This window comes from Gadus macrocephalus, chromosome 21 (assembly GCF_031168955.1).
Source record: "Gadus macrocephalus chromosome 21, ASM3116895v1".
In the NCBI taxonomy this organism is placed as follows: domain Eukaryota; kingdom Metazoa; phylum Chordata; class Actinopteri; order Gadiformes; family Gadidae; genus Gadus; species Gadus macrocephalus.
The window spans coordinates 18,963,464-19,035,552 of NC_082402.1; the positions used below are offsets into that span (position 1 = coordinate 18,963,464).

The 72,089-nt window shown below is 42.8% G+C and overlaps 3 protein-coding genes across 7 annotated transcripts; 1 reads left to right on the forward strand and 2 right to left on the reverse strand.

The window, feature by feature from the left end:
• Positions 1 to 23,476: 23,476 nt before the first annotated feature.
• LOC132449734 (uncharacterized) lies at positions 23,477 to 33,250 on the forward strand. The gene is made up of 5 exons (XM_060041539.1): positions 23,477 to 23,602; positions 29,692 to 29,873; positions 30,334 to 30,446; positions 30,660 to 30,745; positions 31,836 to 33,250. The coding sequence occupies exons 1-5, from the start codon at positions 23,584 to 23,586 to the stop codon at positions 32,960 to 32,962; spliced, it is 1,527 nt and encodes a 508-aa protein (XP_059897522.1). The 5' UTR covers positions 23,477 to 23,583; the 3' UTR covers positions 32,963 to 33,250.
• On the reverse strand, positions 30,855 to 34,367 carry LOC132449736 (uncharacterized). Of its 3 annotated transcripts, XM_060041540.1 has the most exons (4): positions 34,010 to 34,367; positions 33,495 to 33,710; positions 33,233 to 33,371; positions 30,855 to 31,774 (listed from the first exon to the last, which is right to left on the reverse strand). In XM_060041540.1, the coding sequence occupies exons 1-4, from the start codon at positions 34,270 to 34,272 to the stop codon at positions 30,992 to 30,994; spliced, it is 1,401 nt and encodes a 466-aa protein (XP_059897523.1). In that variant the 5' UTR covers positions 34,273 to 34,367; the 3' UTR covers positions 30,855 to 30,991. The 3 variants fall into 3 exon arrangements, with proteins under 3 accessions (XP_059897523.1, XP_059897525.1, XP_059897524.1); XM_060041542.1 differs by lacking the exon at positions 33,233 to 33,371; XM_060041541.1 differs by lacking the exon at positions 30,855 to 31,774 and having other exon boundaries at positions 33,218 to 33,371.
• A 13,159-nt stretch (positions 34,368 to 47,526) lies between these two features.
• On the reverse strand, positions 47,527 to 51,778 carry LOC132450061 (uncharacterized). Of its 3 annotated transcripts, none has more exons than XM_060042024.1 (9): positions 51,389 to 51,778; positions 50,865 to 50,999; positions 50,578 to 50,717; positions 50,261 to 50,359; positions 49,621 to 49,725; positions 49,295 to 49,531; positions 49,031 to 49,214; positions 48,477 to 48,604; positions 47,527 to 48,376 (listed from the first exon to the last, which is right to left on the reverse strand). In XM_060042024.1, exons 1-9 carry the CDS (start codon positions 51,468 to 51,470, stop codon positions 48,074 to 48,076), a joined length of 1,413 nt encoding a protein of 470 aa, XP_059898007.1. In that variant the 5' UTR covers positions 51,471 to 51,778; the 3' UTR covers positions 47,527 to 48,073. The 3 variants fall into 3 exon arrangements, with proteins under 3 accessions (XP_059898007.1, XP_059898006.1, XP_059898008.1); XM_060042023.1 differs by having other exon boundaries at positions 47,527 to 48,385; XM_060042025.1 differs by lacking the exon at positions 50,578 to 50,717 and having other exon boundaries at positions 47,527 to 48,385.
• Positions 51,779 to 72,089: the final 20,311 nt, after the last annotated feature.

Here is a 72,089-nt window from a genome sequence, read left to right on the forward strand (position 1 = left end):
AGAACAGGCTGCACCAGAAGACTCATAGTACGCTGAAGAGTACTCGAAGACTGCTGCGCCGGAAGACTTATAGTACGCTGTAGAGTACTCGAAGACTGCTCCACCAGAAGACTGCTCCACTGCAAGCAGCACCGGAAGACTGCTTCACCGGGAGACGGCTCTTCTTCTACTACAAGCCACACCGAAGACTACTCCATTGTGAGTATCTTATCCACTAGCAATTCCTGGGGTTGAGCGGTGTATGGAACACAGGAATTTGCTTTCTCTGGGGTGCTCGGGAGTAGTAGCGGGATAGCTGGGGAGGGGGTAGGCTGCTATTTACGCAGCTCTGCTCTCTGCCTCGGCTACTTGCTCTACTCTCTTGCCCTAGGGGTGACTGGGAAGGCAACGCTTTGTCGTGGCTGGCCCCGGTCATCCTTGGGGGGCACTCGCCCAGGCTCTTCACCAGGGGTGACTGGGAAGGCAACGCTTTGTCGTGGCTGGCCCCGGTCATCCTTGGGGGGCACTCGCCCAGGCTCTTCACCAGGGGTGACTGGGTAGGCACCGCTCTGTCGTGGCTGGCCCCGGTCATCCTTGGGGGGCACTCGCCCAGGCTCTTCACCAGGGGTGACTGGGTAGGCACCGCTCTGTCGTGGCTGGTCCTGGTCATCGCCCAAGGGCACTCTTGGGCTGAATCCGAATACTTAGTGCATACTATTTCTGTTCAGTGTCTACTACTTGACGGTACTACACTTGACAGTGTAGTACGGTCTACAGCTATGCGTAGAACGCCTCTGAACGCTTCCGAACACCGCAGAAACTCCACCGGATGTTAGATGACGTATCTCCCCTCAGATGCCGGCAAAATTACCTTGATAAGTTACCTACCTGTTTTCCGTCTTGTCATTGTTGCTATTAAATTAAAAATGTCTCTTTTTACTTAATTACTTACTTTACTATTTTTAATGCCTCTTTTTTTCTCCGCTTTCTACGACGTCTTTCTGGTCGTGTGGGGTCAGCCATCTCTTCTTCGTTCGTTACCAGACTCCGGTTGCATTGTGGGATAGCGTAGTGAACTCCGTGGTTTACTTTGGCGGTAGTACGCATTCGGAAACGTCTTCCGTACTACACAATGCGTACTGAGCATTCGGACGCGCTATATTTTTGGCGTACTACAAAATGCATACTATATAGTAGTCAAGTATGAGTATTCGGATTCAGCCTTGGACATCACCAGACTCTCAAACCTGCCCGGCCAAACCAGGGCTACCTAGCGGTGTTAACGAATGGTTTGGCTAATCAGGTGGTAAGTATGCGGCCCCCCTGGGTTCCAAGGAACAGGGTTAGGGTTAGGAACAGCACGCAGGGTGTGGTGGTCCAGGGCGGCAGGACCTTAATCGTGGCCCAATCTTCTATGAGGTTTAGCCATACAACGGCACATCTTACACCACATATGTCTAATCTGACCTTAATTTAAACTGAATTGGACACCTTTTAGCCAATTTCAAATTTTCGCCCCCTAGCCCACATTAGGGGCTAGGCCGAGGGTGCACCGGGACCCAGTACTTACACCTTTTACCACCTTTTAACCTTAGCCTTATTCCTTAACCCGATTCTTTAACCAGACTACTTACACAAATCTTAATCCTGACCTTAACCTTTAGCCTTATTCCCTAACCTTAACCCGAGCCTTCAACCCGACCACTTATCTAAATCCTAACCTTAACCTTAAGCCTTATTCCCTAACCTTAAAACGAGTGTCTATCCTGACAACAACTTAATCTTAATCCTAACCTTGACCTTTAGCTTTATTCCCTAAATGTAACCAGTGTGTTTATCCCGACAACTAATCCTAACCTTAACCTTTAGCCCTATTCCCTAACCTTAACCCGACCACTTACCTAAATCTTAATCCTAACCTTAACCTTTAGCCTTATTCCTTAACCCTAACCCGACCATTTACCTAAAATCGTAATCCTAACCTTAAACCTTTAGCCTTAATCCCTAAACCGTAAACAGAGATTTTAACCCTAAAAGAAAAATCGTTCCTACACCAACCGAAGAAGACTCCGAAAAATCTTTCCCATCTTAACACCAACCGAACAACGAAAAAAATCGTTCCTATCCTGGCACCAACTGAGGAGCACTAACGAAAAATCTTTCCCATCTTAACACCAACCGAACAACGAAAAATCGTTCTTATCTTAACACCAACCGAACAACGAAAAATCTTTCTTATCTTAACACCAACCGAAAAAGAATATGACCATTTCGGCCATCATTAACACCCTATGGCGGAAAAAATATATCACACGTGTACAACGCGATTACCTGATCGGGGACGCCGAGCCCAGGCCCAGGCTCTTTTATATGTTGCCCAACATCCTTAAGGACCCTGCGGCCTGGAGTAGGCCGTTTGAGATTCCTCCGGGACGTCCCATCGTGTCCGATTGCAGCAGCGAGACCTACAACACGGCAGAATATTTAGATCATTACTTATACCCCCTCTCAATCAGGTACGCCAGTTATGTTAAAGATACATATGATTTTGTTCAGAAGGTTAGAGACACATTGGCCGTACAACATGCCTTTCAACTCTACCCTGACGTCACGCGGCCGGACGCGGAGCTCCTGAGTCTCCTACAAATAAATTTAACTCGTAATGATTTCTTATTCAACGGCAAATTTTTTCTCCAGGTCAAGGGTATGGCCATGGGGGAAAAGTTTGCCCCCTCGTTCGCCAACTTGTTTATGGCGCAATGGGAGGCCTCGGGACTCGCCGTCTGTCCCAAACGACCCCTCTGCTATTTGCGCTATTTGGATGAAATATGGGGAGTGTGGCCCCACTCACGCGCGGATTTCGATAAATTATTATCTATCCTCAACGCACAAAATCCGTCGATTACTTTAAAATCTTGCACGAGCGAGTTGTCGTTGGACTTTCTGGACACCACCACGTTCAAGGGTCCCGACTTCGCGAACATGCTCAAGTTAGACGTGACACACACGCCTTACTACACGGCTCGAGTTTTCATCCTAGGCACACGTACGCCGGCCTTCTTAAGTCACAGCTCTTAAGTCACAGATTCTCCAGGATATGGTCCAATCAATCTGACTTCATGGCCGCGGTTAAAATACTCTTTACCGCCCTCGCCGCCAGGGGATACTCACGCTCCGCTCGTCGCTCCTCCCTCAAGACCTTCAAGGTTGCCAGACCGCCCGTCGTGGGCCCGCGTCTGCCCTTGATCGTCACCCACTCGTTGTCCGCCACGCTCCTGACCCGGCAGGTCAGAGCGCACTTCAAACGGCTGCAGGACGAAACCGCGATATTGCCTACACATGGCATCATCGCGGCCTACAGAAGGAACAAAAATCTGAGAGACATCTGACCCAACCTAGGTCGACTAGATTATCGGATTTTTACCTCTTCCGTCCCTGGGCTCGCAACCCAAGCAACGGTGAAGGGAGCAGACGACCCACCGTGCTCCCTTCAGCACCTTCAGGTGCCCCTGACCCCAGCGCTTTCGTGCGCGGCTCGTCCCATGGCCCAGAGCCAACTCACCTTTACCAGGCCTGCATCTGAAACCTCCGGTTCCACTCCGACCCGCAGGCCCACCCGCCACATCAACACCGGCCAAAAATTTAAGGATTGGTCCCTCACGACGCAGCACAAGTGGGTGATTATCGTGATTCCAATCTGTCTAAAATGCCGCCCTTCCAGGAGACGGAACTACAGATTGACGCCTTCCCTGGGGACACTTTCCGGCACGCGGAGGCCATCCTGGCCAAGACCACCTTGTCCTCAGCGGTGCGTAAGGTGGTCTTGGCCTTCGGTCTGAACAACAGGGCGCAGAAGGTCGAGGAGACCACCATCAAACAATTGCAGAAGGCTATTAAAATGGCTAAGGTGGCCTTTCCTTTGGCTCAGATGTATGTTCCCTTAATTAACTTTTCAAGGGCACTCCCCCGTCAGGAGCAGGCTAATCTTTGCCGCTTGAACAAATACATTGCTGACAATTGTAATCCCTTTCCAGAGCTACCCAGGACGGACTTCACCACCAACAGCGATCATGTTCACTGGTCCCACAGCACGGCGAAGCGCATGTTACAGGATTGGGTCCAGTTTTTAAAGTGATTGGCCCCGTGAACACTATTCAGAAAACGGGGTCTAAAAATGTGATTATCCTTTGCAAACATTCTACTATCACTGCCGCACAACTTCTCTTACTAAGCAGGGGTCTCAATTTTATCCCGTCTGTGGGCCACATCATGTCCTCACGTGAGCAAATGCAACTTGATATCCATGCTAACATAAGGAGGATCAAACTGGCCGTTCATTTTGAACATAGGGAGGACTCTGTGTGCCCGCCCTTCACCCCCAGGTCCACCTGGGTTCCGCCTGAGAGCCTATTGCCTCACCAGGTCGGGGACCTCGTACGCGCGGATTTACATAATTTTCACAAGGGCCTTCGCGCCATTAGGGTTCCTCCGAACTTAGAGCGTTTGAGCTCGAGGCCCTAGGTGCGTTGCGCGCTAACAAACGCATTGTTCTCAAGCCCGCTGACAAGGGCAGTGCTACTGTCATTATGGACAGGGAGCAATACGTGTGGGAGGCGTAAAGGCAATTGGGGGACAGGAGACAAGTGGAGCAGACCCTTTGAAATACCCCCTGGCCGATCTATTGTCTCAGATTGTGGTAGTGAGACCTACTTTACCGCAGAGTACATCGATTTTTATCTCAACCCCCCCTCTATTAGGCACACGAGTTACATTAAGGACACCTACGACTTTGTGGCTAAAATCGAGAGGGGTCTGGCTGCAGACATCCACCCACACGCTCCAGACATCCACCCACACGCATTTCCGCTGCAGACAGAAACATCCACCCACACGCCGGAAATTGCGTGCTGGTGGATGTCTGGAGCGCGAGTTGCACATTATTCAACAGTGCCCCCTCGGGTCACACTTTTCGGTGGGTCGCAGAATTCGGTGTAACAACGGGACTCACTGCACGCCACGAAGATGTGACGTTCGGCTCAGCTGCACTTGGAGGTTATGGTAGGTGACTATTCAAAACACAGCGATACAATTATAAATGCACGAGACTTGCATTTCTTTACCGATCTATTAGTTTCATTAAGTTTAGATTTTTTCATCAAACAAATAACAGAACGTTACACCAATATGAAGCATTTGTTTTATTCCACACTGACGGTGGCAAACGCTAGCTAGGTGTCATTTTTGCAAGATAGGCAAATGTTTTTTGTAAACGTTGTGTAGCCTATAGTCGGTCTTATTAAACGATTTTAGAGATTTGTAGATGTGTTGGGAGCATAAACGATTTTAAGATTTTGGATTTGGTCATCTGTAGTCCAAAACAGAGTTAAGTTGTAATAAAATAAATACCACGAATTGAATTGACGCAGCTCGTTTCGCTTTAACTAGAGTTGCACCTATCAGCTGTTCATCTCCGCAGCGGTGGCTGAGAAGTGTGATATCATTCAATAGACAAAATCGATCGTTCAATATTCGATCTGCCTGTTTAGTTCATACAATCTGTTTATAACTAAGAGATCATAGCACTTAGTTCAGTTAAAAGGGGTAAAAGAGATGAAAAATGTAATGAAACAGATAAAAGTTAATGAATTACTGTTATGTAATAGCCTACTATCCTGTCTCAGATTCTAAATGTTCAATGTCCCCCAGTCAATAGGGTGCTGGGGCTCAGACAGTTCATAAAACATATAATGAGAGAAACAGATGTAAAGTACAGTATGAGGTAGAAATATATCTCATCATTACTTATATGCCAATAATAGTTAAAGTTGATGCTCTGAAGGGACAATAATTGCTGCACACCCCTAATAATAAATGTTAAAGGGGACATATTATACCACCAGGTGTGAGTGTGATTAGCCTTACAAGCCGTTTCGAAAATCAGCCCCATATGACATCACGAGTGGGCGTGTCCTCCTAGATCTGTGCTGGATAGATGAGTAACGTTTACTTCAGTCAACTGGGTAGGCTGGTAGACTGATCTATCCAGCACAGATCTAGGAGGACACGCCCACTCGTGATGTCATATGGGGCTGATTTTCGAAACGGCTTGTAAGGCTAATCACACTCACACCTGGTGGTATAATATGTCCCCTTTAAGTTTTTCTATTTCAGCCTTTTTCGTCTAGACTACAACCACTACTGAATTACCGGCCTTTAAATAGTTTGCTGTGCTGTGAGAATTTATCGTCTTTGATCTTAATTTTTTCTACAATTACAACATCAATTGTAAAAAAAAAAATTCTGTCTTTTGTAGATGCATCACTCGATTTTTAGGGATGATTCAAAGCCAGAAGTCAAACGCTGCACAACTTGCTGCACACTTTTCCACTGCCCCCTATGCCCAACTTTTAAACCTACCGTAAACACAAAGCTTCAGTGCCACCTGGAATCACACATAAAACATTCCATTACATTTAAAGGTGATATATGTATGTGTGTAGAAAGAATATAAGAATGTATGTGTATATGTCTGTAGACAATATTTATGAATGTTTGTCTGCTTACTTTTATAAGTCACTGACTTATTTTCCTCTATCTTTTGCCTGCATTGATCTTAGACACAAAGATCAATGATAATTTTTGTAAAGAATGTGCCATCCTCCTAGGTGTGATGGTCTTTCATTATTTTAAAGAGGACAAAATTATTCTGGTGTTCAACTCACTCAGTGTTCAACAGTTTCAGGTCCTCCTCTCTGTAGACAGACTTACCCCCTCCAGTTATGTTTCCCACCACAGTGCCGTTGTTGTCTAATTTGATGTGTTATTATCTGGATGGGCTTGTCTGCAGTCCGGGGTGTAGAACCTTACAGTTCCAAGTCTTAGTTTAACCCATTCAGACCGGATCACGCATACGTGTGTATTTACCTTTAAGACCGGAACACGCATCTATGCGTAGTTACCATTGAGACCGGGAAACGCGTCTGTGTCATTTTCAGCAATGCTGTCTTTTTCAAGGCACATGACCAGTTATACTCACTGTGATTGGTCGATATATTCTTGGGGTGAGCGAACGAGATGCTTGGGATTTTTTTTAAATTAATAGCGAAGCATTCTATTGGTCGAAATACACGTGGATCATGTTTTAGTCAGTGGGACGTTTAAACTTTAAATCGCCGAAGCGATCGAATATGGCATCGAACATGGCAGATTCGAGTGAAGGTAGTGACATCGAAGACACTGAATTAGATAACTTAGATGAATTAGATAACTTGGAAGAAAATATTTTACCATCTGATCGCGTGGTAAGAGAGCAATGGATTCAAGCGATGTTTGGGGAAGAAGAGGATTTGAGCGAGTTTGAAGGCTTCGCGAACGAGTGGAAGAGTGGCAACTTTCACTCGCGGGAAAAGATTCCATTCAATCGCCAACCTGGCATAAAGATCGAGCTGCCAATGCCAGATGTTATAACACCGGTGCAGGTATTCTCCCATATCTTCACGGAAGAAATGTGGATGCGTCTTATAACGCAAACCAACCTCTATGCTGAGCAATGCTAATAATGGATGATTTGGATAATAATATGATACATAAAAACAATACAAATTACAATTATAGATTATTCTTACGATAATAATTCATGCCTGATGATAATGATTTGATCCTGATACTAATTACAATACGTTATGTCACAAGTCACTGATAATAATGGATGATTATGGATAATAATATGATGATATGATCCATCAAAATAATACAACAAAGAAAATTAACATTAATTAAAATTGAAATTATTAGGTAAAGAAGAAGTAACCCTCTGTTTTGTTTTGTTCTATATCTGTGTTTCAGTGTCTATCACTTGTCACTTTGGTACCTCAAAAGTATGACATAGAAGCAGATCTGTATTGATTTTCAAAATGTTCTTGATGTTTTTGATGTCTATTTTTTAAAAATATGCAGTTGAAGTTTATGGCCAAGCAAGTCAGTCAAGTTGACAGCCAAAGAATTAATCTCTCAAATGCCTTTTATCTGATGTTTTTATCTGCTATAGAGCCTGAGAAATTAAGGTTTTATTAGGCGTTGACAAACTTTGAATATTGTTCTGAAAACCTTCAGGTTTTGAGAGGGGGTTTACAGAAAAGTTCTTAGGCATAAAAAGGCCTTTTTTAGCAGGCGTTTTAGGCCTAAATGGGTTAAGTAACTAACTGGTTGCAAAAATAATATAATTTAATATAAAATGATTCCAACTTGGTGGCATTTCATTTTCCATTAAACAGGGGCCACTTGACAACATTGTGGCTGGAGTTTCCTGGCTGCGACAGAATGCAGGTTTGCTCAGGGGGAAGGTGGTCGAGCCTGCATTTCCGAATATGGACGCAAAAGAACAGCAGGAGCTCCTGGAAAGGATACGTTCTTCAACTGATGAAGAAGAAAAGTATCCCCTGCTCTTCACATTTGATTTTCAGGAAGACATGGAGGTCTTCCTTAACATGGCAGCTGAGGAGGATCTTCGGGTCAACGCCATGTTTCTGGGTCGCTGGGTGGACAGCCAGTGACATTGCTGTGTGTGTGTGTGTGTGTGTGTGTGTGTGTGTGTGTGTGTGTGTGTGTGTGTGTGTGTGTGTGTGTGTGTGTGTGTGTGTGTGTGTTGAGGTTCTGAGTTCAGTTATCTGTTGAGTGTTCTTAATAAAGTGTTATAACGTTTACAATGTATAGATTTTTTGTATGACTTTACTTATTCACTTTGGTAACACACAGAGCTAAGTTAAAACACAGACTTGAGTTTGTCGTATTTAAATATGGGCAAATAAGGTGGTCCAGCAGCACAAGGTAAGACAATATTATAGACAATTAGAGCCAGATATTAAATGAATGATGGTTCAGAGTAAGAATTTAGGAATGCAAAAGTGCTAATAACATATGATAAATTATGTTGGAATGCAGTCGAACCTTATGATATTAAGACAACAGAATGTAACATAGCTAGACCTAATATAAATATGTCAGAAAAGGTGAAGCTAAAGGGGAATTGTTCTAACTATTCCTGTCCACTCATACATAGTATTTAAAATAATTATTAGCCTCAATCTCTGATGCCCTTCAGCTTTACAATACGAGTATCAGTTTGTGTCCTATCAAATATTAAATTGAGATGATTGCAGTATAACACAGAGGGAATTCTGAATAAGGTGTGTGTATTTACAGAAAGAGAAGAGCCATAAGCTCCAGCTTAAAGTCAACAGCGAGTGTCAGGTCTTCTGTCCAAAACCGGAAGCGTTTATCCGATTTTATAACTTAATTTATTTAGTTCATTTATGTAAACACATTACTTAACGCCCGTTCATTTATGTAAACACATTACGTAACGCCCGATTTTTATTTTATTTTCCGATATTTATTTTTTATCATCCGATTTCCGGCATGTGGGTGGATGTTTCTGTCTGCAGCGGAAGTGCGTGTGGGTGGATGTCTGGAGCGTGTGGGTGGATGTCTGCAGCTAGACTCTCTTGCTAAAATCAGGCAACTCAACATCCCTGTTGACGCTTTTCTATTTACCATGGCCGTCGACAGTCTATACACAAATATTGACATTCCGGAGGGCATTCAGGCCGTCAAAAACATCTTCCGTAAGTTTCCGGACAGTAAGCGTCCGGACAAGGAACTCCTGCAATTACTACATATAAATTTAACCAGGAACGATTCCGAATTCGATAATAATTATTTTCTTCAAATTAAGGGCACAGCGATGGGCAAGAAGTTTGCCCCGGCGTACGAGGATATTTTTATGGCCCAGTGGGAGACTTCGGCTTTGTCGGTGTGACGGCCGCAAGGCCTTGCCTATGATTGTCCTGTCTCCCAATTAGGACTGGTATGCCTGTCTCCCAATTAGGACTGATGAAGAGGGGCGGAGTCGCCGCGTTGGTGGCCTATATGGTGCGCCCTGTTCCAGCAGTCCGGGCCCCCTTCCTTTTTGGCATCTCTACCTGCTTGCCACGCTGCGACGTTTTGATCTCCTTTTTGTTATGTTGTCAAATAAACCGTGATCATGGTGAAACTGGAACCACGCCTCTGTCCTCCATCATTGTCTGGTTACCCTAGGCCATGACAGTCGGCCTGCGAGAAAAAACCCTTCCATTATTTCCGCTATCTCGATGATATTTGGGGCGTCTGGCCGTACTCGAGGGAGGATTTCGACGTTTTTTGTGCGTTCCTTAACAATCATAACCCCTTCAATTAAAATTAAGTCCACTTCAGCCACTCCTCGTGGATTTTCTTGGCACGTGCACCTTTAAGGGCACGATTTTATTAGGTCCCTTAAGTTTTCTTTAAAGAATCCGATACCCACGCCCTTCTCTATAAGACCAGCTTCCATCCCAGGCACACATATGCTGGCCTGGTTGAGTCGCAACTGCTTCGTTTCCAACGCATATGCACTAGGCAGGCGGATTTCTTAAACGCCACAAAGGTGTTGTTCTCGGCCCTGTCCACCAGAGGGTACTGCCGCTCCTTTTTACGCGGGGTTCTTAGGACTTTTAATAACACGAAAACCGATAACGACTGACTCTTTGCTCCCGTTTGTTGCAACCTATTCTCAAATCAAAATCAAATTTATTGTCATTTTGTTGATTGAACAACAAAACGAGAAGGCGTTTCTCAGGGATCAAGATCAAGATCAAAACACACATACATTACAAACAAACGTCCCAATGATGAATCAATAAATAATAAATAAAGTCCAGTGAGAAGATTTAGGACGCTGGTGCATTGAGCATCCTGACAGCTTGAGGCAGGAAGCTGTTCCGCAGCCTGGTGGTGGAGCATCATAAGCTACGATAGCGCTTCTTGGAGGGTAGGAGCTTAAAGAAGTTGTTCAGAGGGTGAGAGGGGTCTCTCACTATTTTCTGGGCCCTATTCCTGCAGCGGCTTAGGAATATGTCCTGGACAGAGGGAAGAGAGGCTCCAATGACCTTTTCCGCTGATCTCACCACTCTTTGCAGGGCCTTTTTGTCCGCCGCACTGCAGCTGGAGAACCAGGTAGAGATGGCGTACGTCAGCACACTCTCCACTGCCCCCCTGTAGAATGTGGTGAGGATACTGGGAGGTAGTGAGGCCTGATGGAGTTTCCTCAGGAAGTACAATCTCTGTTGGGCTCGCTTCACTAGCCCAGTGGTGTTTTTGGACCACTTCCACGGCGGTTAAGTTAGTTCGGACAATCAAAGCCAACTTTCGCAGTTTCCTGGCACAAAACGATCTGTTGCGTGAATTTCGTGTTATAGCGGCAATTAGAAAAAACAATAACCTGCAGGACTTCCTGGTCAAGGCCAAACTCCCACCGCTCGGGGCCCCCAGACCATCGGGGCACGGATCTTTTTTCCGTACCTGCTTCTGTGTGCGCAACCAACAAAACAACAATGCTTTCCCCACGCAGAAGGGTGATTCTGTTAAGTCCAGCAACTGTGTCTATCTCACTTGGTGCGAGAGCTGTGGGTCGCAATATGTGGGTGAAACGGGCAACACCATACTGACTAACGAACCCCAGGTGGTCGGTCGCGCAGAGGAGGAGGGCTGAGAGTCTCTGGATCGCTAAGCTGGGTACTTTGCAGCCCTTCGGCCTGAACGAGAGGGCGGTTAGTGCAGGATGTTTCCACACTGGGCCCCTCTGCCCGACCTTAACCCCTCCTCCCCCTGCCCCGACCTTAACCCCTCCTGCCCCGACCTTAACCCCTCCTCCCCCTGCCCCGACCCTAGCCCCTCCTCCCCCTGCCCTAACCTTAACCCCTCCTCCCCCTGCCCCAACCTTAACCCCTCCTCCCCCTGCCCCAACCTTAACCCCTCCTCCCCTTGCCCTAACCTTAACCCCTCCTCCCCTGCCCTAACCTTAACCCCTCCTCCCCCTGCCCTAACGTTAACCCCAAGCCCTACTCCACACCTGACCCTCCTCCGAACCTCTGGCCTGCAACCCTTACACCAAGCCCCTTCTGTGCTTTGAGTTATGGGAACAAAGCTTTGTTTTGGTTCATATAACTAAACGGTGTCCCTTACGGCCATTTGGCCTCTTGTTTTTGTTTTGTTCCTGGGGGTGGGTGTGACCTTGCTTCCCTTCAGACCTAGGCCCGTGCATTCAGTACAACCGCCTTCGGCGGCGGTACTAACCCTAACCCACTGACGCTACAGACCTATTAGAGCAGTGCCAGTGGGTGAGACTTCACCAGCAGAAACTAACATCCTCAGCGTCTGAAGCTAAGCTAACAGAGGCTGTTGATAAAACTGAAGTACAATGGCGGAAGGTACTGGATCTGACATAGAAGATGGGGATTTTGAAGATCTGATGCTCGAATAAGATGTTCGTGGCTACCTCTACGAGCCGCAATATAGCGACGAGCGGCTGTAGCTGATAGAGGAAGAGGAGGCGGCTGCGGCTGATACAGCTGAGGCAGAAGACCTGCCTGTCTCAGACGAGGAGCCGGAATGGCTTGAGCTGGGGCGGATTGGTGGGGCCTGTGCTCTCACTGTGCGCCTATGGACACAGAGGTGGAGTCCGTCTGCTGCAAAGAATTTGAAAGAAGTCGATTTCTTCTGGACGAAATCTCGGAATCAGACGAGGACACAGACATATGCGTGTGCAGTAACCTGAAGTGCTCCCTAGCTGCACTGATTTCAGCGATCAATGATGATCAGTGTGTGTTATCAGTAGTGGTGCAACAGTTCACGGCAGGGGTTAAAATTTACTTTTTTTCACCACCGTCCCGGAAACGTCCCGAAAAACATTTTGAACCGTCCCGAATCGTCCCAAATTTTTCCATAAATATTTTTTACATTTTGAGTCATTACTTAGGGCTACTGATAATATAATAAAAACACAATACATTATGTTGATGAAATAATATATTTATTTCCAGATGACAAACAACACCCTCGCAGAACTGTGGTCTATCTAGTGACCACCGTTTTGCGCCTGTGATCGCAGAGCAGCAGGCTCTCGCACTGCTTGCCTCTCGAGCAGCGCGAGACTGCCTAATATGCCATCTTATGCACGCCTTTTTTGCGGCACGGTCCGCACGTTTACACTGCCCGAGGTAAATTGCCTGCTTGAGCTAGAACCCCAATTTACCCTCCTGGACCCTACACACATTGGCGGTTTATTGGGTTTCATTCTGATGTAAATGTGACGGCTCCGCGGTTCAAGGGGAGGGCTTGGGTAGAGGTGTTGCGCTGTCTGCAAAGAGACAACGCAGCATATCATCATGAGCAGTTCTAACTGAAAAGAAAGGAATCTGCGAGTTGCTGACCATGTAAGAGAAGGTGATGCAGTCGCATTAGACAAAGAAAGATGGTGCGATCTACGAGAGAGACCAGAGGGACTGTCCTTACGAGGCTTTTGTCGGGATAAAAAGCAAAACAAATAATATGTTGCGTTTTTGCACTTGAAAATAGTTAATCGCACTTGTAGCCTACACTCACTTGAACTCATTCTTGCATGCGGGTGTCTTCATTCATAAAAACATTCGGGAGCGAGCAGAGTCTCCCATACATCGAACAATGTGTGACGCAGCGCCACAGAATCCACACCGAGCGCCACAAATTGATTCAGCTTTTTTTTTTTTTTTACGTTTTAGCGATTTTGAAACACAAATATCGTTCCGTTCGTACATCTCCGCGTAGCAATCTTTCTCCCTGTCATTCTCGTTCACAGACGCACACAGAGACAAGCACACACAGAGACAAGCGCGCATACATGCCAATGGTGCGTGGGTACACTACCACTTATTGGATAAACCTGCGTATCATGCACACGCACTGACACCGGATTCTTCCGCTCATCCTCTCAATGCACCTCTAAAGGCAAACCCGAAGCAGCAGGAATGTAAAAAGGGATAGTGTATAGAACGCCGGTAATTATCGGGAAAATAAGCCCAGACAGGGCAAACTTGCATCGCCCTGAAGGGGCTTATTTTCGATCATGACCGACGATGTTCTCTACATATCCCGCTTATTACACGGCTACTTGCCAAAACGAAACAATAACTTCACATGGTGTGTCTTTTTACAATTTATTTGATACCACCAGCATTCGTAGTGTTGATCAGCAGAGAAATAGTCTGCCAAAGACGTTGAAGTCGCTCAGCAAACGAAGAAGCTGGGGTTGACAAGTTACGGTACTTGCGGAGTGAGACTTGTTTTCCTTGACAGCTGTCAATTATACTCATGATTATACTTAGCAACGGTGAATTATCAAATATAATTCACCGCCGGAAGTTGTGAAGGTCCCATGCAAGCCAACGGAGCGTTCCATGGCATTGAGAGAAGACCCATGTAATAATTGCGATTAATGTGAAATGCTATGTATATATATATATGAAATTTAGATAAATTAAATTTAGATAAATGAGTGTTAGACCCCCAGGCCGTTCTGCCAGCGATTTAAATTCGCTCTGCAACATAGGCTGGAGATCGGGAAGTCTCCCGGTGGGCCTGCCCACTTTTTTTTTTGACTCTGTGCACAGACCCGCCTTCTCCAGTGACCCAAGGAAGCCTGACGAACGGGGGATTTTACCCCTGCTGTCTCACTGAACAACAAACGCGAGCGCCCCAGCCAATTGAACGAAGCCCATTAAATAAGTATTTTCCACCGATCGCGAACATCGCAGAAAGTGTTAAACTTAAACAGAAAAATGAAGCCAGTGCCCGCAAAATTCTCTTTTCTTCCCGAGGTCGACCGGAGAGAGAATAAAAATCCTCCCGATGACAATTAATTACGTCCCCGGGACGTCATTAATATTAATCCTTGGTTCACGGGTTATCCGTGATCCGCGGATCGGCTGATAAATAAAAAAGTTGTGTGTTCACGCATTCAGCGCATGTTTAAAGGGCAATCCCGGTATTAACAACATCATCAAGTATCGTAGCGAAATACAGTTTCTGTTGTGTTTTATTTGGCGTTCCGTAAATCCCATTGAAACAGGAACCGGAAGCGGAACCGGACATGTTTATGTTTGGTTGTAGTCTTTTCGCTCGGTTCTCCGTATCAACAGTAGGGCTAGAACCGAGTGAAAAGACTACAACCAACCCCCCTTGCAAAGTCTTCCAACCGAAATCAATGGATTTACAAAATGCCGAATAAAACACAACAGAAACTGTATTTCGCTCCGATACTTGATGAAAAAAAAGAAGATGTGGCCCGCCACGTCATTTCATGTGGCCCGCGCGAGTGCTTGATTCCGGTTGATCGAGCTTCAAAGCGACAGTGGCCTAAGAGCAAAGTTCCAGGATGCCGCAATCGAGGACTTTTACCGTCTACTGCCCCCTGGTGAGATGCCACAGCTTCGACTTCATGCTGCCCGTGTTCTCTCCATGTTTGGGAGCACCTGGAACTTTGCTCTTAGGCCACTGTCGCTTTGAAGCTCGATCAACTCCAGCTGAAGGTGATGGGGCACACTGCCGACATCGGTGGTGAAAGGACTGGCAAAGATGGCAAAGCCCGACTGCTGTGCTTTGAAGTCAAGCGCCGATCAAATTCATCCATTAACCGGCTCAATTTGGTAGCCAACTTGGCACATGAAAAAACACCGGGAACTGAGGCAGAGATGTATGGCAAGCCGAGTGTGCCACAATTCGACTTCAATTAAACGCGTTCTGAAACGCCAGCACGCGTGCCCAGAACGCGTTCCGGCGTTTCAGCGCGCGCGCCCAGCGTTTCAGCGCGCGCGCCCAGAACGCGTTCTGGCATTTCAGCGCACGCGCCAAGAACGCGTTCCGGCATTTCTGCGCGCGCGCTCAGAACGCATATTAGCATATTAACAGCACGCGTGCTGTTAATATGCTAATGCGCTCCTCCCCTCAATTTTCTCAGCCAATAGATTTGAGCCGTTTTCCCCTAATCATATGCTAGGGCAAACACACAGACAACATCAGTCGAGACCAGAGCTCTTCTTTCGCGAATCTTTTCTGTTGTGTCGTTCTTAAAGTCGAAAGATGTTAAGATGTTTCAAATTAGGTGGTTAATGTGGAGGTGGTGAACACTACAAGTACATACACTTTGACTATACACTATCTAAGCTACTTGACCGAACATTGTGCATGGTAAGTGCCGTGGCAACTATGATAACATAATTAAAAAATACTTTTATTTATAGCGTATCGTTTATTACATTTATTTATTACAGCATTACATGAGTCAGCTTATTCGTCTTCTGAGTACAATAAAAACAATAAAAGAGTTCAGAAGTTAGAGTTAAAATTCCATTAGAAGTAAATAAGTCCGTCTGAAGTATTAACATGCAGTTGCAGGTTTTAGCCTGTACGTGGTAGTAGCCTATAAGACGAGGTATAATTCACTTCATCAGTTGGAATGAGACAGATAGAAAAAACTATATATATATATATATATATAATATAGGGAGGTGAGGAGATAGATACTACTACAACTGATACTATTGGTAACCAACTGGTAGGTATTGGTACCCAACAGACCAAGCCCTTTAGGAAGACTTCCATCCCGCTCCTGTCACATTACATAAATAGTTGGTGTATAGCCTATATAAATGCAGAAAATATTGCAGCCAAAATTGCCCCCAAAATATTCACAACATTTACCATTTAACCATCCCTTTTCACATTAAACTGGCCTCTACTCTTGATACATTTGTAACTCACCTACAAACTCACTCATAGCCTTTAATTTAGTGAAACGTTTTGGTCACCTTTTTCCTATTTATTTTTCACAGTGTCTACACGTCAGGTCATGGTGAGGAATATATTAATCATATATTTATATTAGTTAGTTAGTATGTTATTACTATATTGTTATTAAGTGAACATCAGTCCATGTGTTACAAACAAACAGCAGAAATCAAATGCCGGGAGGAGGGAGAAGCCTGTCTGGGCAGGCTCTATACACTGCGGTCCCGGTCCAACCAGCACCTGCCGACAATCTCCTGATTAGGAGTGAGAGAAACACAGGCATACACACAGCAGGGGCCGGGTCAAAGACCCGCCTGGGTCATCACACCTGCAACTGAACACCTCCAAGAGAAATTGTGGTGGATTACAGGAGGACTAAATGACATATGCTACCAGTCTCCATTGAGAGGGGACAATGTGGAGGGGGTCACCACGTACAAATGCCAACACAGATGCACTCTAGAAAGAGCAGAGCCGGCTGTACTTGCTAAGGAGGCTGTGGTCCTTCAATGTCTGCAAGGTCCTCAGGATGTTTAGCCAGTCTGTCATTGTACTCTCCTATATGCTGTTGTGGGGAGGCAGCGTTAAGAAGATGGATACTGGGCGACTGGACAGGTTGTTAAGGAAAGCTGGCTATGTTTTGGGTATAGAGCTGAAGTGCATCACTTCAATAGCAGAGAAAAGAAGACTGAAATGGATGATGGCAATCCTGGATAATGACCCCCACTGTACAACACATTCAAATTCATACTCTTGTTCTTTCCATATTTATAGAATATGTTCCACATTCAAATTTAACAACAAGCCATACTTACAGTGATTATGTCCTGCACTGTGTCACTTTACACTACCACCATTGCACATACTGGTCAATATTTCACATCATCAGTATCTATCAGGCCTAGTAATCACTCCACATGCTGTTTACTCTTTACTTTTATGTACCTGAGAGTGATTTGATTTATTTTACGTCTGATGTGTGTGTGTGTGTGTGTGTGTGTGTGTGTGTGTGTGTGTGTGTGTGTGTGTGTGTGTGTGTGTGTGTGTGTGTGTGTGTGTGTGTGTGTGTGTGTATGAAATTTCGTTGGACCACCCTTACCTTGATTGCTGAACAAATTCATTTGGCATTGCTTCAATAGGCTACTGCAAGGTCTAAAGAATTATTTCCGTCAAGTGTTCAATTCAATTCAATTTTCACCCTGATCTTGTAGGCTATTGATGATGGGAGAGTCGGACCACAGCGCAAAGCCTTCTCCAACACATCCCAAAGATTCTCAGGACTATGTGGTAGCCATGTATGAAAAGGATGGCATGCTCCCTGAACCACTCTTTCATGAGCCAGATGAATCTTGGAGTCATCGTCTTGAAGTATTTCCATGCCATCAGGGAAGAAAAAAATCCATTGATGGAATTCAGTTCATTCAGTAGCTATCACTCTATCTATCTATCTATCTATCTATCTATCTATCTATCTATCTATCTATCTATCTATCTATCTATCTATCTATCTATCTATCTATCTATCTATCTATCTATCTATCTATCTATCTATCTAAATCAGGGGTGTCAATCGTACGGCCCGCGGGCCGGATCAGGCCCGCTAACGGGTTTAATCCGGCCCGCAAGATGATTTTGTGAAGTACAGTATTGTAAAAAAAATAATTACTTTTTTTTTATTTTTTTTTTATAAAAATCCTTCCTAGCATTACATGGATTGCATTGACTGGCACTGATTAATTTGTTGTACATTGAACTACTGGACAATTGTGTGTAACTGGAAGTCGCTTTGGAATGTAACGTAAAATGATCTGCTATTTTTCAATGAAGGAAACTGCTGTTCTTAATGTGTCCACTAGAAGTCGCAATAGCAATTATGTTAAGCAAGCAAACTTTATACCGGGGCTGAGCAGGGAGCAAGTATAAACAGGTAGTGCAGCTAGCCCGGAGCTACCTTGTCGTTCTGCCTTATACTTTCAACATTATGCGCTTTGGCACTCTCATTGCCCCAAAATGTCTCTGTCAAAAAGACGAAAAGTGGACACAGAGTGCAGTGTTTTCTAAGAAAAATGGTCATCGTCCTTTTTATTCACGGAAGTAAATGGGAAACCTGTGTTTGGTGTGCTCACAGCATGTTTAATTTTACATAATTATGCCATATTTTTACCGGTCCGGCCCACTTGGGAATAGATTATCCTCCATGTGGCCCCTGAGCTAAAATGAGTTTGACACCCCTGATCTAAATGATGATGGTTAAGGTTAGATGGTTAAAGTATTCCAATACCTCATGTCCAGTTAGTCGTTATTTTAAAGCTGTTTGACTGATCATTTTGTAAATCGGCAATATGATCATACTGGAATAAAAAGAGCATCTATGTTTATTTATAGCATAGTGTTTATTTCTGCATGACACGAGTCATCGTATTGGTCTGTTTGGAGTCCATTAACCATAGAAGATCACAGAAGTAGGATTCCACGCTGACCTCTAGGGCCACTGAGAGAGTCAACTGTATGTGAATCTCCCCCGCTAGCATGGTCAATGATGGCCTATTGAGCAACAAATTAGCAGTAGCGGTGGATGCTCAGCATTAGGAGTGGATGTAGACAATGAGCAGCCCCAAGTGGTGGATCAGCAGAACCTGCTGAAGGAGCTGCAAAGATTGTGGATGTAGAGCAGAGTTTAGCCAAACTAATGCTCGGGGCCAACCACGGCCCCTCTCTTTTCACTGGTCCCCCATGAATTCATAAATTGAATGTGGCCCGTTCTTATACTTTACATTTTACCCACACAGTTAACACATCTGTCAGAAATATCATTAATTTAACTAAAGACTATAGGATTGGGTACTAATAGAATGACAGAAGTTTTTGGGAATCACAGGGGGTTTGTGTTCTAAAAACACAATTGTTCTCTAACTTTCGATTGTTGGCCCTTGATGGCTTATACTGATGTAAATTTAGAGGGTCAGCAGCAGTAGAGGATCAGGGGATTGATATAGAGGGCCAGTACCAACCCCTACTCATAAATGGGGACTGTGTGGAAAGGGTTTCAGACTTTAGATTCCTGGGCACACACCACATCAAAGAGGATCTCTCCTGGATCACAGTAGTCAAGAAGGCCCAGCAGCAGCGACTCTATTTTCTGAGGATCCTCAGGAAAAACAACCTGTAGGAGAAGCTGCTGGTATCTTTCTACTGCTGCTCCATCGAGCTAGCTAGCTGCTTTGAAAATCACCGTTTGCACACTGCCCTCCCTGAAGGACATCTTCAGCTCTCGCTGCCTGGGCAGGGCAGCCAACATCCTAAAAGACCCTTCCCACCCTGGACACAACATGTCCACCCCTCATGGTTCCACCTGGTATAGGTCTCTCAAAGCTCGAACAAACAGACTCAGAGACAGCTACTATCCCATAGCGGTATGTGAATTGAACGATGCAAAATAAGAATTATACATTCATTCAACTATTAATTTCACATTCACAATTTCAGAAAAAACATCCTGAATGTACCATTTGCACTATTAAAAACTTTATTTATCTGTGCAGCACTACTGTGCAATACCGTTGACCTCAGCTGCTATTGTCATTTATCTGTATTTATCTGTCAACACTACTGTGCAATACTGTTTACCTCAGCTGCTATTCCCATTATCTGTATTATTTATCTGTACTTTTATCCTCATTTGTTATTTGTATATTTTATCATTTTTTTTGTTTATATAGATGTTTTATTTATTTATAATGTTAATGTTAATCGCACCGTCTGGGTTGCATTTAAATTTCGTTCCATGTGCAACGACAATAAAGATAATTTTGATTCTGATAGCTGTTGATGGCCGTCCATGCTGCCACTTTGCCTCTTGGAATGTCTCAACTAGCCACCCAGGCCAAAAAAACATTATCAATATTTTGAAACAAGTTTCCTTGCTATAAAATGGATGGGAATGTGAGAGAACCCATATTTTCTAAAGTTTGTAGCCTCTCACAATGAATATTGATTAGATAGGTGTGACACACTTAGTATCCGCACCCCCCTGTTACTTGTATACTTGTAATGACCCATGTGCCATAGATTCAATTGTCATTGATTGAGACCCATCAAAGTTTCAAACCGTCAAACCGTTACCATGAGACGGCGCGTTACAGAACTGCAGGGAAGGGTCAATGCAGAATTTAACAGATTTTTTAACGTGGAACAACCAGAGATGTCAGCCACTGACAGGTGAGTCAAACGGACCTAGATTCGGTTTTAGCTTGCTCATGCCAGTTTTTAAGTGTTTAAGTTAAACCCTATATATTACTGATATAATGCTCTCGTCTCGACCACTGGTTAGATGTTTCGCATTTGCTACTGACATACACAGTGCATGTCAGTGCGGTGCAGATAATCAGAGCCGGATTAACCCAAAGGCAAGCCTATAATAATGTTTATGTATAACAATTAATATGTAATGTATCCAGATTACAGCAGGACTTCAACCGCGAGGGTGCCAGGCCGCAACGGCGGGTGCCTCGTGGTCGAGGCCAAAGGCCAATTACCTTTAGGGTTGTGGTGCTGCATAGCAGCACCATAACAAGGTATAGGTCCCGGAACGGTAATTCCTTTTTTTATTTGGATGAACAGATATATGATTATGTGCTGTATCAAATAACTAATTTACATACATTTGTCATAATGCATTTCTCAAAATGTAAGAAACGCCATCAGTAAATGAATGTTGTTTTGTCAATTACAAATATTATTGGCTTATTAAAATCAAAATACCTTTGTTTGCATCTGTTCACAGATCACAGACTGCCCTTTGTTTTGGCTGTGCCCCTGGACCTCTCCGCAGAGGACTTTTCTCAAAGTCTGCGGGATAATGTTCCCGGAGTCCCGGCAGAATTTGAGCTCTGCCGGGTCAGCTCTACCCGGGAGGTGGTCCCGTTGGCCGACCAGTGTCCTCTGGACATCAGAAACCGGAGAGAACTCAACCGGTCCAATTTATATCTTCGACCCAAGGTAGTCTAAGATATAAGTCATAATGAACATAGATTATTAGGGCCACTAAAATGAACCTTTTTTGGTGTAAATGATGTTGTCTGAGTCCACATTTTTATACAATGTTTAACAACGCAGTTTGTGTAAAGGAAACATACTCAAATATTGGCATTTGTTTGTTTTAGAATACCGACAGTCAACAACCACCAAGGTAAGTGTTCTTCTTATTGTATCTACTTTGACATGCGTTTCTGACAGGTTTCATGAGAAACGTTTATTGTTTTTGTACTTCAGTGATAATCCAGGCATCTTGATGGCATTGTTCACAAAGCATACGGTTCTGATCCTAATTCTATTGTGTCGTTTTATTTGTTTTCTAGAGAGCGCCCAGTCAGTCCCCAGCAGGGATTGGTAGACCATCCCGGGGTGCCATCAAGGTAAATAATTGTCATTCTACCACTCAACAAGCACATTTTTCACAAAGCATATGGTTCTGATTCTAATTCTATTGTGTCGTTTTATTTGTTTTCCAGAGAGCGCCCAGTCATTCCCCAGCAGGGTTTGGTAGACCAGCCCGGGGTGCCATCAAGGTAAATAATTGTCATTCTACCACTCAACACGCACATTTTTCACAAAGCATATGGTTCTGATCCTATATTGTGTCGTTTTATTTGTTTTCCAGAGAGCGCCCAGTCATTCCCCAGCAGGGTTTGGTAGACCAGCCCGGGGTGCCATCAAGGTAAATAATTGTCATTCTACCACTCAACACGCACATTTTTCACAAAGCATATGGTTCTGATCCTATATTGTGTCGTTTTATTTGTTTTCTAGAGAGCGCCCAGTCAGTCCCCAGCAGGGTTTGGTAGACCAGCCCGGGGTGCCATCAAGGTAAATAATTGTCATTCTACCACTCAACACATGCATTGTTCACATGCCCAACCATCAGCATTACTTATCCAGGATGAATTTATCCTGGGTTAATATCATACGGCTAACAATTTTCAATTACAATCACACAGGCATCTCTGGCCTACATGAAGCAACAAGAGAAAAAAATATATACACAGTGGTAGGCATTAGGGCTGCCGCGATTAGTCGATGTGGTCGACGAAGTCGACGGTAAAAATGCGTCGGCATCAATAATTTAAGTTGATGCATCTTTTTTTAATTTTATGAATTTACCTTTTCAATTTCTAAAACGCTTCAGTTCAGTATAACGAATGTGCGTCTTCCGTATCACTACGTGCTGCGTGCCTGACGTCAGTCTTTTTTGGCACCAGTCATTGGTCGCCTTCAGTCAACTCTTCAGTTTTAAAAAATCATGGCGGCAGCAGCAGTCGAGTCCGACTAACCATGGGAAACGGTTGAAATTTGAATTAGTTACGAGCGTAAAGCATTGTAGGGATTGTGCTTCGCGGGGTTTGTTTGCCGTTGCTATGGTTACCTAAATCATTAAACGCAACTGAAAACGATGGCCGATGCGAGTTTGAAACTAAAACTGATTGTGAAAAAAGTATAAATGCTATCGAAATTCCGTTTGGATAGGATTGAAGATACAAGTGTGTAGATTTGTTTAATGGTTTGAACGATGGTAAACGGTTGAAAAAGGACTGGTTACGATGTCAAACAGTGGAAGGTCCGCCGGTTAGAATGATGTAATATGCCGTTTTAAAACTAAAACTGCGATACCGAAAAAAGTTTAATAGCTACCGAAATTCCGTGAACATGCCTAGATAGATATGAATCTCTAGATTCGTTTAATTTTTTGAACCATGGCAAACGGTTGAAATTTGAATGAGTTACGAGCGTAAAGCATTTGAAGAATTTGAAGAAATTTTTAACAATTGACCTTTCGCAAAACCCCGCCCCCAAACGGTCATTGTCCAATCATACATCCTAGCAACCGTTACTATGTAAACAAGGTCCGACAAACAAAGTCCGACAAGCAAAATGGTGAAGCGATGTGCCTATTCATAAGGTTCATCTACGTCACGTTTTCTGGAACGCCGCCATTTGCACGACCGATCTCGCCAAATATGGCCGCCCACACCGCTCATCTGGACGTTAGCGAGAGACAAAGATACCTTGATAAAATTTTGATTTTAGGCTCCGATCCTTATTTGTTACCCCCAGTTTTTTTTAGTCCATTAGTATCGGCCTCAAGCTTGCCTCAAATACATTTCCCTGACATATATATTTATTTAGTCCACAACCCGTACACTGGAGAGAGCTTGAAAGCGTTCAAGAGCACTATGCATATCAATATGCTGTGGCTGGATGGGTGAAGGACGCTAGAGTGAGGCACTTGGCCACCAATAATCTTTATCTGATAATGGCAAAGGTAAGTACTATATATTCGTGACTTCTTGTGAACAGTTTTTGGTGGGTTACTATCATTGATCGTTGAAATCAGTCATCAAATCATAGACGATAATTTCGCTTGGGACGATTTTCGTCAAGATTCATTTTGTACCCACAACACAACCCGATTTAAATTATTATGGATTATTTCGGGCAATGAATGAGGTATTAATACCAATACTCTTTGGCTGGGACGTTGTCAACATTGGGTAGGCCTATATGGAGCAGAACATAGTGGGTCATATGTCAACGTTTTTTGAATCTATTTTATTCATTAGTAAGCTACATGGATATGCCATCTTTCAGAACCTATCATTACCTGCCGTAAAGAGAATAAAAGAGCGCATCCTCATTGTACCCAGCACTACTGAATGCGTCTCTGTCCAAAACACATTTCCAAACAAACTGACGCACATTATGCTGAGGTTATGTCATAATGTACAATCGTCTCCTTTCCCTAAATGAACTAATTGTGTTCAATGCTGTTACTTGGGAACCTGCAGAGCACAAAGGATACAATACCTGAGTTAACAGTTATCTTTGGAGTAGACCTTCAAGTTAAATAAAATGGCAAACTGGCACAAACAATGCAATTTCTTATTTTGGTTAGATCTCATCTCTTAGTTATGCAAAAGGTTTACAGAAGAAAGTCAGGTCATTTGTGAACTAGATAGGATCTATGACTCCAGCTATCATTATGTCATCCATTAGAGCAATATTAGGAGAATTAACAGATATTTTTTGTTCTTCACTTAACAGGTCCTTCATTCACAAGCTCTTAACACTAAGCCCACATGGCCATGGGTAGTTGTGCAGGAGGAAGGGACTGTTGTCATGGCCCACTGCACTTGTATGGCAGGACTGGGAGAGGTGTGCTCCCACGCAGCAGCACTAATGTTCTCACTCCTGGCTGCTGTTGAGCGCAGAGAGGGACAGGCATGCACAGACAATGCATGTGCATGGGAAGACCCAGGCAAGAAACTTGTGAAGTATGATGAGCTATCAAACATATTTCAAAAGGAGAAGGCTAAAAAAACAGACGACCACCATCAAATGAAACCATCCGCTGATGAGCTCAAGCAGTTTTTTGAACAGCTCCACAGCAGTGAAAACCAGGAGGCCATCCCTAAGAACAGTGCAATTTTGTCAGTTGTTGAAGGCCATTCCATCAGATACATTCCCAACACTGTACAGTTGGATTTGCCACCACCTCTCCCTACTCTGTACTCAAGCGCCTGTCTTGAAATGGATTTGCCCTCACTGCTGGAGGAGGCTGCTAGGCGTTTTGAGGAGCTTCATCTCACACCGGAGCAGGTAAGATATTGAAAATAACACAAAAGCTCCACTTTTACCTCATCACACTAACGTAATGATTATAATAATTAACATTAAAACCCTTTTGATGATTCGATTATTTTTGGAGTGTTTGGTAGTTGAGGAGAAGACAAGAGAGCAGAGAAAGTCCAGGGTGTGGTTTGATCAGAGAGCAGGAAGAGTTACTGCATCAGTATTTCTTGAGGCAGCCAGGACAAAGAACTCTTCATCTCTGATAAAGAGAATTTGCTATCCCCAGTCTTCACACTTTTCAACAGAAGCAACAAGGTATACATTTTAGAAAGCAAGAAATGAATCAGGCCTTTTTCTCTGAATTCCATCATGGTTATACTCCAGGAATGATGTTTTATATAACAGTGCATTGGACAATGTAGACTAGTTGGTTTATCATAAAGTTCAAAATATCCTTACTGTCTTTCATGTTTTCACAGATGGGGTCTGCAAAATGAGGAAACTGCCAGGGAGTCATACCTGAAGACCATGCAAGATCTCCATTTGAACTTCAGCATTACAACATCTGGGCTCATTATCAACCCGGGCCTACCATGGGTAGGAGCATCTCCAGATGGTGTGGTGACTTGTGATTGTCATGGGACTGGTGTGCTTGAAATAAAATGCCCTTTCAATGCAAATGGCCGCGCTTTCAGGGATTGTGTCAGCGACCCACGTTTCTGCCTTACCATGACTGCAGAAGGTATGGCCCTCAAACCAGATCATAGCTACATGTACCAACTGCAGACCCAAATGTGTGTAGCTGGGGTAATGTATGGAGATTTTATTGTGTGGACACCACAAGAACTTTTTATGCAGCGGGTCCAGTTTGATCAATGTTTTTTTGATGAGGCCTACTTGAGGGTGGAAGAATTCATTAGAACAGGGGTACTGCCTGAGCTGTTGGGTAAATGGTTTACTGTGCCACGCCTCTCAAGTGCTAATTTTGAGACAGCACCTGAGGGATGTTACTGAGGAAACCCTATTGATGAAGCAGACATTCTTTCTTGCACATCTGGGCAATGCAAACGAAAGAAGTTCCACAAGTCATGTCTGAAGCTGAGCAGGGTGCCAAAGAGTTGGAAATGTGTAGAATGTAAAAAACAAACAAAAAAGAAATGAGTTTGGTATCCAGATTTTTATTTTTATTTTTTATTTGATTTATTCAATTGAATTATTTATTTTTTAACCATTGTGTTTGTAGCAATGTGGCAAATAAATGCGTTCCATACATAAATGAACAATACAAATATATTTTTTAATAACTGTACAGTAGTTTGGCACATTTGGCATATTTATACTTTAAATGAACAATACAAATATATTTTTTAATAACTGTACAGTAGTTTGGCACATTTGGCACATTTATATTTATACTTTAAATGAACAATACAAATATATTTTTTAATAACTACAGTAGTTTGGCACATTTGGCACATTTATATTTATACTTTAAATGAACAATACAAATATATTTTTTAATAACTGTACAGTAGTTTGGCACATTTGGCACATTTATATTTATACTTATATTTATATTATACCTCATATTTCATCATATTTATTTACTTAACACACAGGTCACCCACAAACGGAGAGTTACATGTATATAGTATGTTTGTTTTATCTTATCTTTATCTTATTAAAATAGTTTTGTACTATAATTTTATTTTAAATTAGTAAATGTATTGTATATATACTGTTTTTTCGCACTTCTCTTTTCCCACTGTACTGCTGGTTACCCTTGAATTTCTCCCAAGGGGGATTAATAAAGGACTATCTTATCTTAGTTGGTCTATGTAGTAAATCCAGTTGTCACATCGAGTCAGAGACAGAGAAAACAATTGTACCACGTCTCTACTCTGTAGGGATGACTGATGGGCAAATATTACACAGAGCACAGCAAACTGTCACCATTTTGTCGATGGAGGTAGGCTGTCCATGCGAAGCGGCTTGGCAGAGTGTCAGAGGGATGGTGGTCTGAAGAATTGTGTACTTATTCCTCACAAGGCCAATGACTCTCTCCACATGGATCCTGACAGCTGCCAGTCCCCTTGTTGCCTCTAGCTCCAGTGGATGCAGCTGTGTCTTGCCTTTGGTAAATGCCGGTATTTTCAGCTGAGCACAATACAGACCCATGGTATCTTTAACATTAAAACCTCTATCAGCTAGAATGACATCTCCTGGTGACAAATTATCAAGATATCCACAATTTTCTGTTATGTGCTTGTCGCTTGTGCGACCCCCCCAACCTTTTGACACATAGGATATAACACCTTGTGGTGTAATTGAGATCAGAAATGTTGCGGTGTTGTGGTGCTTATATTGTGAGTATGTCTGTGCACGGCATCTCAGGTCCTTTGGCTTTTCTATAAATATTTCAAAACAATCAATTATGGAGGTGCAGTTTTTAAAGTTATTGCGAAAACACATTGGGAGACTAATTTGAATTTGTTCTTTAGGTGGCCATACGATAAGTTCTGATAATCTGAAAAACAATACATCTAATGTGCTGTTAAACACTCTGACAGCAGTTGACTTAGAAAATCCAAAAAAAAAAGCTAAAAAGTGAAGCGGCACATTAAGCCTCAGTCTCATTAATGTTAGGATCAAACATTGGAATGGGGTGATTGATTGTCCAACTTTTATAAACTTCTGAACAAAGTTAAACAAAACTATTAATTTGGCGAAGGTTGGAAGACCTGTTAGATCCTGCACCATGGTGTCGTTGTCCCTGAATGCCTCCTCATTCAAGGACCGCTCCTCTACCCTAGCCCTTAACCCACTGACCTCAGCTCGGAGCCGCGCACACTCACTTTCCAATGCAAATGTTGTAGCCTGGCAGGATGGATTCACACATGGTTCTACAATGCCAGGGCCTGTGTCTCTTGAATAACTGTGGTCAGTGTTGTGGTCAGTAGTGACTTCATGCTCCTCCATGTCAGCAACATCGGTGGTTGGAGGGTCAGCAAGACATATGCTGGTCTCGCGGATCTTGCGCTTCCTCTGCTGAGTCTTCAGAAACTTTTGGAAGACGTAATTTTGCTTTTCCCTCTCCCTCACAGAGGTATGTGCAAACAGGCTGGGCACAAAAGCAGGGCTCAAGGGGTTGTCCTGTTTTGCTCCTACAAAGGCAGAGCATAGTAAAACAAAGATTATATGCGGAACACATCACCTCAGTAAATACATCTCTCGCAGACTATACAAATGTAGGTTCTAATATGGGAAAAGGGGCAATAATCTGTTCCTTTTGACTGATATGGAATAGTACTAAGCAAATTACAGTTGTAAATCTAATCATGAAGTTACTGCATGGGCTAAACATAGGGACTGACAATGATTTCATCTTACTTCAGGAAATGTGTTTTTGTGAAATAACAGATTGCTATGCATGTCATATTTGTTGTCTTGTCTATGTTACTGCTATGAAAATGTCATTTACCTCTGGAATGAATCAAGGAATTAGCTATCTATCTAATACAACACAAACGCATTAGTGCTACAGAGGCTGAAAGACATGTTTACAAAACACGTGAAACTCAGGATTGATTGATTGATTGTCTTTATTTCTAACATGTAAACAATAAAAAAAAAACATGATTATTAATCAATTAATGATTATCAATTGAACAAAAAAAAACACAAAAGAAGTCAAATAAAAAAAAAAAAATTCTACATGCTCGAAAGGGGGTAGGAGGAAGTAAAAAAACGTATCTAGTCCTACCCCTTGATAGATCAATTTAGCTTGGATAGATGTCACCAACATGTCAGTATAATAAAAGCTATAATAATTCATATATATAAATACAGAATAATTGTGTGTATATATATATATATATGTCTACGCATATATATCTACGTATATAAATAGTCAATATAATCAGATACAAATATTGTAAACAATTTTATATATATATATATACTATAAACAATTCATATTACATTATAAATACCTATGTGTATATTATAAGTTACTATATATATATAGATATTACAAATATAAACACAAATAGGATTAACTCTTGTTAGTCCTAGCTGCTACTAAGTTGAAGCGAAATCTTACCTGACACAAAGTGCTCCGAGCACAGCAAGCTGTGAGATGTGGGCGCCCAATGATCTCGTCTTATTGCGGCTAACCACTTATCTCTTCTTGATTTTTCGGTTGGTAACGAATAAAAAATCAACCCGGGGTTCCTCGTACGGCTGTTGTTACAGCCCACTGCACAACAAATTGCCGGCATGACTGTCGGTGGATTGTGGTCGCAGCTGTTTTTTGTTGGTGTTGACTGAAATCAGTTGGTCAGTGGGTGGGAGGGATCGGTCGTCAAGATGGCGGCGCAAAGATACAGTGACGTCACGTGAACCTTATGAATGGCGTATGTAAATCGGACAGTAGGTACCCCAAGAGTTTGGCTGGGGGAGTCGTGTTCTTTCCTTTTCCAAAGCCGAAAACACAACAGGAGCGGTGCCTACGATGGATCAAACAGTGTGGAAGGCCCCACTCCCAGCTAAATGTCACGAAAATAAACAAGCATGCATACGTCTGCTCCAAGGTAAGGCTAGGCTAGACTAACGCCATAGTGATAGCTAGCTAATAATACTGGATATCAAAGTTATGGTTACTATTAGCAAATATTGTATACTACTAGTTAGTGGTGCAACGGTTCACGGATTTCCCGTGATCCGTACGGATCAACCCTCACGGTTCGGGACGCAAGTGATCCGCGGATCGGCTGATAATTATTTTTTTTTATCAGCAGTCTTGTTATCTTTATTGTTGTTGTTGATCCGAAAATGATCCGACCCGTGACTCAAAAACCGTGACCCGATCCGAACCGTGAGATTTGTGATCGGTTGCACCCCTATTACTAGTATATCATTGCCAGAACGTTACCCTCTAAGCTTAGCTAGCCCTAGCGTTACGTAACGTTATGTTTCGTCAGTTTACATCAAAGTTGAACATAGCGTCCCAACAGGCAATTTAAACTTATTTTGTTTTCATCTTTCATGTAGCATTTTGTGAATGGACAGCCTACCCCTGAGTATCCCGACCCTGTACTTGGTGTACAAGTGTCGAACCAGACTAGGGAGCAGCTCGGAGGCTGTCGAAAGCCACCCCAAAAACGGTAAGCCTAAATTACATGTCAATAATATTTGATTTGAAGTGCAGTATATAACTCTATATTTAACCTGTTAGTACATGTCATATAGCCTAACGTTACTGTTACTGTAAATAAGAACATGTTATTGACTCGCTGGTTAAATAAAGGTTAATGATGATGATATACAATATAATAGAAACAAAGTACTGTAAATTCATGTCCCAAAAATCTATACAGATGCAGATTAAGTGTGCAGGATGCCTCTGGCTCCACCTCCAGCACTGATGATGCAGACGAGACTCAACAGTATATTGTTGACAGTGGTGAGTGATAAGCCTTTTTTAAGTTAATACTGGCGTAACAGGAGTGGAATAGCCTGCCCAATCCCATTACCTCTGTATTGTGTTGAATGATAGAATAGGCAGCAAGATGTTTCAGACAGTGAATAAGTTCCTTTATTGGCACTTTCATTCTCTGTTCAGAGGTCAAAACAAACAAGAAGAACAAAGAAACAAGAGAACAAAATAAGAGTCCATACATACATACAGTAAGACGATCACGGATTTATCTCACTGGTATGTAACATAGTAGTCAAAGAAAAATGCATCAAGCTTGCTCTTCATCTCTTCCCATTTTGCAACATCAAATTGTATTCTTTCTAGGTGGTAATCTTCCTCACATTTAACAAAAAAATCACACCATGACATACCCGTGAGCCCAAGCTGCCCCATTATTTGATAATGATGGGCATGACACTCTTTTAGTTTATAGCGTCCATCTGCCTGCTTGCAAAGGTAAGGACACTCTGTAAAGCTGTTCTTGGATGGGCACTTAATTTCTAAAAGCCTATAGCTTGGGCTTTCACTCCCTCCTCTCTCTATCACCTTACGGTCAGGTGAAGTACCAAGGTGTGGGGCATCAGGATTTACAACAAAACCACATGGATACACTAGATTACCTGTGAGCTTCGTGTACTGTGTTGCTGCTATGGGCTCTTGTTCTACACCTCTTTTCATGGCCTTAGTTTGTACTGATGCGGCACTCTTTAAGCTTGTAGCAAGTTTTTCATGGTCAGCTCTCCTAGAGCAGATTCTTTTAAAAGAGGTTGATGTTATTCGGGCAGACCTTGCATGGAACCACAAGTTGTTTGTGCTCTGTTCCCTGGTTTCCTGTTCCAGAGCTATAGAATCAGGCAAAGACATTTTCAGTTCTGTGTAACAACGCATGGCACTTTCACTCAGAACTGTGCAGAAGCTGGTGGGTTGGGATGGCAGAGGAAAGTTGGGCAGGTGGCTGACAGGAGTTACTCCAGGATCAACAGAAGACTCTCCAACTTGGCAAACAAGTGGCAGCTTTAAAAAAGGGACAAAGATAAAGGATTATCAATAACATGCAAAAAAAAAATCATTACAGAGAGTACTGAGCAACCCCCACTTCCTGGATGCCAGCTAGAAAGGGAGCCTGAGGAGGAGCAGAGCACTGAAAAGGAGAAGAAATTAGAAGAAGAAAACAACAACATGAAATTGAAATTGTCTTTAAAGGAAACTGAAATAGAAAGGCTGAAAGCACAAATTAGCACACTTAAAAAGAAAACTCTAACACCTGAACTACTTGAAAGCAGTGAAATCCCTAAAATGTTGGAATACAGTACTGGGTTTACATATGATCGATTCAACCAACTGTGCACAATATTTGGCATCCCAAATGATCCACACACCACTCAAATAAATGTGCCCTTAAACTACAAGCGCAATGATTGGCAAGTTGCTGAGATGCCCCTCCGTAGCCAGTTGCTGTTTGTTTTAATGAAACTCCGCAACAACGAAGACCTAAAGAACCTTGCCTTTAGATTTAATGTAACCACGCAAACAGCAAGTACTATTTTCAATTCCTGGATTCATTATATGTTTGACGTATTAGGTGAATTACCAATTTGGCCTCACAGAGATGTCATTGCACAAAACATGCCAGAAACCTACAAAGCAGACTACCCATCCACATTTGCAATATTAGATTGTACAGAGCTGAAAATCGAAAGGCCAACGTCACTGGTGTTGCAAAGCCAGAGCTTTTCAAACTACAAAAGCACAAACACCCTAAAATCGCTAGTTGCCTGTGACCCCCGTGGTGCTGTGATTTTTTCATCTGCCCTCTTCACAGGATCCATGTCCGATAAGGAGATAGTCAGGCAATGTGGTATCATCCCGTTACTAGAGCAACTTATAGAGAGTGGCTATTTGCAAAGAGGGGATGGCATAATGGCTGATAAGGGCTTCTTGATCGAGGAAGAGATGCGAGCAGTCGGACTGCAGTTAAACCTGCCACCGTTTTCGAGATTTAAGAGGCAAATGCCCGCTGGAGATGTGCTGGTGACAAAGCGCATTGCAAAGCACAGGGTGCACGTAGAGAGGGCCATCGGTAAAATAAAAAAGTTCAAGATGGTGTCAGACAAAATTCCTAATACAAGGTTAGGGATTATAAATCACATCTGGTATGTGGTGAGCATGCTTTCAAACTTCCAGCCACACATACTTAAGTAAGGGACAGTCTGGGACAGTCGTAGCATCACATGGCAACAAATACAAAGTATTACTACATGACATTATTACTGCTTTAACCTGTTATTTTTACTCACCACTGTGGGGCATTTTGTCAGCCTGAGCTGTGGAAGGTGCTATAGAAATCCTTGTTTCATGTTTTTATGTGTAGGTGTATATAATATGTCAGCCCAATTTTCCTTTTTTTACATTGTAAGCACAATTTAGAATTTGTAAATGTCAAATTTTAATGAAACTTTAATAAAATCTCACCTGGTGGCTTAGACCGCACCCCACTGCATACTTCCTGCCTCCAACTTCTACCTCAGGTGCAGTTTCATCAGCAATGTAGCTTATAGGTGCATCTGACATCTCCCTCAGTAGACCATACACTGCTGTCCCTAACTCTTTCCTTTAACAAATACATTCAGAGGTGAGTATTATTGTCTATCATGTTACACAGTACACAGGAATATGTTCAGAACAGTGTGACTGATGGTGTTGCTGTAGAGTACATGGAAAGTAAAATACTTACTTATTGTGGATATAGCTGGACATGATGGGTTTCCGCTTGCGGTTGACTTTGGCCTTGGCTACCACCACACTGCTCACAGGTTGTCCAGTTATTTTTTTACCCCTGGCTTTGTGCCACTGCTGAGGCTGGCTTGTGGAGGAGATGTCATTATGTCTGGCACGGCACAGGTCCAGGGTGTACATAAGGCCCACAATGTGAGAGCAAAAACCTGGTGAACTGATTTAAGCCAGAAGTAGCATTAGGTGTTTGTTTTGGAAATGCTATTTGCAGTGACTATGAATTGCTTACGTCAACCAGCCTTATGACAATAATGTTACTAGCTAGTTACTGCAATATTAGAGTGCCTTGACATGTAACCTTACATCCATGTTGTAACAACATATTGTAACAAGCTAGACTCTGATGACGTTGCTTCTTGCTAGAAAGGATAGTTGAAAGGATGTTGACTAGCTATCTAACTAATTTAAATATTTCAGTCAACATCCTCCTGAAGTATACAAGTGTCCTGAACTTACCCGGCAGTGCAAGAGCATAACTGGTCCAAAAGGCTGTGCTCGTTGCATGTGAGGTAGAGATCATGGGGTTTCTCCGATTTTGCCATTGACCGGTACGCTTTCGCCTCGACAGTCGTAGTGTCCCCTTCTTTGTTTATTTTAATGTTTTTAATGTATCCCTCCACCGCATACTGTAACCCCTTTTGCCTCGATCTGGAGGATATCGCACAAGTATTGCTCCAAAAAGAGTCACTGACACGCACCGCTATATTTTTCCCCGACATGACACTGTGTTGACACTCCGTCGGCGTCAAGAAGCTTGTCGGGCTAGCAACGGTAACTAAGGGGGGCGGGGCTTTTGCGAAAGGTCAATTCCAATTATTATTAGTTTCTACCTCTCTTCATTTTCACTCTCGTTTTGTCTTGTTTATTTTATTTTCTGTTTCATTTAGTCAACTCTGGCGCTCAGCCTGCTCAGGTCGATCGCATTTTTTGATCTCACACTTATGCTGCGTTTTCTTATCCATCTGTCTCGGAGGTCCGAGGACGTTGCCTAGCGACACGCACAAACACGCCCCTTTTCCTCGGACCTCGGATCTCGTTTGAACTCAGTGGTGGCCGAGAAAATTAATCGTTTAGATTAATCGACTAATCGATAAAATAGTCTATAGATTAATCGATAGAAAAATAGTCGTTAGTGGCAGCCCTAGTAGGCATACGTTTAGGCACCCGTGCTAAAGTTGAGTAAAAAGAGCAATAAAAAAATCATCTTTTGGAATATCTTAATTAAACAAATTAGGAAAAATCCAACCTTTAAGGATACCAATTTGCTTTGTGAATGAATAATGTATCGTTAACAAATAAATGTTCTCCATTAAAAAAGTATAGACACCCCTATGTTAAATTCCCATAGAGGCAGGCAGATTCTTATTCTTAAAAGCCAGTTATTTCATGGATCCAGGATACTATGCATCCTGATGAAGTCACCTAGGCCTTTGGATATAAAATAGCCCCACATCATCACATACCCTTCACTATACCTAGAGATCGGCATGGTTCTCTTCAGTTAGCCTTATAGCTGTTAGTTAGCCTAATGATTTTTCAATGCAAATCAAACCAGCTAATAGGCTAACTGAAATAAAACCATGCCAATCTCTAGGTATGGCGAAGGGTATGTGATGATGTTAGCGGGAGATAATTTTAAATCTGAAAACATGGTAAAATGCACCAGAATGCGGGCAATTGCATGTACTTCTTTGAAAATGGGGGAGGACCCCCAGACCCCCCGCCAAAATACGTCCCCCACACTCAAAATGCCACTGACGCCCTTGAAGATCTTAGATCTTACGCCAAACTGTTATTTATGAGGCATGAAGATGTTGGGTCCCGTGCTGTCTAGGTGGAGCTCGACCACAGGGGACCTTGTGACAGTGTCTGGGAACACCATGGGAGTATTTAGGTTTAGTTAGTCCTGGTTTAGTCAAATATGAAGGTTGCTCATATGAAAAGGGAAAAAAGTGAATGAACGGGATTGTATGGATTCGGATGAACGAAGTGCATAACTAATGCATTTGTCTGTATCATTGATCCCCAGCCTATAATTCTATTTCTATTTTTATCTTTTTTGTTCTAGAGATGAATTCATGATTCAGGATGAAGATGACCCGTCATCCGTATCGGATGTCGAGGAACTCTCAACATCGGCCTCTGTGTCTGACCCAACAGCTGTAAGATCATAAAGTGTATAAGACTGTTACAGACGGTTATTGTACTCTCCATGTGATATTGTCATTATCTGTGTGAATTTCATTACACCACACAGTAATTGTGTTAGGGTTGAGGGTGCAGGCAGGCAGGTAGGACCCAGATGCAGACGGTTTAGCGAGAACAGCACTTTATTTATGCCTAAAGGCTAAGGCAAGGAACCAGGTAACTCAGGGAACTCAGGAGACAACAGGGAACACGCAGAACGAACAACCACACAGCAAATTTTAAATCGACATTTTTACACTGTAAGAGTTAAATCCAACACTTTCAGGGTGTATATATGGGGACCACCACAAAAGTGTTAATTTGACACTTTCATTAGTGTAATAAACTACAACACTAACAAAGTGATAAAATGTTAAACTTTAAGAGTTCCTCAGGAACACCAAGCCGGAATCATTTACTCCAGCTTATTGTTATTTCTTTCCCTAAATTTAACTCCAAAAGTGTTATTTTTAAACACCAGTTTATTGTTACCTTTCCTTTATTATCAACTCCAAAAGTGTTTTTTTTAAACACCAGTTTATTGTTACCTTTCCTTTATTATCAACTCCAAAAGTGTTATTTTTAAACACCAGTTTATTGTTACCTTTCCTTTATTATCAACTCCAAGTGTTATTTTTAAACACCAGTTTATTGTTATTTCCTTTGATATCAACTCCAAAAGTGTTATTTTTTAACATTTCACCCAGTGTCAAATTGACAATATAGGTGTTGTTTTTACTTTATATTATGCTACAAAATGTTAGTTGGTCTTTTCCATATGAACCTGAACAAAAATACTTACTAGAAATGCATTATATTAGACTTTTTTTAATTAAACATCATCTTACAAAATTCAGCAGCAACGCCATCTTACAAAATGCAGCAGTCAGGTACAATATAAAACAATGCGTCACAGCCATAGGACATCTGCAGGTCGAAAGGCTTGTGATGCTGCAAATCATCTCGATTTACAATGTACATATGGTCAATTTCTTCAACTTGAAAGGCATGGAGATGCTCAACATACACAGAATTTAACTCAATAAGAACAAAATGTATAGCCTCTTTTTTTAGGATTATTAAAACAATTTTACCAAACAATGGCATTTCTTCCTCAACATCTACACACACAGCAGATCCTATGTGATAGTCAATGCCGTCGCATTTCACCCATGCAGTAGAAGATACAGTAGAGGACCTATCGAGTTGAAAATATTCACAGACCAGCTCTTCTTCATCTAATTCACTTAACATTTGGGTTTTTACTGGTCCTGATTCAATACCTCTAACCGTGAACGCCTCCCAATGATAGGCAATAGCTAACTGATGTTTTAATGCTAAAGACTTTGTCACATTTTTAAAGTTTTTAATGCTAGATTTGAAAAATCTGTGCTTCGCTTCATATCTCATGGTCCAGACATGAAGTAAAGGACCGATTTTTCTAATAACAGAGGGATAATGGATCATTAAATGATGTTTGGGAATAAGATTGTGTGTGGGGTAAATTTGTTTGAATAACGTATGATGTTCGGCAATAAGAGACCTCAAGTAGACAGTCATTCCCTCAGAGATGTTAGGTGAGAAGACTATGTACACAATATCAAGCAGAAGCAACAGTAGATTCCAATGATTATCATTTTCTGGAACAACATTGGCAAAGATGAGTGGAATATTTCTCAAAAGACACATTGTTTGACTGGCATTAAGACCAAGCCCATTCCCATGAATATTGATCTTTGTTGGCCTGTTCTTACGGTCCAAGTATCCATAGCTATAACCATAAATTCTCAATAATATGTGTTCACTGGATAGGAAATTCTTTGCCAGGTAGTCAAACAGTAGCTTAACCTCATATTGTGCCACACCTTCAAGGAGGTCATGCATTATATCAACGACAACATTATCTACAACACTGAAATACCGTAACTCATTAAGAATGCTGTTGCGTTTGATGCCATAACATGAACCATCACCAGTATTGTGGTAGAAATTAAGGAGTATATTCTATGGTAAACCATGATTATTATGAGGTCTGTGTGTCTAATAGTGGAGAAACACACGGGGCCTGGGTGTCTGGGTTCAGAACAGATGGTTGGGCCCCTAAAAGGAGCAGGACGCTACGGGGATAAGGCATGCTGACCTTAGCCTAGTGTTTTGGGCTATCTTTGTTGACCATTTGCTGACCAATTGCTGACTGTTCAGGTTAAGATGGATTTATGACTGAATGGAGGCAGACACTTCAAGGAGAAGCTGCTCTGTTTGTGTGTATAAAAAGACGCCGCAGTCTGTGAACCGCAGTGACTTTGCAAACCCACTCAGGCTGTTGTCGTTGTTGTTTTTCTGCACGATAAAGTCTTTTGTCAATTCTTGCTCCGGACCCCTCGATTTCATTTCTCTCTCTCTCTCTTGAATTAGTCTAAGTGTTTTAAATCTCGATTAATCTCCGACATAATTGGCGTCACGACCAGGAGGAAATAGGGACTCGTCAGCTGCCGGGCCAGAGGACGGGACGCGAACGGATCATACGACCAGAGCTCAAGGGTAAGTTGTCTTGCCATATATAGGATAGAGTTGTTTGATCTGTTCTTGCCCCGTCTGAACGCCGAGCAGCAGGTAAAGTGTCTCTTCGATCAAACGAACCAAAATTATAGATAAATGAGCGAGTGAGAGATACGGGGGCTCCGGGAGAGATTGACGTGCGCGCACATATGCCATAACGCGTTCTGTGGTTCTAAATAACCAAGACGCATTGTGGTTCCCTATTTTGAAACGAGTAAACGAGTTGTTGTTATTTGGTGTTTTGGTATTTTGTTTAAATAGGCCTTCTGTAAAGTCCTGTGGCTGTCTTCTGAAGGAAGGAAGGACAGTGCAGTGTTTTGTTTAAATAGGCCTTCTGTCAAATCCTGTGGCTGTCTTCTGAAGGAAGGAAGGACAGTGCAGTGTTTTGTTTAAATTGACTTTCTGTAAAGTCCTGTGGCTGTCTTCTGGAAGAAGGAAGGACAGTGCAGGTCCGCAGGTCGGTTGAAGTAGGCCTACCTGTTGGATGACTGAGAGTATCCCAGAAAGCTGGGTTGGAATTCATTGCCGTCGATGAATTCATTCTTATTTTCGAAAAGTTTCCTTGAAGTACCAACTAGTGAATTGTCTCTTGGTTTGGGCCAATCGAACAGTTTTCTGATCTCGGATCGATTGAGTGAGTTTCTTTTATTTTGGGCCAATTGAACAGTCTTCTGATCTTGGATCGATTTAGTGAACTCTCTCTCTTTTATTTTGGGCCGATTGAACAGTTTCCTGATCTTGGATCAACTGAGTGAATTTTCTCTTATTTTGGGCCGATTGAATAGCTTTCTGATCTCGGATCGATTGAGTGAATTTTAATTCTGGTGTTGGCATTTTTGAGAAAGCAGATTCTTGCACTTTTGAATAGATAAGTTTCTTGTCTGTTGGAATTCATTGCCGTTGATGAATTCATTTTTATTTTAGAGGTCTGTTTGGGATGTCGACTAGTTCCGGTGTTGGCATTTTTGAGAAAGCAGATTCTCGCACTTTTGAATAGATAAGTTTCTTGTCTGTTGGAATTCATTGCCGTTGATGAATTCATTTTTATTTTAGAGGTCTGCTTGGGATGTCGACTAGTTCCGGTGTTGGCATTTTTGAGAAAGCAGATTAGATAAGGTTCTTGATTGGAGTACCGTTTGAGTTGGTATTTTGAAGAGTCTCTTGTTTGTTCGTAATCTGGTCGAGCGTGTATGTGATTAGCCATTATTTTGAAGGAATAGACTGGTTGTGCGAAACATCGTTTGTATGAGTTCATTTAAACTGCAGATATTGGATCTGAAGGTGGGGCCAGTCTTTAATTCTGATCTTGGTGCTTTGTGGCAATCATTCTTGTTTGAAGTTCTGATTGATTCATTATACATCCGACCGTTCATGTGATTAACCAAAAGGCCAGTTTCTATGCTCGGTCAACTTTTTATTTGTAATTAATTACAAACAATTCGGACATTTTTTAATATAAGATAAAGAAATTGTATGAACCGGCTTATTGTCTGTATTTAAGTCGTGTTAGGATTAAGTCCTCGGAGGTTTTTACGACCCGGTTAATTTTTTGTTGTTGTTGATTCTGTCATAAATAAATTAGGTGGACAGAGAATAGTTAATTTGTTTAAATTAGTTGATAATCATAAATAAATTAGACGGATAGAGAATAGTTAATTTGTTGAAGTACTGAATAAATGTGTAAATCCTCTTTGACATCACCGCGCTGACTAACTGCACGTGCACGAGCAAACACACAGGGGACGAGCAGGAGCCTGCAAGGCAGAGTTGGTAATTGGTAGCAGTAAAGGGTGGGGGCTACATTCCAATCTTTGGGAGAGAGACGAGCGCTTGGGGGGAGTTCACGTTTGTAGCTTAGAGATAGTAAAGTATTTAAACTAACTAGTAGAATAAACTCAAATAAATTGTATTAATAAATAGTGTAATTCAGAAAAAATAAATAAGGTAATAAAGTAATAATTAAAAATGGCACCAACAGCGGTAGAAGTTTTGAGCAGAGATAATCCACTCCTCAGAAATGAGATCAAACGAATTTCTGAGAAGTGGGAGAAGCGGACAGTTAAATCAGGTACAATTTGGCCCGCGGGAGGGACTTTTGATCCAATAATGTATCGGGACATGGAGGTAGTGATAAGGAACTACATAGATAACAGAAGTGGAAAAACGGCCTCAGCAAAGAGGGACAGGGAAAAGTTAGTACTAGCTTTGTTCTTAGAGGAAGGAGAGAGATGGCGAACATTACAGAGAGTGGCGGGAGAAATAATAGCTAATAACAACAAGGCTCAACCATTGCCTCTGAAGGCTGAGCCACCGCTGCACAAATTAGTATCATTGCACCCATTTGCTAAAAGGCAACGTAGAATTGAAAGGGGAAGTCACACTAGATGAAGGAGATAATAAATGTAACACACAAGGGAGGGTCAGTGGGGACCCAGGCACAGAGGTGTCTGGCTGCAGTACATCAATACAAAGCCCCCTGGTACTCCAGTCACGGGGGAAACTAAGGAGAGCACGAAGGGGAAAAAAGGCACCCGACACCCTCCCCGGTAATTATCCTATTCTAGTCAAAGGACAACAGGTCCATTTTCAACCGTGGGGTTCACAGGACTTAAAGGGAGTCATTTCTAAACTCCCTAACATAATTAACGGGGCGTCTAAATGGATTAGAACATTTGAGGAGCTCACAGTGGGAAAGCTAATTGCAGTGGGGGACCTGAAAGCTCTGTTGGCAAGAGTATTGGGGTTGTCTAAAATGGAGTCTGTACTGAGGAATGGAGGGTTGGACATAATGGATGGAATGTATGATGGGACTACACTTGATCGCTACAGAGTGGCGATGTGGAACACACTCAGAACGGAGTTCCCTACCCATATTGATCATAAAAACATGAGAGGCCTCCCCATCAATGACACAGAGAATCCTGCATCCTACCTCCAGGCCCAAGTGGACAGATGGCGCTTGGAGACGAATGAGGATCCTGAGATCCATCCGGTGTTCTCTGTCATGTTTAGAAACTCTGTGATAGAGACACTTCCCAGCCAAATCAAAGCCAAGCTAGAGGATGTGGTTGGACTGTCTACATCAGGATCTCATAGAAATTTTAATGACCATTTAGTTCATGCAGTGGATGAATATCGTCAGAATAAACAAAGAATACAGGAACAAAGCAAAGAGGTCCAGAGGAAGCTATATCAGCTTCAGCTGGAAGATCTCACAAGGAAGGAAAGAGATAAGGAGAGACAGGCAGGTGTTTTAGAACCAGCTGCTGTAATTTCGCAAGCCGCCCAGCAGGGCGCACTTCAAAACCAATATCCACGATTGGCCTTTTCTCTCCCAGTACAACAGCCTCAGAGCCAACTGTCACCTACTCCACCTGTTACACATGTACACATCCATAATTATGGGAACCCCACAAATAAAAATAGACAGAATCAGGAGCCCCGAGGACAGTTTAGAAACAATCAACAACCAGGATCCCAAGGACAACGCAGAGGTCCTTTAATATGTTATGGGTGCAACATGGAAGGACATATGAAGAGAAATTGTTTGACTAACCCTCTTCCATCCCAGCAAGGACAGGGTAACAGCGACCAGGGACAGGCGGGTCCCTTTTTAGGTCAGGGATACTAGGGGTGCCCAGAGAATCCACAGGGGGAGGGTCAGCTTGTAGCAATCACAAAACAAGCTGATGAGGAACCAATACTGCAGGTTCTGATAAATTATAGAGGCACGCCAATGATGGCCCACACTGGAGCCACTTACACTTGCGTAGGTCCAAATTATGCCTCTCACCTCACCCTGGCAGGTAAATTCACCAAAACTTTAGGATTCTCGGAACACACGCAGTTAATACCTATGACAGCTCCAAGGATGAGAATCTGTGAATTCCTATTTTAAGTTGTATGAGTGAGTGAGTGAGTGAGTGAGTGAGTGAGTGAGTGAGTGAGTGAGTGAGTGAGTGAGTGAGTGAGTAAGAGTTAGCATTGAGTTAAGTTAGAGGGGACAGATGAAGTGATTTGTGAAGAGTGAGACAAAGAAGAGGAAGAGTGTGTAGATTGGCAACGAGAAGTGACGATGAGATTGGAGAAGGCTTTCCGGTTAGAATTTTCTTTGGGGAGATTCATATCTTTCGATGGCCTTTTTAAGATTAATAAATCTAGTTTTGGAGAGTGTCCAAAAAACGAATAAACCAGAAAGGAAAGGAAAGGATTACTGAAAGTGAAAATGGTTATGGAGATTTGTGAAAGCAAAGGAAGTAGATAAAGAGAGGTAAAGAAAGTTAGAGAGAAGGAACGTAAGTAATGAAAAAACCCGCAGGTGGGGGCTGGACAGAGAGACAACAGAGAGAAAGAGATTGAATTTGCATTGTGCCTAATACATAATTTGTGCGTTTGGATGTACTCTGTAATTGGTTCCTGAATGTAACCTTTGTCCACTGTTTTAGAGAAAACATAGAACCACCACTGGGATTGGTGATTCTGTGGCTCTTGGAGACTCTCCATCGCGTCGGAATATCATGTGGTATATATCATTACATCTTGGTACACAGAGCACTGGTGAGACAACGGGTTGGATCAGAGAGAGAAGGTGTTTGGAGAAGGGAGAGGAATACATTGACAGCAAAAAGGGCGGATGCGGACCGACGCAGAGGTAATAAATCAGCGGAGAGGAGGCTGGGGGACGGTTTAGCTCAGGAAGTAGAGGGTGTCTTGTAACCGAATGGTTGCTAGTTCGATCCCCATCTCCTCCTAGCTGAGTGTTGATGTGTCCCTGAGTAAGTTACATGGTAATCACAGGATTTAGGAATAATTATTTAGACTCAAACATGAGCAATTAGCGTTAAAAATTGTCTGCACACCACACTCCACAGGAGTCAATGGGTTCAATGGCGCCAGGGTAAAGTGACTCATCAAACGAGGAGCGGACCCAACCCATGGACTCTGCGTGGATAGGTGAATGTTATTTTGGTGCTTGGGCCTGACGAGGTCTGGGTGCCAAGATAACAACACAAATAAAATATTTCCTTCGAGATTATGATAAGTAATAGACAATTTATTAAAAGCAATCTTATAATTTAGAAAAACAATCGGCAATACTTAAAAATTAGATCAAATAAGTATGATAGAACGTTATCCAAATTTCTAATTTAGGTTATCCACAATGACAAATGTAATTTAAAATAAATAAGTAAAATAAAATAAGAAAGGGTGTGTGTGAGCCTTTTCTCATGTGTGTGTCAGGGCTGCCGAGGTAGGGGAGAATCCTCTCCTACTCCAAGTGACTGAGTACACAAGGTTTTACACAAGCATACTTCAGATAAAACAATATGGTTAATTACTAAATAGAAACAATGTATCAATTCAGTGTTGAATAAACTAGTTAAGATCAACATAGAGGATTTGGGTTTGGTATAGTAGTGAATCAAAATATGGAAAACACTAAATGCAAGCAATAGGTAGAATAAAAGGTATAATTAGGTCGTCCAATTCAAATAGATAGTGAAGGGCAATCGGGTAGTATTATGAAGAGAATTGTGATTTTGAGCAATGGTTAAGACAAAAATGAGTCGCCCAATATTGAAGATGCAAGTTTTAATATTGTGATTTTTGTTTTCTTTCACATCTCCCTAGTTAAGGACAATAGGTGGATTGACGCTACATCTGCTGGGAAGGAGACATACATGCTATGTTGTCAAATTGGATTCGGAAGTAGTGGGTTTACCTTCAAATGCCACTAATACTGCTGCAACACCTTAATAATTTTAACTCTGATAAATTATCTTTTGTTTTATAGTCGCCCTGATGTGCATTCATGACGCACACATATGGCTGCATAAGGCAGATGCGGCTGAAGACTCTGTCTCCATCCCTCCACTTTGCGATCTATACCACCATATAGGTGGGGATTGATCGTATCCCAGGTACGGCATCCTGCAATAAGCCAGTATGGAAGGCTGGTTAGCCAACGACGGGTAAGATCCCACCTTGAAGCCCGGGACAACCTAATTCAGGCACAGTCACGATTACTTGGCAGAGTCACTGTGAGCACTGGCTCACTTGATCATGGAGTGACGGACTGCAACCATCATAGGAAAAGCCGGCTGATGAAAGGTGGAGGGGGAACAGGAGTCAGATATGTCAGCTCTGGCAGCAGAGGTCGTCTTGAAACGGGGCATGTCGCGTTTTATTTCATTTTATTTTACCTTTGTGGCATAGAAGGCCACTAACGCATGTACGTTTTTTCGGCTTAGTGCATGACCTCGGAACAGCGTGGTTTCGGGCGGCTGATGGTAAACCCACCCATATTGGGCTTAGGATTTGGACATACTGGTTTCGATTTCCCTTCCCAAAAGATTGGTTTCAGTTTACTGATGCTTAAGGTTAGACTTTCGACGTTGGGTGCACCAACGGCGTTATTAGATTTGTTTATCATTTAATGCGTATGGTTTTGACCATTGCGCAAGGGGGGAGGTATTGAGGAGAATTAGGAAATTTTTTGAAAACAAGGTTTTTCTTCACCATACTTGCAAATAATGATTAACATCCAGCTAAATTAGTGTGAAATATTTGAAAAAAATGTGTTCAACAGATGGGTAGAAGCAGTCCCATCAGAAGACCAAAGTGCGGCTACGGTAATCAAGGTTCTGACTAGAGAAGTCATGCCAAGGTTTGGAATTCCGTCACAAATTAGCTCAGGTGACAGAGCAGTGTTTATTCAGAAAACACTCAAACAAGTGATTTAACATCTGCATGTCAAACAAAGATTAGGCTATGTCTACATTCCTCAAACCACAAGGTATGGTGGAGAGAGGAATGGGACGCTTAAGACAAAGATTAACAAAATTTGTGTACTAAATTAAAGAACTAATGCACTACGACTGACACTAATGAGTTATCGCATGAAAACTAACCGAGCGACGCATCTAACCCCGCATGAAATGTTTACGGGTCAACCCATGCCTTCATCTGTCATTCGAGGGCCTCACAAAGGTCCTCCATTGGAACAATTGAAAAGTGAATTAAGACGCTATTTGGGACAACTAACTGGCCTACACAGGCTTATTTTTCAACAAGAGAAAGACAGAGTTCCAGAGTTGGAGAAGGAGCCACCAAGGGGGGTGGAGCCAGGTGACCAAGTGTATCTCAGGATGTTCAGGAGAAAGTGGAACTAGCCCAGGAGAGAAGGACCATACAAAGTCACCAACGCAACACCAACAGCCATCCAAGTGGAAGGAAGTGCCACGTGGTATCATCTCAACCACTGCACAAAAGCCGCTCAACCCAAGTCCAGGGATGAGTGTGAGGAGGAGGAGCCAGACGCAGACACACCTGGGGCTGACCAGCCGCCCCAGGACCAGATCCAGTCGAGCCAAGAGATTCAGCAACATGATGTTGCTGAAAATGGGGAGCCTGTTTCTGATCCTTTACGGGTTGTGCCAGATTCCGCTGGCACAAGCACAGACCCCGAGGAAGGATGAAACCACGGAGACAACACAGACCTGCAAGAGCCAGGAATCAGGGGCTGGTACTGAAGGAAGCCTAAGAGAAACACAGGACAATCCGGCCCCAACTCGCTCAGGAATAGTCAACAAGAAAGGGAAAATAGTATTATATGCTCAGATACCACCGCGAGACCAAATTAATGAATTTGTGTTTACTGTTATGTCGGATAACCAACCGTTATGTGCATTAACCTTCCACCAGAATCGTGAACATGGGCACAGGAAAAATCGGTGTGAAGTAAATATCCAATTTAATCCAATGAAATGGTGTTTAACAGTAACGTCAAGAATACATGGGGCTATAACAGAAAGTATCTGGTTAAACATTTGATAGATCTTTTTGCCTTAAACAGGTTTAAAATCCTGAGAATTATACAGGTTGAGATTCCTGAACATGCTTAAAGGTTTTTAATGATGATCAAATGTAGTGCAAAATATGGCCTAAACGACTGTTATGTTTTTGTTGTGATCTTATCTTACAAAAAAGGGGGGATGTGTGGTAGAAATTAAGGAGTATATTCTATGGTAAACCATGATTATTATGAGGTCTGTGTGTCTAATAGTGGAGAAACACACGGGGCCTGGGTGTCTGGGTTCAGAACAGATGGTTGGGCCCCTAAAAGGAGCAGGACGCTACGGGGATAAGGCATGCTGACCTTAGCCTAGTGTTTTGGGCTATCTTTGTTGACCATTTGCTGACCAATTGCTGACTGTTCAGGTTAAGATGGATTTATGACTGAATGGAGGCAGACACTTCAAGGAGAAGCTGCTCTGTTTGTGTGTATAAAAAGACGCCGCAGTCTGTGAACCGCAGTGACTTTGCAAACCCACTCAGGCTGTTGTCGTTGTTGTTTTTCTGCACGATAAAGTCTTTTGTCAATTCTTGCTCCGGACCCCTCGATTTAATTTCTCTCTCTCTCTCTTGAATTAGTCTAAGTGTTTTAAATCTCGATTAATCTCCGACAGTATTCTCAAGATGTGTGTAGTGCTGTTCATTCAGTTCTTTAGATCGCAAAATGACTCTAGGATCGTGTTCACAAAATACACTCTGAGCTGTGGCCTTGTCTGTAACACAAAACCTACAATAATAGGTGGCACTAAAAGACTCCACATACCCAAGGATACCATTTAAACCCAAATTATCACCTGTAATCTGTGATATTGTGCCATAGAGGCGCTCTTTTGTGAAAGACACTTCCATCCCATAAACCTCAAGTTTTTTCACATCATCTATAAAAGGCTTGAGTATTTTGTCTAAGCCGTACTTCTTAGCATCTTGTGAGTGGAACAAAGATATTAGATGTATATTCATCAAAGATGAATTGAGATGAGGTGGAAGATTTCGGAGTGTAAAATATAAACATCCAAGCTTATGCAACCCCGCCTTAGAACCTAAAGGGTTAGCCGTTTCAAAATCGTCATAATAAACCTGAATCTGTAGGGCATGAGGGCAGGACGAGAACAGCTGATTACTCTTAAAATAAGAGCCATCACAGAAGTCAGAATATAGATCACTGAATTTAGAAGATTGAATATGGCTGCATATCATTTTGTTTTTGAAAATAAACTCTAGCGTTTTAAACAAAGGCACATAGATGAAAGTGTCGTTAACTGGTACCTGTTCGTAATTTCCAGAAATTCTGTTTATCTTAGAATCGTATCTTACTCCTAAATGCACCTCTACAGGTTGTACAACTCCCCATTTGGAATAATTTTTTTTTGAGATCCGCAAAAGGGTTCTCCAAATTTTCTAACACTTCCTCTACTGCACTTCTGCTCGGGTTACCCTCTGGCACGACCTCTAAGACCTGACGCTTTATTGAAGTGTGGATATCATTTAAACATTCCTCCATACTTTCTACAACTGACAAAATAACAGTATTTGCCACACCACTACCCTGCAACTTCGCAATAACAGAAGCACACATATGTTTTGAATCTAAAGAACATTCCCTTTCATTGATTAAGTCAGGATTCAAGTCAGAAGTTTGGACAGAGGGGGCACATCCATCTGAAGGCAGAGCCGGCGTACCTAAAGATGTGCTAGGTTGGGGTTCATCTGTCAAACCTGGTTCAGTCACATTAATGTTGCAGTGTACACGTTTCAGGTGTTTGCGGAAACCAGAGTAACTTCTAAATTCTAAGCAACAACCATCCTGAGCACATATTAAATTTAACTTTTTGCCAGGATACAACCCATGTAACAGTTTAAGGTGTTGAACCAAGGCCCCACTAGAGCCAAGTAGTGTCCTACAAATGTAACACCTATACATCATGCAGCAACTTTGCCCGCAACTCTTTTAGTTTCTGACTCTTTGGTTGATCCCACATCAATGTTGTAGATCGTTGTCTGGATAAACGTGTACATACTGCGAAGAGACTCATCGTAATTCAAACTGAAGACAAAATGGACCTTGAAAAGTTCATCGAATGCTGCAAGAGATGTGTTTCCCTGGCATGGGATGAGCTTCTTATCCATGGCGATGTAGAAGGCGCTGATGGCTCGTTTGGTGGTTCCAGAGGCAAGCAGATACGGCTGTTGACGTTCATCAGAATCCAAATGTTCATCCAGACTCTGGCATGACTGAAGGGAACATGGAAGAAAGGACAATAATAAGTATTCAAGTCTAAATCAAACCACAATTCAAAGCAGTTTTTGTACCGGAATTACAAACCTTGTGAAAAACGACCAGGTGGTCAATGGCATCCTTTGCACTGATCTTGTGACCCCTTTTCCTCCCAGCTGGCTGAGGTGACAGGATGTGTAACAGGAGGAGTAAAGTGGACATATCGCTGTCCCAACCTGGTTTGGGGAAGTTATATATAAAAATCCAGAATAAGGGATGATAATGAGATGGTGTTTTGTAAGTAATTAGGCCGTGAGCTACGGGGGCCTTATCGTGCAACCCCTTCCACAAAAACCAACTTTTTTTATTTTTTTAAATAAAGGTCTGACCCTGCTGAACATGAATTATAGATTTACATTGAAAATCAATGCGTTACAATACATTGTAGGAACATGACATAGGTGGAAGGTGTGACATCTGTCTTTGCATGTTTATTCACATCTAGAGGACATGAGCTTGGAAAATGGTATGGTTTGAGTGGTTTAAAAGTTGGTGTATACATATATATCCATTTACAAACTCTTTAGCATCTATAACTCCACCCTTAACACTGCCATTTAACGCATTCACTTATTGGCATGCTTAAACCAATGAACATTTACCTGGGTGGTAATCTGCAGATGACTCCACTTGTTCCCCTCTGGCAGATTGTAAAAGGCGTTGCAATAACGGGGTCTGTACCAGGGCAGCGGCTTCTTTTATGAACTTTGGTTTGTATGAGGGCCACCTTTCCAGAAGTCTGGCTGCTGTTTCTGCTCCGAAGAGAAGGCTGAAGTCTTGAAGAACCTGGAAGATAACACAAATGACAATTGAGAATAAGGCAGTCGAAAAGCAGAATACTTCACTTGTAGCATTTACAGACTTACCAATCCTTTTGTGTCCAAAAGTCTTGGGAACATGGACAGGACTGATGCCGAGGTTTCAGGATTGTGGATGAGCCCCTGCCGGAAATGGAAGGTTTCTTGCATCTTCTGGAAGATGGTGTCACGCTCGTTGGTATGAGTCATCAAGGAAATGGCCTCTTTGCATTGCTCATCCTGAAGCTGATCTTCTTGACTGTTGTCCCTGACGAGTGTTGGACCACCTCCCATCACAACAGCAGCCTTAGATTAGATGAGATTCAACTTTATTGTCAGTAGCAGAGTACAGGTACAGAACCAATGAAATGCAGTTAAAAATGAAATGCAGTTACCTTAGGGGAACTAGATGACTCGGGATGAAATTTGGTCTTCCGTTGAATAGTCTTGAGTCTCCAAGCCAGGAAGCCTGATCCACTTTGGGCATCATAGAAATGCTCCTAACAAAAACACAATTCTCTGTTATCTATGTCCCTACAATGAATGACCAGAGTACTCTGGAAGAGAGAAAATTACACCTTCTCTCACATCACCCCTGCACAATGCTATATTCTTCCATGAACTAATATTTACAATTAATTGCCTCCCCGTTCCCCGTTTGTTGGCGGGGGGGGCACGCATACTCTGGCGACGCATTCTCCGGTTCCGATCGTTGGGGGGGGGGGGGGGGGGGGTGAAGTCGGTGGCCTCCGATCTCGGAGGCCACCAGCCCACATGTGGACCCCAAAATATTAAATAGAACTTACATAGCCTTTCTTTGACATTGGATCTTGCAGGGAAGGGAACAAAGTGACGATGCCAAGTGCATATTTCTCCTTAGTCAGTCGTTGTGGAATTCTCCTAATATGAACAAATAAAAATACAATATTACATGCTTTTTTTGTACTACATAAAATGGAAGAACCATGATTAACAAATAAGTTTAGGACTATCATACCCCTCTTTTTCTGTCATGTGTGCTGCTAAAATGTTCACCATCTGCCGTCTGGAACTGTCACATATTTTCCCAGTGTCCTCGTACTCCTTCAGGACTGTTGCACCACCAGGCTTCTCCAGCAGAACATTCTTCACCAACTGAAATCATCGCGAAGACACGCATCACTAGAAAATAATCGTAACATGCAACAACAAAGTGAAAACTGTACATTGAGTAATGTCCTGCTTATTCTTTTTACAAAAAACATTCTGTGGTGCACACATCCAGGTGTTGGACAAAAAAGTAAAAGTAAAGCAAAAAGGCGAATATCTGACACATTTAAGCCTGTCCAGCATATGAATATTTGCAGACTCACATCTTTCGCTGTAACACACTGCAACATCTCTGCCCCCAAGCATGCCCTTTTGCTTTGGCTAAGTTCGACCTCACTACCCTGACTACTCAACAGGGAAAGTGTATCCGTGAGGCTACCTGAAGACTCACTGGCAGGCGACTCTAGCAAAGGGGGGGGGGAGAAACACTTTCAAGTACACTTTAACCATGAATACCACAATTCCTCACTAGCAACATCTCTGCATTGCAACTCCATGCAAGTTGGTGTTTTAGCATGCGTACGAACATACTTCACTATATGTAACATACCTCCTTCAGAATCATGGATGACCAAGCACACGTCCTTTGTAACCAACTCTGGAAACACATCAGCATCGACTTCAGTTCCTCCATCATCGGTCACTGTCAAGGTCTTGTCTTCAGGAATGGAGAACTTTACCCGAACTGAAATATATAAAGAAAAGAGAATCAAGAGTTAGTTTACCCTACATCTGAACATCTGAATACAAAACGCTATAAGAAAACACGTAAAAATAGGAATTCAAGAACAGGAACAGGGTTTTTTTCTTCAGTCGCTTGTTTTGGGCTTGTTTTCAGCGTCCCGGTTGCTTATTTTCTGCGAGAGTTGGCAACACTGCTCACATTGCTTCTACCCAAACGGTCCTGAAGCACTGAGAGGTAGCGCAAGCACATTTTACTTTGTAGCCCTAGATGTGGTCTGGATTTCCAGGCTACCCACACAGCACAATTAGACAAGTTAAGTTCAAGCTAATATCAGCACCTTCAGACAACCACCTCTTCACATTAACCTTGCCTATCTCGTTAGCACTTACCTTCAGTTATGAACATTTCCAAACATGGCTCAGATATCTTTACATATTTCTTCAAGTTGAAGTACTTCACCTTGATAATCATCGTCACTGCGTCACCGTGTCAGGGTGACGTTACCTGATGATGAGAAATGAAAGTTTTAAAATGTCACTAATTTCAACATGGGCTAGAATTCTAGCTAACTGGAAACAATGTGCACTGATTTACACCGGCAGCGTTCTACGCCCGTCTCACGGCCGCTTAGTTTTACGCCGTTTCTAAAGCGTCTCGGCGCCAGGGTTGCCAGATTGGCCCAGATTTCCCGCTCAATCTGGCAATCCTAGCTGCAGCGCGCTGCCCAATCTGGCAACCCTAGCTGCAGCGCGCTAGGGCGGGAAATCGGGCCCGATCTGGCAAGCCTCCCACCGGGGCTTCGGGAGGCTGCGCTGGGCTCACTGCTCCGGGAGTGTTGGTGGTTGTGCTTGTTCTAATAAAGAAACATTCAGACATTCCGACGGTGGCGGTGTGAACTGATACACCTGTTACGCTCACGTCTCTCCATGTCACATGTTTACGGTCTTTATTAATTCATTGCGCCGCCGGGTTCTCCCGGCTCTCTGGTAGGCCTACTTCTACAACAAGTAAAGACTCACAGTGGAAGTTATCTCGGCTATGGTGTTGAAGGAATTGGTGGAAAGGTATTCAACGCTCTGTTCCGACCTCGGTCGTATGCGGACTCCTCCGGCTGGACTCGTCCGCATACGACGAGAGGTCGGAACAACAGAGCGTCGGAGAAATAACATGTGGACTTCGCCCCTTCCTCCTCCATGTAACGGTTCAGTCTCTGGACTTTAGAGAGTAAAAGCCAACGTTCCTTTCCCCCAGTTCCTTCTCCAACACGGCCGAGATAACCCCACACCGTGGTGGTGTGGGGTTATCTCGGCCATGATGGACATGTGTGGAAGTACCAGAGAGTCGAGAACCCGACGGCGCAGTCCTTAAGATTCATATCATTGAATATCCCGAATTTACTACTTTACAACCTCGTTGATGAGCAACATTTAGAAAAACATGTACTTTTAATTCAGCCTCGACTTAACTTTACATTTACGTTTGACTTCGAGCGGGAAAGGTATCGTGGCATGGTAGGCCTACATTGTTCAAACCTAGCGTTTTATAAAAAGCAAAATCACATTTATACATCGGAAAAAGCAACAGACAAATACTGGTTCTTTATCGATCGACGTTTTTCAAACGTAGACTCAATAAACATAACTTACTTACCACAGAACTATGGACCACGTCGTGCTCACGCATCAGTTTCAGGCGAAGTAATGGCGAACTTCTTGGCGGAAGATTCAGGTGGATGTAAAATACCCCGGATGGAACTCCCAACACCGAATAGGCGTTGATTGACACTAACGCTGCCAATCAACGATGACGTTTAATTGAAGCTACACCATTAGTGTAGATAGTACAACAGTTATCACTGCGACGTCGTTAATTTGTCAAAACGCCGGAAATATAACACCCATGAATTTGCTGTGCACAATGAAAGCACAAGGAACAAAGGAAAGACAAGGGCTTAAGTAACAAACACAACGAGGAACAGCTGAGACACATTAGGGGAGGGAGCAGTAATCAACACAGGAGGGAAACACAGGGAAACACACACACCATGACAAATTGTTGTTTTTTTGTTACTCATAATAGGTTAGCCTTGATCAGCTGATCTTGAGGTTTCAACTGGAGAACATAGACACAGAGCGGCCGTTGACGGTGGCTGTACGCCGCCAGAATGTGCTCAAAAGTGCCTTCTCGGTGCTCAGCCGGTCGTACTTTGAGTGGCAAAGGGAGCCGAGGATGGAATTCCTCAACGAAATGGCGGACGACTATGGTGGTCCCAGGAGGGAATTTGAAAGGTAATGTCCAAATGCTGCTTGAAGTAATGTGTTACTTTAGTATTTTACTTTTCTACTGTTCTGGTTATGTAGTTTCCCTTTAGGGAAACTACATAACCCTTTTCACTATCAAATGACTTTTCCCCTGTGCTCTGCTTTACAGACTCCTAATGATGGCCATTCAGGGCACCCTCTGGGTTTTTGAGGGACGCTCAAATGAGCTATTTTTCACGTATGACCTTCGTGCCTTGGAGCAGCAGAAGTTCTTCAAGGCGGGGAAATTGACCGCTTGGTCAGTGGCCCACAGTGGCCCGGGGCCCCGGTCAATAAGTAGGTCGGTTTACCTGCTTATGTGCCACCAGTCAGCACCCCTAAGTGACCTCGACATAGGGGTGCTGCTCGACGAGGATAAAGGGGGCAAACTGCAACAGGTGACATCAATGAAATTCTGTCATGTGTGTTTTAATGATTAAGTAAAGACAACAATTACTTTAGAGGATGTCTTATTTTGTTTTTCATAAAAAAAAAAAGTAGATATTTGCATTATTGCACAGCATACCAACAGAGCAAATTGAAGACCAACCTTTTTTTTTTTTCATTTTGAAAAGTTGAAGGCCTGTCGCACAGAGGAGGACCTGCAGCGACTGAAGGTATCCTGTGGGGACTGGGTCTCTGACTGCGGGGTGCCCTCCTTCTACACCTCTACATTGCAGGAGATGCCTCAAGTCATTGAGAGGGTAGTGGCCAACTACTGCTTCCATCGGTAAGAAAGAATGAAAATACTATAACATATCATGGAGTGTAGTGGCAGACAGTTAAGAAAACAACATGTGTGTCAGGGGGCAGTGTGCGAGTGTCGAGTTGTTCCCAATTTTTGAACTTTCGATTGTAGACATTTCAATTGTCAATTAAACCGTAGTAAATGAAATTAGCAAAAATTAAGGCTGTTACAAATTATTAAAAAGTAATAAACGTCATCTGACGAGGTATTACATTTTCAAACCCCCCCCCTCCAACAAAGCCTATGAGTTTTTTCAAGTGCAGGCCTTCTTCATGTGTTTCTATCACCATCTCATCAACAGAGTGGCCAGTATGGTGCAGCAGTATACTGCCGGGTTGAACTCCTGTGGACGTTTTTTCGACCTTGTCTCTGCAAATTGGCAGCAGTTTCTGCCAATTTTCTGCTCAACGGGGGGGAAATTGACCCGGCAGACCTTCAGAGGCTGTGGTAGAAATTAAGGAGTATATTCTATGGTAAACCATGATTATTATGAGGTCTGTGTGTCTAATAGTGGAGAAACACACGGGGCCTGGGTGTCTGGGTTCAGAACAGATGGTTGGGCCCCTAAAAGGAGCAGGACGCTACGGGGATAAGGCATGCTGACCTTAGCCTAGTGTTTTGGGCTATCTTTGTTGACCATTTGCTGACCAATTGCTGACTGTTCAGGTTCAAATGGATTTATGACTGAATGGAGGCAGACACTTCAAGGAGAAGCTGCTCTGTTTGTGTGTATAAAAAGACGCCGCAGTCTGTGAACCGCAGTGACTTTGCAAACCTACTCAGGCTGTTGTCGTTGTTGTTTTTCTGCACGATAAAGTCTTTTGTCAATTCTTGCTCCGGACCCCTCGATTTCTTGTGCTCTCTCTCTCTCTTAAATTAGTCTAAGTGTTTTAAATCTCGGTTAATCTCCGTTATATTGGCGTCACGAACAGGATGAAATAGGGACTCGTCAGCTGCCGGGCCAGAGGACGGGACGCGAACGGATCATACGACCAGAGCTCAAGGGTAAGTTGTCTTGCCATATATAGGATAGAGTCGTTTGATCTGTTCTTGCCCCGTCTGAACGCCGAGCAGCAGGTAAAGTGTCTCTTTGATCAAACGAACTAAAATTATAGATAAACGAGCGAGTGAGAGAGACGGGAGCTCCGGAAGAGATTGACGTGCGCGCGCACATATGCCCTAGGCGCTGTGGTTCTAAATGACCAAGACGCATTGTGGTTCCCTATTTTGAAACGAGTAAACGAGTTGTTGTTATTTGGTGTTTTGGTGTTTTGGTTAAATAGGCTTACTGTAAGTCCTGTGACTGTCTTGTGGAGGAACGAATTAGTGGAAAGTTCTAACAAGGACAGGGCCAGCAGGCCCGCAGGTCGAAAGAAACAGACCTGTAGGATTTTTTCTGACAGTATCCTATTTGGAGTTGAGTTGTCAGTTGGGAATGAATTCAGTCGTTTTTATTTGAGGAGCTTTCTTGGGATGCTGACTAGTGAATTTTAAATGCTCATCTTGGTGCAGTTGACCTGCAGATCCTGCACCAATGATGGTGAATTTCTGATTCCGATCTTGCTATTTTGAGGAAACAGGCTCCTCGCACTTTTTGAATAGATAAGTCTCTTGGTTGGGATACCGCTTCAGGTGATTAGCTAATCCTGATCTTGGTGTTTTGAGAAGTTTCTTGTTTGTTCTTGATCTGTTCGAATGGTTATGTATTCAGCCATTATTTTAAAAGAATGAGCTTGTCGCTTGACGTTCCGTTTGAATGAGTTTGACCCGCTAATCTTCCAATCACGCTGCAGTGTTGGATCTAAAGAAAGGGCCAGTCTGTAACTCTGATCTTGGTGCTGTGTGGCGATAGGTTCTTGTTTGAAATTCCGGTTGATTCATAATTCATCCGACTGGTCATGTGTTAACCAAAAGGCCAGTTTATACACTCGGTCAACTTTTTATTTTGTAATTAATTACAAACAATTCGGACATTTTTTAATATAAGATAAAGAAATTGTATGAACCGGCTTATTGTCTGTATTTAAGTCGTGTTAGGATTAAGTCCTCGGAGGTTTTTACGACCCGGTTTATTTTTTGTTGTTGATTCTGTCATAAATAAATTAGGCGGACAGAGAATAGTTAATTTGTTTGAAGTAGTTGATAATCATAAATAAATTAGACGGATAGAGAATAGTTAATTTGTTGAAGTACTGAATAAATGTGTAAATCCTCTTTGACATCACCGCGCTGACTAACTGCACGTGCACGAGCAAACACACAGGGGACGAGCAGGAGCCTGCAGGCCAGTGTTGGGGCCACATTCCAATCTTCAGGAGGGAGACGAGCGCTTGGGAGGAGTTCACGTTTGTAGCTTAGAGATAATAAAGTATTTAAAATAACTAGTAGAATAAACTCAAATAAATTTTATTAATAAATAGTGTACTTCAGAATAGATAAATAAAGTAATAAAGTAATAATTAAAAATGGCACCAACAGCGGTAGAGATTTTGAGTAGAGACCGTCTATTGCTCAAAGGTGAGATGAAAAAGATCTCTGAGAATTGGGAAGAAAGGACAGAAGCAGCAGGTACTATATGGCCCATGGGAGGGACTTTTGATCCAATAATGTATCGAGACATGGAGGTAGTAATAAGGAATTACATAGATAACAGAAGTGGAAAAACGGCCTTAGTGAAGAAAGACAGGGAAAGGTTAGTGCTAGCTTTGTTCGAAAAGGAGGGAGAGAGGTGGCGCGCAATACAACGAGTGGCCAGAAAAATAATCACAAGGGAAGAGTGTAACAATGCTGACATTTGTTGTAGTGAGGGTGAAAACGAGAATGAAGGAGAGGAGGAGGATGACATTGAACATGTTGGTGAAGGGTCATCACAACCATGTGTAAAACACATTACTAAGAATGCTAAAAGGAAATTAAAGAAGCGGAACAAAAGAAAGGAGGAGTGGTCTAGTGGGACACAAGGGGCAGAGGAGCCTGGCTGCAGTACATCAGTAAGCCCCACACCACTCGAGTTAGATGAGAAACTAAGGAGATCACAGAGAGAAGGAAAAGCACCCGAAACTTCTCCGGGAAATTATCCTACTCTAGTCAACGGACAACAGGTCAACCGTGGGGTTCACAGGACTTGGAGGGAGTCATTTCTAAACTCCCTAACATAATTAACGGGGCGTCCAAATGGATTAGAACATTTGAGGAGCTCACAGTGGGAAAGCTAATTGCAGTGGGGGACCTGAAAGCTCTGTTGGCAAGAGTATTGGGGTTGTCTAAAATGGAGTCTGTACTGAGGAATGGAGGGTTGGACATAATGGATGGAATGTATGATGGGACTACACTTGATCATTACAGAGGGGCGTTGTGGGCCACACTCAGGAGGGAGTTCCCGGTCCACATGGATCCTAAAGACATGAGAGGTCTCCCCATTGGTGACACAGAGAACCCTGCATCCTACCTGCAGGCCCAAGTAGACAGATGGCGCATGGAGACGGATGAGGATCCTGAGATCCATCCGGTGTTCTCTGTCATGTTTAGAAATTCTGTGATAGAGACACTTCCCAGCCAAATCAAAGCCAAGCTAGAGGATGTGGTTGGACTGTCTACATCAGGATCTCATAGACATTTTAATGGCCATTTAGTTCATGCAGTGGATGAATATCGTCAGAATAAACAAAGAATACAGGAACAAAGCAAAGAGGTCCAGAGGAAGCTATATTAGCTTCAGCTGGAAGATCTCACAAGGAAGGAAAGACATAAGAAAAGACAGGCAGGTGTTTTAGAACCAGCTGCTGTAATTTCGCAAGCCGCCCAGCAGGGCGCACTTCAAAACCAATATCCACGATTGGCATTTTCTCTCCCAGTACAACAGCCTCAGAGCCAACTGTCACCTACTCCACCTGTTACACATGTACACATCCATAATTATGGGAACCCCACAAATAAAAATAGACAGAATCAGGGGCCCCGAGGACAGTTTAGAAACAATCAACAACCAGGATCCCAAGGACAACGCAGAGGTCCTTTAATATGTTATGGGTGCAACATGGAAGGACATATGAAGAGAAATTGTTTGACTAACCCTCTTCCATCCCAGCAAGGACAGGGTAACAGCGACCAGGGACAGGCGGGTCCCTTTTTAGGTCAGGGATAGTAGGGGTGCCCAGAGAATCCACAGGGGGAGGGTCAGCTTGTAGCAATCACAAAACAAGCTGATGAGGAACCAATACTGCAGGTTCTGATAAATTATAGAGGCACGCCAATGATGGCCCACACCGGAGCCACTTACACTTGCGTAGGTCCAAATTATGCCTCTCACCTCACCCTGGCAGGTAAATTCACCAAAACTTTAGGATTCTCGGAACACACGCAGTTAATGCCTATGACAGCTCCAAGGATGAGAATCGGTGAATTCCTATTTTAAGTTGTATATGTGAGTGAGTGAGTGAGTGAGTGAGTGAGTGAGTGAGTGAGTGAGTGAGTGAGAAAGAGTTAGCATTGAGTTAAGTTAGAGGGGATAGATGAAGTGATTTGTGAAGAGTGAGACAGAGAAGAGGAAGAGTGTGTAGATTGGCAACGAGAAGTGACGATGAGATTGGAGAAGGCTTTCCGGTTAGAATTTTCTTTGGGGAGATTCATATCTTTCGATGGCCTTTTTAAGATTAATAAATCTAGTTTTGAAGAGTGTCCAAAAAACGAATAAACCAGAAAGGAAAGGAAAGGATTACTGAAAGTGAAAATGGTTATGGAGATTTGTGAAAGCAAAGGAAGTAGATAAAGAGAAGTAAAGAAAGTTAGAGAGAAGGAACGTAAGTAATGAAAAAACCCGCAGGTGGGGGCTGGACAGAGAGACAACAGAGAGAAAAAGATTGAATTTGCATTGTGCCTAATACATGATTTATGCGTTTGGATGTACTCTGTAATTGGTTCCTATATGTAACCCATGTCCACTGTTTTAGAAAAAACCTAGAACCACCGCTGGGATTGGTGATTCTGTGGCTCTTGGAGACTCTCCATCGCGTCGGAATATCATGTGGTATATATCATTACATCTTGGTACACAGAGCACTGGTGAGACAACGGGTTGGATCAGAGAGAGAAGGTGTTTGGAGAAGGGAGAGGAATGTATAGAAAGCAAAAAGGGCGGATGCGGACCGACCCGGAGGTAATAAATCAGCGGAGAGGTGGCTGGGGTCGTTTAGCTCAGGAGGTAGAGCAGTTGTCTAGTAACCGAAGGGTTGCTGGTTCGATCCCCATCTCTCCTAGCTGAGTGTTGATGTGTCCCTGAGCAAGTTAAATGGTGATTACAGGATTTAGGAATAATTATTTAGACTCCAAAACATGAGCAATTAGCGTTAAAAAATAGTCTGCACACCACACTCCACAGGAGTCAATGGGTTCAATGGCGCCAGGGTAAAGTGACTCATCAAAAGAGGAGCAGACCCAACCCATGGACTCTGTGTGGATAGGTGGATGTTATTTTGGTGCTTGGACCTGACGAGGTCTAGGTGCCAAGATAACAACACAAATAAAATATTTCCTTTGAGATTATGATAAGTAATAGACAATTTATTAAAAATGATCTTATAATTTAGAAAAAACAATCGGCAATACTTAAAAATTAGACCAAATAAGTATGATAAAACGTTATCCAAATTTCTAATTTAGGTTATCCACAATGACAAATGTCATTTAAAATAAATAAGTAAAATAAAATAAGAAAGGGTGTGTGCGAGCCTGTTCTCGTGTGTGTGTCGGGGCTGCCGAGGTAGGGGAGAATCCTCTCCTACTCCGAGTGACTGAGTACACAAGGGGATACACAAGCACACTTCAGATAAAACAATATGGTTAATTAGTAAATAGAAACAATGTATCAATTCAGTGTTCAATAAACTAGTTAAGATCAACATAGAGGGTTTGGGTTTGGTATAGTAGTGAATCAAAATATGGAAAACACTAAATGCAAGCAATAGGTAGAATAAAAGGTTTAATTAGGTTGTCCAATTTAAATAGATAGTGAAGGGCAATCGGGTAGGATTATGAAGACAATTGTGATTTTGAGTAACGGTTAAGAGAGAAGTGAGTCGCCCAATATTGAAAATGCAAGTTTTAATATTGTGATTTTTGTTTTCTTTCACATCTCCCTAGTAAAGGACAGTAGGTGAATTGACGCTACATCTGCTGGGAAGGAGTCATACATGCTATGTTGTCTAATTGGATTCGGAAGCAGTGGGTTTGCCTTCAAATGCCACTAATGCTGCTGCAACACTTGAATAATTTTAACTATGATAAATTATACTTTGTTTTATAGTCGCCCTGATGTGTATTCATGACGCACACATATGGCTGCATAAGGCAGATGCGGCTGAAGACTCTGTCTCCATCCCTCCACTTTGCGATCTATACCACCATATAGGTGGGGATTGATCGTATCCCAGGTACGGCATCCTGCAATAAGCCAGTATGGAAGGCTGGTTAGCCAACGACGGGTAAGATCCCACCTTGAAGCCCGGGACAACCTAAATCAGGCACAGTCACGATTACTTGGCAGAGCCACTGTGAGCACTGGCTCACTTGATCATGGAGTGACGGACTGCAACCATCATAGGAAAAGCCGGCTGATGAAAGGTGGAGGGGGAACTGGAGTCAGATATGTCAGCTATGGCAGCAGAAGTGGTCTTGGAACGGGGCATGTCGCGTTTTATTTTACCTTTGTGGTATAGAAGGCCACTAATGCATGTACGTTTTTTCGGTTTAGTGCATGACTTTGGAACAGCGTGGTTTCAGGCGGCTGATGGTAAACCCACCCATATTGGGTTTAGGATATGGACATACTGGTTTCGATTTCCCTTCCCAAAAGATTGGTTTCAGTTTGCTGATGCTTAGGTTAGACGTTTCGACGTTGGTTGCACCAACGACGTTCTTAGATTTGCTTATCATTTAATGTGCATGGTTTTGACCATTGCGCAAGGGGGGAGGTATTGAGGAGAATTAGTAAAAATTTTGAAAACAAGGTTTTTCTTCACCATACTTGCAAACAATGATTGACATCCAGCTAAATGAGTGTGAAATATTTGAAAAAACAGTGTTCAACAGATGGGTAGAAGCAGTCCCATCAGAAGACCAAAGTGCGGTTACGGTAATCAAGGTTCTGACTAGAGAAGTCATGCCAAGGTTTGGAATTCCGTCACAAATTAGCTCAGGCGACAGAGCAGCGTTTATTCAGAAAACAATCAAACAAGTGATTTAACATCTGCATGTCAAACAAAGATTAGGCTGTGTCTACATTCCTCAAACCACAAGGTATGGTGGAGAGAGGAATCGGACGCTTAAGACAAAGATTAACAAAATTAAATTTGTATACTAAATTAAAGGACTAATGCACTACGACTGACACTAATGAGTTATCGCATGAAAACTAACCGAGCGACGCATCTAACCCCGCATGAAATGCTTACGGGTCGACCCATGCCTTCACCTGTCATTCGAGGGCCTCACAAAGGACCTCCATTGGAACAATTGGAAACTGAGTTAAGACGCTATTTGGGACAACTAACTGGCATACACAGGCTTATTTTTCAACAAGAGAAAGACAGAGTTCCAGAGTTGGAGAAGGAGCCACCAAGGGGGGTGGAGCCAGGTGACCAAGTGTATCTCAGGATGTTCAGGAGAAAGTGGAACTAGCCCAGGAGAGAAGGACCATACAAAGTCACCAACGCAACACCAACAGCCATCCAAGTGGAAGGAAGTGCCACGTGGTATCATCTCAACCACTGCACAAAAACCGCTCAACCCAAGTCCAGGGATGAGTGTGAGGAGGAGGAGCCAGACACAGACACACCTGGGGCTGACCAGCCGCCCCAGGACCAGATCCAGTCGAGCCAAGAGATTCAGCAACATGATGTTGCTGAAAATGGGGAGCCTGTTTCTGATCCTTTACGGGTTGTGCCAGATTCCGCTGGCACAAGCCTAAGAGAAACACAGGACAATCCGGCCCCAACTCACTCAGGAATAGTCAACAAGAAAGGGAAAATAGTCTTTTATGCTCAGATACCACCGCGAGACCAAATTAATGAATTTGTGTTTACTGTTATGTCGGATAACCAACCGTTATGTGCATTAACCTTCCACCAGAATCGTGAACATGTGCACAGGAAGAATCGGTGTGAAGTAAATATCCAATTTAATCCAATGAAATGGTGTTTAACAGTAACGTCAGGGATGCATGGGGCTATAACAGAAAGTATAAATTAAATATGAGAGAATATATACTTCTTAGAGCTGTGGCTTGGCAGAACAGACAGGCTTTAGATTGGCTTTTAGCAGAAAAGGGGGGAGTTTGTGCTCTTATAGGTGAAATGGGTTGTACCTTCATTCCAAATAACACTGCCCCAGATGGATCATTCACACTTGCGATGAACAACCTAGAGGAGTCGGGTGACTGGGAGAGGATGCTCTATGGGGAGATAGATTGGAGTGAATCTAGAGAGGAGACCGAACTGTGAGAATCTGACATCAGAAGGAGGTCCTATTTTCTTAACTGGCGACCTCTCCATGTGAACCACAACCATTTCGGACAGTTTGAACAAATGGACATTGGACTAATGGGTTTCAGGGCTGGTGGCTGCAAACAGAAGCAACAACCACAATGCCCAAACCCCCCACGTTTATATAGTATACCGGTACATGACGATAATCAGAGCTATCCAAATCTATGCAAGCTTGTTGACAATCTTAGTTTTTATTTATTTTTTATTTCTATTTTTTACTAATTTTTTGAAATGTCATTTTTTGAGTTTCATATTTTTATGTCATATATTCTGAAAATACTATGTTATGTGTGAATTCTAGTTTGTATTCTACATTTGATAGATCTTTTTGCCTTAAACAGGTTTAAAATCCTGAGAATTATACAGGTTGAGATTCCTGAACATGCAGGTTTTTAATGATGATCAAATGTAGTGCAAAATATAGCCTAAACGACTGTTAGGTTTTTGTTGTGATCTTATCTTACAAAAAAGGGGGGATGTGTGGTAGAAATTAAGGAGTATATTCTATGGTAAACCATGATTATTATGAGGTCTGTGTGTCTAATAGTGGAGAAACACACGGGGCCTGGGTGTCTGGGTTCAGAACAGATGGTTGGGCCCCTAAAAGGAGCAGGACGCTACGGGGATAAGGCATGCTGACCTTAGCCTAGTGTTTTGGCCTATCTTTGTTGACCATTTGCTGACCAATTGCTGACTGTTCAGGTTAAAATGGATTTATGACTGAATGGAGGCAGACACTTCAAGGAGAAGCTGCTCTGTTTGTGTGTATAAAAAGACGCCGCAGTCTGTGAACCGCAGTGACTTTGCAAACCTACTCAGGCTGTTGTCGTTGTTGTTTTTCTGCACGATAAAGTCTTTTGTCAATTCTTGCTCCGGACCCCTCGATTTCTTGTGCTCTCTCTCTCTCTTAAATTAGTCTAAGTGTTTTAAATCTCGGTTAATCTCCGTTAAGGCCTATTCCTGACGGACTGGAGCCCTGAGGGCAGTAATGCCAGGGGGGAGGAGGAGGAAACCATCTTCCAGTATGATGACTGGCTCATCAAAGTTGAAGGTGGGTTAATACATTTGATTCTCAATTGGACGTCAATGATTGATCGCTAGGGCAGGGGAGGTTTTATTGCTATCTCGCTATTATTCATTGACAAAAGTAAAGGAGCCACATTTGTTTAAAAACGGAAAGAAATTAAAAAACAACCTGCATGTTCCCGCTGGGCCCCAAAGCCTGACAACAAATGCTGCCAATGAAGACAATTTGTATTTTTGGAACTGACCGCACTTAACTATATAGATAGCCATCTATCTCCGGTATCGTTTGTATATTGACAAGTTGATAGAATTCTCACATAAGCTTTGCAATGACAATGACACTAACGTGCTTTGCAAACAAAGTAACACTACGTATATGCCAACAGAGGGAGAGGTGGATGCCACCTTCGAAGACCTCTTAGTCTTTGTCACGGGAGCCGATCATCCTCCAGCCCTGGGCTTCCCGAGGAAATGCGAGGTTCATTTCTTCGACCAGGAGCCAGGGACAAGGCGGCTTCCCTATGCCTCCACCTGTGCCCTCTTCCTCTACCTTCCAAGAGGTGTTAGGGAGGAGGAGGATTTTGCGGATATGATGAGCACATCTCTTGTTGGGTCCCTGGGGTTTGGGAAGGTTTAACCTGACCAAACCCCTCCTCCCTTGGAGACAGGACTCCGCCCCCACCTCCCTTGGAGACAGGACTCCGCCCCCTCCTCCCTTGGAGACAGGACTCCGCCCCCCCTCCTCCCTTGGAGACAGGACTCCGCCCCTTCCTCCCTTGGAGACAGGACTCCGCCCCCCCACCTCCCTTGGAGACAGGACTCCGCCCACCCTCCTCCCTTGGAGACAGGACTCCGCCCCCTTTACCCTCTATGTTTGTATTGTTTTGTCTTGCGTCTTCTATGTTCCCACTCGTGGCCTGTACCTTGACGTGGTGAGTGGGCTTTACACCAAATCAGGCCAACAATGTATTCCTTTTCCTCTAAGCTTCTGTCATACTCTTCTGTTGAAGAGAGTATTGGTCAGAAATTAGTCAGAATTTAAAAAAAAATTAAACAACCTACTCACTTATACATATCATAAAGGTCTACCCTGATTCCTGACAAAGCAGGCAAACTAGGCAAGTTTATTTAGACTATAAGGAATTCCCATGGTGGTTAGGTTTGTGGTATCATATATTTAAGAATATGATCACTGAGGTTGTTGCCTACTGCTTCCCACCAGTGAACCTATTCTCGTAAATATAGAACCAGTCATTCCATTCCTGTAGCCAATCCTCAATGCTTCACCACATAACAGAGCTCTTGGGTCATTGGAAACCTTCCATCACCAACCTGTAGCTGTTGTATCAATTGCCTGTCTATTGTTTATTTTATTTTATGATATTTTCATGCTCATTTGTCATAATTACATGTCCCCTGTACGATGCAATTTCTACTTTACTATAAAATAGTCAAATGTGGAAATGATAGACAGTATGTTTATGGTAATGGAATGTTGTAGGAGGGATGGACATTATGAACTGATCTGTGCTTTTACTAATGTTATTGAGTTTTGGGAGTTTAGGCTTTAGTTTATTGGTCTGTTTCTAACCAGTTTCAAGTGTAAGATCTTGTGCAAAACCTTTTTACCTTCCAATTATTTTCCATTTATTCTTTAGTACTCAATCATGCAATATTTTCAATTATTGATATGAGTGATTTACTACACGTCTGGGTAGAATGTAGAGTAATATAAGAACTTTTGAACCCATGACAGGCCTGTCATGGTAAATACCACAGAAGAAATCCGAAGAACTAGGCTGTGCCTAGACATGTTGGACATGACACACAATTATACTGCAGTCTATTCCCCTAAAAGTTAATCAATTTAAAAGAGCAACTGGGTGCATTTGGACCCACCGTTAGCGCTGGCTAAGGGTGGGGCGCATCAGATGCATGGACAGATTCAAAAGTTGTCATGCTAACAGTAACAGTTAAAAAGTTATCGTGGCCCCCACAACACCACAACCAGAAGTGGGTGCACATCACACACTGAGGGCCCTATTTTAACGGTCTGAAACGCAAGTGGGAAGCGCAAAGTGCAAGTAGCTTTGTGGGCGGTTCTACGGCGCTATCGCTATTTTACAGGCGGATAAATGACACTTGCGTCGCGGCGCAAGTGTCAAAAGGGTTGGTCTGAAGCAGCCTAATTACCCGTAGGTGTGGTTTGGGCGTAACGTCCAACAAACCAATGAGAGTGCCAGCTCCCATCCCCTTTAAGAGCCATGAGCGCATTTGCATCGGACGAGTTGATATTTTGACAGCGCGTCTGCAGTCTCCGATGAGACAGATGCACATGAATTTCAAACTGCAAATGGCTCAGTTTATTGCCAAATAATATGGCCTAATTCACACATGGAATAAGGGGTTTTCTTCCACAACTTCAGAAATAAAGTCTTCAAATAAATTTCGCCAAAGAAAACGTATATGATATAACATATGATATGCGGTAACTGTGGTTCTATTTAATGATATACGCAATACATTATAAACATTGTTTCTTATCAGTATTGTATGCTATCCTAATATGCATGTGTCCCCGCGGCAATAGACATTGTCATTGATTGTATTATGCGTCACGTGTTTAGTTTGCGTGTGTTTAAACAGAGCACACACGCGCGCCCGCATTCATTCATTCTTTTTAACACTCACTCGCGGTAAAACAATATTTTTCACGATCAAATACTCATCAATCCTAAAAGTTATGGGCATGTAGGCCTACACGATGTCTGTGTCAAGAAAATATGTTTTTGCTGTACGGTGTTTGCAGATGCATTGATTTAAAAGTACAACTTATTACCGCTGCATCAGCTGTTCTTTCCCAAATAATTTACCAAGAATGTGCGGCTAGGTAGATGAGAGAAGCAAAGTGTATGCGCGAGGTGCACAAGCAATCCGTATGCATCCGCCCTTAAAATAGCATCTGAACAACGCGCCACTGACTTTAAACCAGGTATTTCCTGGTCAGTAGCGCAATGGTTTTCAGAAACGTCAAAATACCGTTTGCGCCAGAACACGCCTCCTCCTTCCGCCGAACCGCCCCTTGGGGCGCAAGATCATTCCCTAATTTACCGGCGAGTGGCGCAGGTGGCAAAAGAGCGCTCTGCGCCAGTTGTAAACTAGCAACGACACATGCGCCAGTGACTAAGTCACTTGCGCCGGATGCAAGATAGGGCCCTGAGTGTCTTGTCTTGTGTTGAGGACCACAATGGAATTAAGTCCTGGACTTGAATGTGTTTTTATCCTCAATTGTATTTGATGTATTTTCATGTGTGTAAGACATTAGTTTGATACGATTGAATAAATCAAAATAAAATAAAAATTGTTTAACAAACACAACTGTACCGAAAAACATACCGAACCGTGACTTAAAAACCGAGGTACGTACTGAATCGTGACACTTGTGTATCGTTACATCCCTAATAGTAATGGATGATAGTAAGGGAACTATAGGGGCCAGGGGCCGTATTCACAAAGAATCTTAGGCCTAAAAGTAGCACCTAAATCTAGGAGAGCTTAAAAGTCCTCTAGGACTCACTCAGTAAGACCTATTTACAAAGAATCTGAAAATGGCTGCAGCAAGATGGAATACTTTGGAGACAATGGAGGACTGCAAATTGATAAAGAGATATAGACTACATCACCATACTGACCGCTTCTAAACTCGTGCACGAGAATCGACATAAGGGGGCGTCACTCTTAGTGATTTATCCTTAGCGGCTTTGTGAATTACTTTTAAGAGAAAACGTATACGTTATTTTTTTTTTGCGTTTATTTAGAGTTAGGAGCACTTCTAGCGGTAAGATAAAAAGCTTTGTGAATACAGCCTGAATATTTTGTGAATACATCTTAAACCAACATGACTTACCATGTTGGTTTAAGAGATGAGCCCCGTAAAACCAATATTCATTTAAACAGTAAAACATGTTTGCATTGTAATAGTTAACAATACCACTATATGTGCCAGTGGTATCAATAATTATATTCATAAAGCTGGTAGTGTCTGACTTTAACAGGAGTATGGACTAGTAGGGCCTCTTATCAAAGCCCTCCCTGTCCTCCACCCTCACGGTGACATGAGCCAGATGCCTCTCTCAGGGGCCACTTATATGTAAATGAGGCAATCGGGGGTTCATCTTTTGAAAGTAGGCCTATATGGCGTGAAGAGAGACACATTAATACAGAGTTTAATGTTTTGCTTTACTGTAACACGATTTACCGTACATAATTATATACTTAATATCTAATGCCGCTTTTCCACCGCACATGTAGCTCGACTCGACACGACTCGACACGACACGACTCGACACGGTAGCAGCACGGGTGCTTTTCCACCGCAAATAGTACCTCCTGGACGTGGGCGGGGTCGGCTGCGCGAAAGGGCCGTGACGTATTTGTGTACGCGACGCAAACAACACATACGCAACCCACACATGGACAGAACCCACATAACAACAATGGAGGACATCGATCGCATTACTATTATTAGCTGGCATGTTGAAGAAGTTGGAGAAGTGGAACATGTTGGCTGCGGCGCTGCTATGGATGTTACCAGCATGGTTGACATGTCGCTCTCGTGACTTCGTCACACTCTCTGGCCAATCAGTCGCCGGCCGTCTGCCGACGTCACCTTTTAGCATCGGCTCAGCTCGCTTGGAACCTAGAGCGAGTAGGTACTAGAAAAAGCAGCCACTTCAGGTACCAGATACCATGGTACCGCGGTGGAAACGCAAAAAATGCGAGCTGAGTCGAGTCGTGTCGAGTCGTGTCGAGCTGGTACCATGCAGTGGAAAAGCGGCATAAGTGAACTGAGAACTATTCTGATGTGGGGGGCCATCTTTGATCCAAGGAACTCCCTGCATATGAATGACAAAGGGACAGGGCCTCCTGACTCGGTTTCTCTCCACGCTGATATCACATTTGGGCAAGATGTTCTTTTAAGCCTCCATGTTTTTCTACCATACTAGCTAGCTAGTCGACTGAATTTACTGAACAAACTAACCAATGATTAAAACAAATTGGAACAATGTTTTATTTCAGTCTGTTTACCAACTTCAGCAAAGACTGAGCTTAACATTGGTCTTCGGACGACGCTATGGCTGTCCAATCAAAAGGAGTTATGGGTTTCAGAAAGATTTTCTCTAATCATCATGCAGAAGCTCGGGGTCCAGTGCAGCTCCGTTGGTGGGACAAAATTACAGCATTATCCAATGAACGTTTAGCCCGGGTTGCTGCTAAGAGGGCCCTAAGCATAAATTGGTCAGGGAGGCCCACACACACACACACACACACACACACACACACACACACACACACACACACACACACACACACACACACACACAATGTCATCATAGAGTAGGGGTGGCCAACCAGTCAGAGAAGAGCCAATTTTTTACTGTTTTACTGCAAAGAGCCACATCACATGTACACACACATGCACACCTCTGCTCAGACAGATTTACTGTAATTTGCTTTCACAAATGCAGCCATCATTGTTTCTACCACATCTATGCCACGGGTTCTGTCTTTAAATTGCACTTTTTATATATTAGGTTAAAAAAAAAAGTAATTTGCCCGAATTGAGTGATAGGGTAGGCCTACACAATTAAGAAAACACAACAGTGGGCCATAACTAATTTATAAACATATATTTGTAATGTAATAATGTAATCCTTATGACATTTTTTTTCATCAACCTTAATTTTAGGGGGACCCGCCCCACGGTTTCGATTTCAGGCTTTCAGGTGTCCACATGTTCAGTTGAACACGGTAATTCTGTACTTGTACTTCTTTGTTTCAGAGATTATGGCTTGGAGAACCTTCGTATCGCGTTGCAAGCTGCTTTTGAATGACTGTACTCGACGGCTTCTGATGGACGACGTTGGACCAGCTGTGTTGCAGCAGATTGCAACAAGGTAGATCTTAAGTTTCAGATGCTTCTAATACTAGTAGTTGGCCTCAAGTTTAGCAGTAGGCCTACGTTGCAATAACTTATTGCAACGTATTATATACTTATATATACATTATTACACAACGCGCGAAATATTGAGTGAAACTATAGCTTTTTGGAGTGCAGCTATATTACACAGTTCAACAACTGATTGTACAGCTGTCGTCAGCGGGGGGTGAAAAACATTGCCGTCGAAACAAAATGGACGACTTTCAAGTAGAAGTTGACCAGTTTATAGACATTCTTTCCTTGATTTATTTGTGCAATTGTCGTATAATAGATAATGTATTACACAGACTTGACTTTCACTCTGTCCTATTCACTGACGGTAAAAAAAAAAAAAAAGTGTTGTTATTGTAGGCTACCGCAAATCCTCTAATATTGGCCTGTATTCCAATAGCGGTCGGGTCTCTAACATTGGCCGGTCTTGCTGTCGGCGGAGGTAAATAAAGGCCTCTAATATTCTCTCTATTATTAGAACCGACGTTTTTCTTTGAATCACCTCGCTCTTGACTAGCACGTGAGACTTCAACTTTGTTTGGAATAACGCCGTTATTTTATCACTAACGGAGTAATCTAACTAATTACTGTTTCAGTCTTTACAACGCCGTTATCGTTACTGAACGTTAAATGCGGTGCGTTACTATGAATTGATATACTAAACTGCGTAATCCGAACGCACCCCTGGCTCCACACACAAACTGCTAGTGAGGTGACCGGGTGTGTTAACTTAACAACGAGATAAGCGATTATGATTGGCTACGGAGCAATCCGATGAAAAGTTGGCATTTTCAAGATTTTTAAGGTTTTTAACTTCAAAGTGTTCACAATGCACTACCGGTATGTTTGCTACATTTTTGTTAATTTAGCCTGAATTACTGGTTTTTGTTGTTAATGTTCTGTATGCATACCATATGTTATAACTGTACTTTTTCAATAAATGAACCTAGTATTTTATAGGTTCAAATAGACACAAAATGTCGTTTTTATTAATTCTACTGGTAGTCCGTTTGCTCAAATAGAAATAGAGGCCTGCCTCTAATTCTGGCCTCCTTCCAATAAAGGCCTGGGCCGTGATGCGCTTGAGTAAAATAAAGGCCCGGGCCTATATTAGAGGATTTACAGTATGCAGGATGCACTGCTGTTCATAGACTAGCGCCAGCGTTCGTTGCTGCGTTGCTAAATGATAGCAACTCTCCACTCATTCTCCTCTGACCATGCATTTAATCGGCTTTGATGGCCATCAGGTCTCAGCAATTCCTCATTTCTCACTGTTGCTAAACACAAAGCAGCCGTTTGTAGTATTAAAAACTCCCTGCAACAAACTTGAACTTGTAGGCCTATCTTTTGAATTTTGAAACTTCTTATTAATTCAATCCAAATTTTAACACTCATACAGACACCTGGGCATGAAATTTGTTTAAACTTAAACTTGTTGATTGCCATGTGAAATTAGCACAGCTTTAACAGTAAAAGAGCTTTATCATTGGATACCTTTTTTCAACACGTTTCCTTCAGTCCTTCTAGTTGCTGAGATCGCTGGTGCTAGGGTAAAACTAAATGCAATGCAATGCAAGTTTTATTTCTAACATTATTCAACACAGACATTTGTAAAGACAATAGTCTGGTGTTATCATTCATTTGCCTCGGGTGTACTGGGTTCCTTAAGCGTCCTAATGTAGTGAACTACATTTACTGTGTTTGTGTAACTTGGCTTGCTACATTTGTCTGGTTGTTATGTGTGTAGTGAAGCTTTATTTATGGCAGAGTAACTGATGGTTTAGCTCACTACAATTTCCAAGTAGCTTGCCAACACTGATTCTATGATCTCTTAAATATTGCTCTGGCGCAACCAATGATGTTAGAAGTGTGTAGTGTAGCACAGGCTCACAACAAACTAGATCATATGTACATTTGTTCTTGTTGTTGTGGTTTTACCAGACTGGAGATGATGCAGAGAAGCCTCCAGTATGCAAGAGGGACCTTGTTAAATGCTGATATTGTGGACCGAATTCTCAGCTACCTGGCTGAATACATTCATGAAGTCAGAATGGCTGGTCAGCACAGGCAACAAGGTAACAAGAAGTGATGTTTGATGAGTGCATTCTCCACACTGAATGAAACCTTTAAACATCTTGGGGTGGATTCACATTTGGTCCCTTTCAGCCCACAAAGTCAACAGTGACTCAGCATGAACAAAGATCTGAGTTATTTTTGCTTCAGCCCACTTCTTGGTCCACTTTAAAAGGACTGAGTCTGGTTGGAGGACCCTTAAAGTCATCCTGGACAACACCCTCTCATTCGCACCCCATATTCACAACATCACCCGGACTGCATTCTTCCACCTCCGCAACATCGCCAGACTCCGCCCATCACTGACCCAATCCAGCACTGAAATCCTAGTTCACTCATTTGTCACATCACGCATAGACTACTGCAACGCCCTCCTCACCGGACTCCCCACCAAACTCATCAACAGACTGC

Excerpts from the sequence above, each read along its gene's own strand:
- LOC132449734 (XM_060041539.1), top strand. Across the intron at positions 30,447-30,659 it reads CGAAAGCCACCCCAAAAACG|ATGCAGATTAAGTGTGCAGG; the intron begins GTAAGCCTAAAT and ends AAATCTATACAG. Across the intron at positions 30,746-31,835 it reads ACAGTATATTGTTGACAGTG|AGAGTACTGAGCAACCCCCA; the intron begins GTGAGTGATAAG and ends AAATCATTACAG.
- LOC132449736 (XM_060041540.1), bottom strand. The coding sequence starts at position 34,272 with ATGTCGGGGAAAAATATAGCGGTGCGTGTCAGTGACTCTTTTTGGAGC. Across the intron at positions 33,711-34,009 it reads TTATGCTCTTGCACTGCCGG|TTCACCAGGTTTTTGCTCTC; the intron begins GTAAGTTCAGGA and ends GGCTTAAATCAG. Across the intron at positions 33,372-33,494 it reads TCCAGCTATATCCACAATAA|GAAAGAGTTAGGGACAGCAG; the intron begins GTAAGTATTTTA and ends TATTTGTTAAAG.
- LOC132450061 (XM_060042023.1), bottom strand. The coding sequence starts at position 51,470 with ATGATTATCAAGGTGAAGTACTTCAACTTGAAGAAATATGTAAAGATA. Across the intron at positions 49,532-49,620 it reads AGTCATCTAGTTCCCCTAAG|GCTGCTGTTGTGATGGGAGG; the intron begins GTAACTGCATTT and ends ATCTAATCTAAG. Across the intron at positions 48,386-48,476 it reads ACCTGGTCGTTTTTCACAAG|TCATGCCAGAGTCTGGATGA; the intron begins GTTTGTAATTCC and ends TGTTCCCTTCAG.